The sequence below is a fragment of the Glandiceps talaboti genome, chromosome 16 (assembly GCF_964340395.1).
Source record: "Glandiceps talaboti chromosome 16, keGlaTala1.1, whole genome shotgun sequence".
Classification (NCBI taxonomy): domain Eukaryota; kingdom Metazoa; phylum Hemichordata; class Enteropneusta; family Spengelidae; genus Glandiceps; species Glandiceps talaboti.
Window position 1 is genome coordinate 15,861,824 of NC_135564.1, and position 55,201 is coordinate 15,917,024.

Below are 55,201 nucleotides of genomic sequence, written 5' to 3' on the forward strand. Positions count from 1 at the left end.
GTTTACCATCATGGTTTTACCTTGCATTGAACGTAGTGGTATGCACTTCAATTTTCACCCTGGTTTACATCATATGTAAACGTATTGATGTCACACCCGTGAACGTTTATTTAGGGGCAGGGAGTTTTGACCTAAACGAACAAAGTTCATTTATTGAGCTTGTGCAACATTGTGTGATGGTCCCTTAGCAATTCATTGTATTCTAGGTACACAACAACAAAGCAAAATAAACATAGAAATATCATGTTTTAGTACTTGACTGTTAAAATTCTGTGTGGTAATTATCATCAGTAACATGCTAGCCAACAAATGAGTGACACATATCTCACTGGAAACAACGCCACAAGATGTATTACAACCCATAACATCTAAGTAAAGCGTTTTCTATATGTACCACAATCACTTATAACATCCATATCAAGTGTAAAAGTATACTGTTTCTTTTGCTAATTGACCACATCAGAAAGGCCACATGCTTGGGCATGTAAATAAACCAACTGAAACAATATACGTTTATACTTGATATGAATGCTATTAATGAGTGTAGCACAGTGCTTTACTTCAGTGTTACTAGTTGTAATATGAATGCTATAAACGAGTGTAGCACATACAGAAAGTGCTTTACTTCAGTGTTACTTGTTGTAATATGAATGCTATAAACGAGTGTAGCACATAGAGAAAGTGCTTTACTTCAGTGTTACTTGTTGTAATATGAATGCTATAAACGAGTGTAGCACATACAGAAAGTGCTTTACTTCAGTGTTACTTGTTGTAATATGAATGCTATAAATGAGTGTAGCACATACAGAAAGTGCTTTACTTCAGTGTTACTCGTTGTAATATGAATGCTATAAACAAGTTTTTTATATTATGTATTTGCTATGCATCCAATTATTGAAAATTGTTCAAGCACATTTAACTTTACAGCAATAACCAAGTATAAAATTAAATCAAAAACACAAAATTGTTTACTTAAAAAGGAAAAAAAGAAATAACAAAAATAAGTAACAAAATATTTTCACTGATTTTGAATTAATTTTTGGCTAGTGTATGTACATGTAGTGATAGGTGGCAGTAAGTTCACTCCATTGTACAAAACTGTATGTTTCTTTCTCTTTCACAGCTCATAAAAATTCCACCAGTGTGTTGTCACTATGTAAATTATATTTTAACACTGCAAATTGGGTTCTATACTATGCAAATTAGGTTTTGACACTATGCAAATCACTGCAAATTAGGTTGTATAATATGCAAATTAGGTTTTGACACTATGCAAATCACTGCAAATTAGGTTGTATAATATGCAAATTAGGTTTTGACACACCAAATGAGGTTTTATACAATGCAATCAAAATCTAGGCAAATTACGTCTGATACTATGCAAATCAGGTTTAACACTATGCAAATTAGATTCTTTATTATGCAAATAGGGTTTAACTCTATGCAAATTAGGTTCCATACTATGCAAATCAGGTTTAACACTGCAAATTAGGTATACATGTATACTTTGCGACCATACAAAACATGCAAAATGACACATTTGTTTGCAGGGAATACAATACATTTAAATAATTCTCTATAAAAGAAGCACAGGACTCCAAATTTAGGAGAATGCGGGCTAAAACTTTGGTCATGGATACAATCACATTGATGTACAGAATCAGTCACCAAAATGTATACAAAACAACGGTTACTCCTTTATTTCTTTTGATGTCTTCACACTTACATGATTTTCAATGAAATTACTGAAATTATTACTGAAAAGTTACAAATTTTCACAGAAGGACTACAGTATTCATTAACACTCTACATACGCCCTTTACTGCAGTCCAAAAACTGCTTCTAAAACAGAGCTTGTACTGGCTAAACATTACAAGTGTGTGTCTTTCAGATGTGGCATATTAGGGACAGAAGTAGCCCATAATCCAGTCATTTGGGGACTTTGTTCTCACTTTTCTCCTACAACATCTGACATTTTGCTGTTGACCCATTGATTTAATTAAGTTACAGCCAGAAAACAGGTGCAAATTATTATTGTGTTTTTAATTCTTCTCGCAGTGAGATAACATCAGTAGTATCACCACATGATTAGAACCAACTCAGAGGGTTGAGCTGTACGAATTAAACATGATTACCATATTCAACATTGCTGCAGTATATCATAGTCTGACTTTAGGTTTGAATATACCACCATTATGGCAAAATGCCAGGCGTGGTAGGGGAAAAGTGAGAGTAAAATTCCCACGACTGGATTCTAAGCTAGGACAGAAAACGTGATATGGCTTCATTTTCAAGTCATTTTGATTATACTGTTTACAAAGCATTGTGATTGAGAAATAAGACAGACTGATTTATATATGTGAAGTCATGATGCTTGAATGGTTAGAGTGGCCAGCTTGGAAGCTGCAGGTTGCAGTTCGAGCCCTGGTGTTGCCGTTTGTTTCTGAATGGCTAAAGTTCTTGGGGCTGTATAATTGGGGACCTGGTAGGATAGAGTTTGAAATGTGAATGCTTTAATCCTATGCGCTAATACAGGCTGCAATGGATTATATGCTCCCCATGGAGTTGAGGAAGTATAAAGGGCTGTTGTGCCGCTATAGATCTATGCAAACAGTAATACTTGTAAAGCGCTTTGAGCACACAGTGGGGAAAGCGGTATATAAAAACACCTTTATTATTATTGTTGTTATTATTATTATTATTATTACTATATTCATACATGCATGTTCCTATCTATCTATTCCTTCGTTTTTAAAGACCTGATCTGGCTTTGGATTAAAATCTTAATAGGGGTTGAAAAACAGTTGTCTCTCAGAGTTATAGAAAAAAGTTGAAATAAATCAAAATAATGTATTCTCCACTTAAAAGATAACACTACCACGAAAACTTGGGATTGAATATCTGGCTTTGAAACTGTTATCTCCTTTTTTCAAGGTTACCATATTTCACAACACATAAAACTCTACTAGAGATACAAAAGTTTATGAATCTATTGTAAAACGTGAGTAGATGGAGATCACTTGTCTTAATATTATTATCTCGCGAAGCTTTCCACACCCAGCCCAGGAAGATGCTCCTTAGAAGCATAGGAATGTGTTTTGAGTTTGAAATTACCACAGCTCGGCTAAAATCTAAGTGGATCTCTTACAAGCATTTGTAATTGGCCACCCTAATAGGCCTTTCCAAAATTTGCCATGGTGGCGCTCTATTTCCTGTCTGTGTGTACCTTGGGGGTATACATGGTATAGGTTACTCAGTTTATCACACATGTAGAGCACTGCTGCTTTTCTCGATGTCTGAATATGAAAAACATCGCTGATTTACACTTATACAGAATTCCAAGGGACAAAGCTCTTCAGAAACAGTACAAGGAGGTGATGATATCCCCAATTTGAGTGACGGTGCTGTATTCTCAATTTCCTGTTTGCAGTCTGGAATGGCCTAATTTGCATCATATGTGGCTGCAACTACATCAACTGTTTACATACAAGATCCATTTAGATTTTATATAGCTATTAGCCTAGAATCAAGGCGAATGGAATTAAATTTTGATTTGGAAATAACGAATTCAAAACCCCATTCACATGGATTCCAGGCTATTGTACTGTATTACTTTCTTTTCACTAATCTATGAATAATAAAACATACACTTACAGACACTAAAGTTACAATAGTGAAGGACATGACAAATAGCTCTAACAGAGCTAATGAGACATCTTGCCCCGCCATTTGATTAAACATTACCTCAGTACAATATACAGAGCTGTTGATGGTAATTCAAATTCAAAACACATTCCTGTACTTCTAAATGCATCTGCCTTTGCTTAGTGTAGAGAGTTTCTTGAGATAGTAACACCAAGTCAAGTCTCTAAGCTATTAAGACTCCTTTATAAACCAGTGTGTCTTTCCTTTATGCTTGATAGCTTGTGGGGCTAATTTCCTGAGAATATCTGTAATTTTCTGCACAATTTCATTATTTTCCATCCCTGTTTTCTTGGTCTTCAGTTTGTGTAGTAAGTCTTTGGTTGTCATGGGTTTCCGTTTCAGGTACCTCCTTACCAGTTCTTCGGTGATACCACTCTCACTATAAAAGAAATAGGGCAAAGTTCAAAGTTCAGAGTTCAACTTTATAGTAGGCGCTGTGTGTAGACCTTGGTAATGTGTGACATTTTATATGAGGTGTAGCACATTTCAGGGAATACTTAAGATTATCAATCAATCAATCAATCAATCAATCAAAAGAATTTGTATACCGCCAAAATCCAATACGATGTACTGTTCTATGGCACTGGACAGGAACAATAGTAGATCATTGTAAAAGTTAGAGAAAGCTCTTGCAAACAGATGCGTCTTGATGTCGTTCTTAAATTTATCGACAGGTGACGAAGAACGAAGTTCAAGTGGTAGACTGGCACTGCTCGCGAGACTGCACGCTCATCTTATGACTTTTATGGTCAAAATTATGGTGTTAAAGCACATTGGAGCACATTGGCCCATACCTATTTCTTACATTTTCCTACTACTTTTTCTAAAAGTTAAAACACCAAATTATTACATTTACTGAACATTCTCTTAACTACAATCATAACACCGACTAGAGTAGGATTCTGTTTCCATTACTGATACATCCCCACATGATTTCACAAGGAAGATCAGGGAGACTATCAATCAGATGCTACAATCCTAGGATTAACAGAGATGGAGCATCAAACTACCTAACATCTACAATCGGCTGATCATACCGCCACCTAGTGGTCAGCTGTAACTATGGAATTTGCCATTCTGATGAGGATCGTAGACCAAGACAGATCGAAAGCTCAATGCTAAAAACTGTGAACTGCTTGTGTGTTGTAACCTTTGTAAGTCAGTATTGTATGATACTGTATCATATTGTATTAACAAAGTATTTGCAATATTTCATATCATATCTTATTATTATTATATACAATGTATATGCCTACCTTGAACCTGGTCTTGATCCTGGAGTACCAACTGGACTTCCTTTGGTTCTCTTAGATGGTGGACCATCCTCTACTCTTTTGCGTTTGCCTGGAAAATAGAAACAGAAAAGAAAAGTAAAATTACAGCAACTGAACAGTTATCAATCAATGTTTGTAAACTGTATATTTGTAAGTTTCACTGATGATTTGAAATGACAGCAGAAAACAGAAAATGACAGTGATTACTGTCAAGGAAAAGTCAACAAACGGGGAATAACAAGGTCGATCAATGAATAATGTTCATTTCACTAAGTTTCCTGACTATGCAATTTATTTGTCATGGAATATACTGGAGTTGTTTGAAGTTCGACGACTTTGAAAAACTTCCAAGTAGTAGAGAAAAATCATCATAGATCAATCATTTCAAGTCATTGCACTTCTGCAGCTAACATATAATAGTTGACAAATTTAGCTAATATAGTTGACACATTTCATAGGCACAAAAATGACATGTGGTTTTTACCATGGTAACCCAAATAATGATCTATGCTATGTAAAAATGTATGCACTGCTAATCTAATTGATGAGTTCAATGGAGACAAAGGCGATATCTGGCAATTACCATAGTAACTTAAAATAACAATAGATATTGTGTGAGAGTATGCTGTACATTATTCTAACATGACACATTTTATAGACACAGAAATGCTATGTGGATGTTACCATGGAAACCACAAATAATGATACATACTATGTGAGAGTCTGTGTGCAGCTGCATCTAACATAGTAGATGTAGTAGCACCATCTGTAGCAATGGTTGGTGTACCACTTCTACTGCTGTTACCACTACTGTTGCCTGGTGACGCTCTTCCACCAAATCTACCAGCCCTTTTGTCTGAAGATTTTTTCTGAAAAAAAAAAGAAAACAAAAGAATGTAGACAAGTCACAGAATTCATTGAGTGATGATTCTTAAAAAGAAAAGCCCTCACTAGTATAGATATCACCAATCTCATAAGATCATGCTATCTTGAATCCCGGTGAGATCTAAAGGATACCGCCAGTACTATACCTGTGCATTAACAGTCATATTATTATGTACGTACCAGAGATTACTTGCACCAGTGCATGTACATACTAGATATAGAAGTATTTGCACTGCAGTGCAATATCAAAAACATTCTTGCATACCTGCATGCAAATGATATGCAAATGAGGATGCGATCATTCGTTCTACACAAATTGTGTGATCACATAGCGTCATTTTTATGGAAATTGTTTTTTTTTTTCAGATACACATGACATGTCATAATAACAGAAGCCAATGCCGCGTGAGTGGTGTGGGTACTCATAGGTATTTGTACTTGTGCTGGCAGTGTTTTCTGCCTACTGCCGCAGAGAACACAGCAAGCACTCAGGCAAATACCTCAAGTATGTCACACTTGCACTCATGTGTCATGGGGTTCTGTCCTATTCCTCAATGAGGTTAAATTAATTATATGTATCTCCACCAGATATTAATTTTTTACTACATAAAGATCTTTCAGTGTACTGCTGTTGTAACAATTTGTGTGTGTGTATCGTTGTACACAATAGCTGTGTGACGGATATAGTGCAGACAGAGCATGATAGTTTGTAGAGGACGTACCTGAATAAAGAGAGCGGATTTAACTTCTTCTGTATTGTCTAAGTCACTGTCACTGTCATCAGAACTACTGTCACTGCTAAGTTCCTCTGTAAGGTTAAGGACAGATAAAACATAAAATTTAAATGTGACCCAGTATTATCACGATAGGATGAGAACTAGATAGGCAATTGAACAAATTCAACAGTTTTCATACTCATTTGATAAAAGATTTTGTTACAACTACACAAACATAAAACTATGGTGTTTCATAGTTCGATGTGTGTTGGGACATAGATCCTCCACCAACATGTCCATGGTTAGAATAGTAACTTAAAATATATTTTTTTTAATGCAATCAATTATACATGTATGCAACGGTAGTTTTTTACGTTTATGTACGAGGTGTGTCAAGATATAAACACCAAAAGTTTTTGTATTGGTTTTCTTATATAATATCAATGTAGTTTTGTAGTTTACACGTCGTATGACTTGAGAAGGTAAACTTTCAGCTTCATTTACAATTGGACTAGAGAAGACTAGTAAGTACGTTTTCTAGTTTTGAATGTGATATATAATGATAAACAATACTTTATCAAATTCTGACGAATGAAAGATTTTTTTTTTTTAAATTTTGAAAATTTTGTTTCAGGACCTGCTATCATTTTACAACACCTAAGGACTGAAAGTCTGATAAAAAAAGTCTAATAAAGTTATAAATATGAATGACGTACTGGGAAATTTTGATAGAAATTGTGATCGAAAACTTGTGCTTATGCAACATAGAGGGCGCTCTCATGTGAACGTATGTCACATGCTTGTTATATTCTTGCTTGGTACTATTCATTTTAGGTACAGGAGGGAAACACACAGACTTTATGATTACAGTTATCAGCATTTATCTAAATTGAACAAGCAGAGTAAACCCAATATTGCATCAAACCTTTTTTCTGCGATTCTTCCACTTCTTTGTTTGCCTCCTCTCCTTCTGCCGGTGTCTCCGATTCCTTCTGTTCTTCCTCCTCCTCTGACTCGTCTTCTCCTGATAGTTCCTGATCCAATCCCTTCATGTCGTTCTTCTTGGAATTAGGATCCACGTCTTCTTCGTCACTGTGGAAAAATCCAGGAAAAGTTGTTACCATGGTTACTTTTCAGTTCTACATGCTATTGTCCATCAACATAATTATAAGAATGATGTCTTGGACTCTAAATGATACTGTAAGAAGACATGTGATTGGTTCACTATTTTTTTGAGTTTGTAAGATGATATGTTATTGGTCAGCAGTCATTCAAATAATAATTGCTGTAAAATACCTGTAACCAGACAGATTACTAGTATTAGTTCTTTTAATCTGATTGGAGTCTTTTATTTTTAACAATATGTAATATATGACTGGTTTCCATAGTTTAATGTGTTTCAGTCATGGCACCACTTGTGGAATAACATTGTACTGGTCATTTCAGTCAGCACCTTTGGTTTTTCGCTTTCCATCTTTTCCTGTCTTGCACACACCTACATACACATATACATGTATACATACAGTGACACACATATATTGCACACACACTTTATGTCTGTCTTTCTACCACACACACACACACACACACACACACACACACACACACACACACACACACACACACACATGCACATACACATCCACTGACATACACATGCATAGAAACACACACACACACACACACACACACACACAAATGCATGCTCACCCTTATGCCTTCTTTCAGTCACATACATGTACACACAATTAGAATCACACACAAACATGCATGCACACATATCGCACATACACTCTGTCACACCCACATGCACACACACATCATCTGACACACATGCACAAACACACACTTTGTCTCACACACACATGAATGCATGCACTTTCCCTGTCAGTCACATACACACTCATAGTTACACAGAGTCTGTCAACCCCCACTATTTCTCTCGCATCTCACCTTGATGCTTCTGAGGAGTAATCATACTCTCTTCCATCAAAGTCTCCCTCATCACTTTCTTCCAATGCCTCGTCATCATCTGATCCTTTCTTCTTTTTGCCAGGTTTCTTCTTTGTACCTTTCTTCATCGATTTCTTTGGCTTCTCTAAAAGACAAATATCAGCATTTCATTAAAGAAGACATAATAAAAACTAAAACCATCGTCATGGCAACATAAACAAGCAATGAACTTGCCTAGATCATCACCACTATCAATGCCTTTGTCATCATTATTATCATCACCACCACCATCATCATCATCCTTACCATCACTATCATCACTGTCATCGTCATAGTGACATCATTAGATAAACTTACCAACTTCATCATCACTATCATCATCGTCATCATCATCTGACATAAGTCCTTGGTACTCATCGTCTTCCATTATTCTCTACATCAACACGACAATACAGAAATTATTAGGACTGATTGTGGTCTGAAAAGTATCAGAGTAGCTGATTGTGTTACCAGAGATAGGAAATAATGCATCCACTACACTGGTCTTTGAGGACTAGAATTACACAGTCAGGTGTTCATTGTGTGGTTGCTAGCCTGGAACTGACTAGCTAGGTCTAAGGGTAGTCAAAGCCAGTTGGGTTGCGTTGCCACAGTTTGGAAATATTACACCAACGACACTCAGGCTGGTATTTGTGAGTTATTAGAACTACCCACTGCAGGTATTGTATTTATTGTGTAGCTGCTAGGCTGGAACAGACTAGCTATGTCTCAGATGCTGTGAAAGTTGGATTGATTGAGTTACCAAGTTAGGAAATATTACACAAACCATACTGGTCTTTGCGGACTAGAACTATACATAGACCCTCCACCAACGTGTGGGTGGAGGGTCTATGAACTATACAAGTGTTTATTATGTGGTTGCTACATGTAGGTAGGAACTGACCAACCAACTCTTGGTAATGGTTATTAAATTACAGTAGGTCAACACAATATATAGAAATATGCTATCACAAAGATGGCATAACCATATAAGGTTGGCAAATGGATAACTGTTTCTATAGCAACAGGGTTGAACTCCACATTGTCGCATTCATCAACACATGGGTAACTATGACAACATTTTATTTAAATTCAGCTAAAACTTACGAAGTCCTGGGATTTCAAACTTGTCAAGTCCTGAGAATTCTGACTTTTGCTGAACTGAACTAAAACCTGACTCACCAAGTCCTGAGATTTCTTACTCTTTTCTTTAACTTCTTCAGGTTCACCATCTTCATCGTTCTTTAGCCTCTTTTTCATCATGATTGAGAAATAATTCAACACTTTGTCTCTCCTGTAGAAAAATATCATTTCACTTGCATCACATTATTTTAATAGTCTGGATGTTAATGTGGTCTCTAACTATACCACTGTGAGTGGAGGTGTAAACCGTAATGATGTGAGTGGAGGTGTAAACCGTAATGATGTGAGTGGAGGTGTAAACCATAATGATGCCATATAGGAACTAGACTACACATTTAACAAATTCCCCATTTCACCGTAAGGAATAGAATAGAATAGAATAGAATAGAATAGAATAGAATAGAATAGAATAGAACAGACTGAATAGAATAGAATAGAAGAGAATAGAATAGAATAGAACAGAACTGAATAGAATAGGACAGAACAGAACAGAATAGAATAGAATAGAATAGAACAGAACAGAATTGAATAGAATAGAACAGAACTGAATAGAATAGAATAGAACAGAATTGAATAGATTAGAATAGAATAGAATAGAACTGAATAGAATAGAACAGAACAGAATTGAATAGAATAGAATAGAAGAGAATATAATACTATAGAACAGAATAGAATAAAATAGAATAGAATAGAACAGAACAGAACAGAATTGAATAGAATAGAATAGAATAGAAGAGAATATAATACTATAGAACAGAATAGAATAGAATAGAATAGAACAGAATTGAATAGAATAGAACAGAACAGAACTGAATAGAACTGAATAGAATAGAATCTTTATTGCATGAATGTATGGAGAGGAGTATTGCAGTCTCATAGTCTCTCATAGTACCGGTACACACAGTGTCTCATGATTGGAGAAAACTAATCATATACTGTTATCACAAAATTGAGTACAAAAGATAACTTTCTTCACTTTTCCTGGAAAGTCAAATAAACTTTTGTAAAGACAGATACCAGAATGAAATGGATTGCCTTGAAATCCAACCACAAACTAAAAAAGGGTTTGGCACCTGTATTCCGACATCTTTTGTTGTATCCAATTCTGAGCAATTATTGTCCAAAAATTCAAGAACAATTAACTCAATACCATAATGGAACTTTGAGAATGTGACAATGAATACATAGAGCTTTGTTTTCTGCAATACAAAAATGTTCCACACCTAAGCAAAAGGGCTATTATAATATGCATAATATTTCATATTTTATAAATTTGACTCTGTGCAGTACTTTACCTACAGCTATAGAGAGGTTATACCTTGTATATGCCCACTTTACATTAACATTGGTTGACATGGTTGAATATATTAGTTCTAACACTGTACGTCTGTGTTGCTGTCTGTATGTCTGTGTTTTTACCTTCCAAACTTTTCTTCAGAATTCAAAGTATTGTATGCAACAACTGGAGTAAAACGATACAACATGTATGTCTGTTTTGCGGTCTGTGTGTCGGTGTGTTTACCTTCCAACCTTGTCTTTAGCAATTCAAAGTTTTGTATGCAACAAACGAAGTAAAATTATGTCATGTATGTCTGTGTTGCTGCCTGTATGTCGGTGTGTTTACCTTCCAAACTCTTCCTCGGCTTCCTCAGCATTCAAAGTTTTGTAAGTGATAATTGGAGTAAAATTATACCATGAATCTAATGGGTGTGCTTCAAATGCACCATCAGGTTCTTTGGTAAATATAAAATATGATGAATTCTCTGTGATACCGCCCTCTTTCTTGCCTTTATACCTGTGAAATCAAGGACAACAAATACTTCATGTTAACTTAAAGGGGCGTGAGCTTGAGTTCTTACATTTTTTGGACTGTAATTTTTGCTGTGGATCAAACGATACCTATTGTATTTTAAGTACTGCATGTATTTTTAGCTATCACTTGCTATTGGTAGAATGCAAATCTGGTATTTAGGAATAATTCATAGACAGTCTGATGAATTGATTTATTATATGTATGATAAAATATTGAGGAAACCACTTTTTATGCTATCAAGTGTGCGGTTGATGCCAGTGCAATTGAACACTTTGATTGCGTTCTACTCGTACAGTTTAATTATAATTTTACGTAAATATTTTCACTCAGGTCAAATACCTTTGTGCCACTTTGAAGATAGTACGGGTATTTTACCCACGACATGCACTCACAGTGATCATTTTTGGACTATAACGCTATTGAAACAATCAATTTAAGAAGTGATGGCGGGCGTAGGAACATTTCAAGTGTTGGTCAAATGCCTTCATGAATCTGAGTCAATAATATACGTGAAAGCTCTCAGATGTCACTTGGCAAGTCTTATGATGTTCTATAAGAATACTAGTGATTATCAACTTGTTGCTATTGACATGCCATTCTTGCCAAAACATTGAGTACATCCCTCGCATTCTGAAAACTCACTAGCCTATCACATACGTTGTACCACCTTCGAAATATCACAACTATTTATAGTTTTCCTTCCCACACACATACAGAGTCAGGAATCATCACCTTGAAGCTTTTCCTCACAAAAAACAAATTTCAACTTCTCAGATTCAGAAAAGTAATAGATATGATTATCCTTTTCCACAAACTAGGCATGCTTCACATTTTTCAGGGTTTGACCCTTCATTTTCATAAGTTGATCTTTGTTTGAGAAAAAGGAAAAAAGAACAACTAAAATTTGTAAGAGGTGATTGGGCTAGGTAAACAAAAACAAAAGGAAAGACACATGGCCAACAGAGGGCAGACTTCAATACCTTTTGCCATTCTTTCCACCTTGTTTCAGAATCCAGGGTTGATCTTCAGGTTTGTAGTTTTTGGTTCTCATGCCGTATTTCTTTCTCCTGGCTTCTTGGCGTCTTTCTTTTCCGTATTCACTTCCAGCACCGAATGTTGGTACCTCTTCTTCCTGCTTGAATTCTTTCATATTGTTTTCTCTTTCCATCTTAGCCTGTAGGAAATATTAATAACATGTATCAAAATTGTCCAGTAACTGTTAAAAATTGTTGCTGGTTTTATTAAACACTATGGAATAAAAGGAGTTCAGATCTTTCAAACATTTTTCATCAGATAAGAGTTCTGTAAGTCTATGTGCCATAAAGACTGAAATGATAATGAAAATTTACCATATTGCAAAGTATTTAAATGTGTGCATGCACCAATGATTACTTACACCGATACAAGTGCATACTTGTGGTATTTGCATCGTAGTGCAATACTGAAAACATTATTCCGTACATGTATTCAAATTATATGCAAATGAGTGCACCATCATTCCTTGTACATGAATTTGTATGATTGCACTGTATGATTTTGACACAGATTTGTTGTTTCAGATAAACCTATGTAATACTACGGTAATAATAACAGAACCCAACACACATGAGTTCCAGTGTTGGTTCTTTGGGTATTTGCACTCTAGGCTTGTGGTATTTTTTGCAACACTTTAACTTGCTATATGTGTGAAATTTTGGTCACAGAAAAACACTGCAAGCACACCACTCAGGCAAATACTCAAGAGTTCACCACACCTGCACTGATGCATCATGGGGGGGGGGGGGTGTCAGTCATATTACTGGCTTTGATGTGAAACTGTATCATTAGTAATATGCACTGTATATCTGAAAGCAACAAGTGAGTGAGTGAGTGAGTGAGTGAGTGAGTGAGTGAAAAAGTGAGTGAGTGAGTGAGTGAGTGTTCCATAGTTTATAATTTATAGGAAATCATGTGAAAGCATCGTTACATTTTCATGAAATTTGTCGTTTCCAATAACCATACAGTATACAATAGTAACAGAAGCCAATAAAATCCACAATTGTTCGTGAAATACTTACCTGCTGCCATTTACTCAAATCTATTTTATCATTGACATTAAATTTCATTACACTGAACTTCTTCTTTGTATTCCTTGGTTAAAGAAAAAAAAGAAAACGTGAGAATTGAGGACCTCGTGTTGGGCTATGATTAGGAAACGCTGATCTAAAATTTCACATCCATGATGGTCATCTACCAAGTGTCTTGGTCTAGAATGGGACCATTCCTTCCATTTTTGTTACTTTCTATCCAGAAGTTATTATTTGATATTGATAGACTTTTTGAGGGTTTGAAAATGAGACAAGATGTTGGTTTCTGGAAAAAAGACCCCTTTATTTACATCTGTAGTACGATGATGCTTTGGTCTCATGCCAGAGACCAAAGAATACAGACAGTGACTGTGAGTCTACAGAATAGGAGTTGGCATCACACTGAACTGAGGTGGAAGCCACATGTGAGCTTTGTATTGCTAGGGAACTTCCGTTAAATGCATTGATGATTGCTTGTATTAGATATACAATAATACATTGTGGATGAAACAGTTGAAAACATATTTAACGACAGTTACCTGGGAAGGCCCATTTGTCATTCTACCCTCAGACCACTACAGAGTGGTCCGAGTTCTGCCTTAGTTTAGATTGATGTCAACTCTTATTTAATGGCAGTTACCTGGGAAGGCCCATTTGTCATTCTACCCTCAGACCACTATAGAGTGGTCCGAGTTCTGCCTTAGGTTAGATTGATGTCAACTCTTTACTGTTAAAAGAATGTGAATGAAACAAATACAAATGTACATTGCAGTGTTGCAGCCAGCCTTTTGAAAGAGTGGGACATAGTGTCCCAAGACTTTCATTTTTCTGGGTCATCATAAATTTTTTTGGGACATTATAAAAAAACAAAACCCAATGGCGTTGTAGCACAACTGTATAGTTTAAAAAAAAAATATTTACCCATCTGCTGATCCATGCTAGATATTTGCTGAATGATTATGCAGTTGCCTAACCAGCCCTGTTGTTATCTATGTAATATACGCAATCATTTGACTGTTGCTATACATGTAGGTGTGGTCATGTTGCCAAACATATTTGCACACAATTTTAGTGTGGGTCATCTATGACCCATCACTTCCAAAATTGTGGGTCAGGTCCAAAAAATGTGTGTCAAATGACCCAAAAACCCCCTCTGGCTGCAACACTGCATTGTACATTTTATCTTGTGGAATGTCAAAGTTTTTTTTATCAAACATCGTGAATTCACATGGTATCGCTTCCCTTTAGCCATTCAGAAAGAAGTGTCAGTGGCAGAGTATAGATTCCAAGCCAACTACTCCTACATGTATTATATCATTCAACCACCATGTCTCCATTGATGAAATACAATTTCCACAACTCTGTTCCTTATACAACAAAAAACCTACATCCTTCATCAAAGCCAACCAGCTACATGTACATACTGTAGACCAACCTTTACTTACCTGGTGATTCTGACAGAGTATTCATCAAACTCACTGGTACTTTGCATGGTGGGTTTGGCCATTCCAGACACAGAACTACTTTGCATGGTGGGTTTGGCCATTCCAGACACAGAACTACCACCTACAAACTGAACAGTACACAAATACATATCATTATCAGCATTTGACACAGATGACACTACATGCACATGTAACATTTCCTCTGACGATTTCCTGATAAAGTATAACAAAATAACTGTTTTGACATTGGACCATTCCATGATCTTCATAAACTATCTTCAAACCTGTGTGATGAGTGTGTTTATGTGTGTGTGTGTGTGTGTGTGTGTGTGTGTGTGTGTGTGTGCATATGTATGTATGTATGTATGCATGTACATGTATGTATGTATGTATGTATGTATGTATGTATGTATGTATGTATGCATGTATGGATGTATGTATGTACGTTACAGTACATACATACATTTGTACGTGTACGTACGTACGTACGTACGTACGTACCATATGTATATATGTATGTGTGTGTGTGTGTGTGTCACTGTGTGTGTGTGTGTGTGTGTGTGTGTGTGTGGTTGTGGGTGAGTGTGTCACTGTGTATGCTCTCTACTACATACATGTATATGACACATCAATGACCCTTAACATTTCTTTGGGAAACCAAAATTTGCTGTTTCTCTGGTGAATCAAAAGAAAAGCTAGTTTTTATAATTTTGACATGTACCAAAACATTGCATCATTTATGAGAATGCACACTGGTATGTGACAGGGGTGAGGGGATGAGGCTGGGGTGGAGGGTTGTTTTCGGTGGTAGTGGTGTTATCTATAAAAGTAGTATTTTAACACCAACATGATTTGGAAGTCTGTCAAAATGAAATGTAATAAGTATGCCACAGTGATGGGACACAAAGGCAAAAGTTAACTGCATGTATTACATTTTGTATACCAAGCATAAGCCATAAATACAAAATGTATGGAATTTATACCTTATTCGTGCTATGTCACGACAATGCATGTCTATGTCATGGCAACATGTGTCTATGTCACTGGTTCTGCTTTGTTCAAAATGAGAATCAAAACATTCAAAACTGCCATCACTTTCCCCAATTTTTCTTTGTTATTACTGGCATTGGTATAATTATGTTTTTTCTCCAATATTTTTCTTCATTCAGTCGGAAAATACTTGTCACCTAAGTGTTTTGTCATGAGTCACTAGATAAGTAGTGACAAGGCCCCTTAGGTCACTTGTATTTTCCTTGGCTGAATGAAGAAAAATTTGGGGGACAATGAGGGTAACATCTAAATACTCTAAAGCAACAAATATTTATCAACATTACAATTAATGTGATCGTGGAGGTAGAAATTATACTTCCATGGTTACTCTACCTCCATGATGCGATGAATTATGGAGGTATATAAGGGGAGAAATACAAAATAGGTTGATTATTTTAACATTTTGTGCACTCCTCTCTGAAAACGTCCATGGATTAATAATATTAAACTATCAGGACTTCATGCAGTCCACAGTCACGTGTGGGCTAATATTCCATTCCAGGATGGTGATATTCTCGTCCAGGATGGTCATACTACAAAATAATAATGTTATTAATATTATAGGTATTTACGATTCTAAAAATACCGTTGCCGGTGATTGTTACGAAAGGTATCCGGTATTTTTTGAATATCGTAAATACCTATAAATACCGTTATTAAGCATTATTTTGTATTATGATCATCCAAGACTAGAATATTACCATCCTCGAAAGGAATATCAGCCCTCAAGTGACTGTGATCATGGATTTATAGACCCATGCTGTGATGCAATTACTTACTCGTGGTGCGTTCGCCATATTGCCCTGCAATATTGTTAAATTTGAAAAGACTGAGAAAATACGATGTAATTTCAATTCATATTCGTGTACTGTCAGCAAATTCAAGCGATCTGTGCTGATAACGGGTGAAGATTGTTGACGTCAACCTGCAACTTTTCACACTTCCCTTTGTACGAGTCCGACTGCACAGGATTGGAACAAAGATCCACTGGCCTTTCTTCACAGCCTAGATCATACACGATCATGTACGGGGTTTCTGGTACAAGTTTGGAATTCACTACAAACGTAGGTACACTACTTTTGACGGAGTAAATGAACTAAAATTCTTTGGGGGAATTCGAGATATCACTTCGTGTTGCAAACGTCAACAGCTTGCGAGCTACAACCCTGACTTCACTTCACATTTCCCACAGTGACATGACCTTTGACATTTCGTATTGTTGGAAAAGTAGTCTGTTCATTCGTTACTACAAAAATCCTATTTTGGGGGAGAAAGATAATTTCTCGATAAAAAAAACTTTGAAGAACCATATATCAATTATTGAATATGACGAAAGTCTAATATTGATATGTTATGATAAGCGCTACGTGTATTTGTTTAAATTTTATATATTTTTACGAACTGCCTTTTAGCCAGTGGAGGCGCTCTTTAGTTTTCAAGCCTGCATAGTAAGTTTTTAATTCATCCGTACTTGAATAAACTCATTGATGAATTTAAAATCATTGTGTAAATATGTCTCAGTGATCACCAATACAGAACTTATTTGGCTTTACAATGATCACGTGCAAATAATTTCAGAAATAATTCCAGTCGTACATCCGAGAAAAATGTTTACATTTTTTGATACAAAGTCTGATTTGAAATGCAGATAGATAAATTTAACATTGCATTCTCGAAGTTGTCTTAAACATATATTGAGAAAAAAAAATCCACAGAGTAATCACTACGGTGCGGACTTCGGTGCATCAAATCAAACGAAAGTATTGGGACTTAATTTGATGGTGTGTTGAGGGCGTGTGTTGTGATATTTGAAAGTCTTCAAAATGAAAATGTATATGTGAGTGACAGTCGTTTGTAGATTGTATGTTACAAGCCCCGTTTCTCATCAAATTATAGAGTGCGTTCCACATACTATCTATAAAGCCACGTACTTTTATCTACAACAATTTGTTTTCTTTGTGATTAGCTTGTATTATCAACCTTTAATGAATGAATAAAATACATGGTGCCATACGTGGGAATTTCACTTTGCTTAATTAGTATTAACACGGTTATGGGAGCCTTCAGTAATTACCGGGAGTGGGGTGGGTAGGGATATTTTACAAATCAACTCTCCCGGAGGGTCATATGTTAAGGGAGGGTCACATTTTCCTTGGAATCATTGCATTATCATTGTTATCTAACTTTCCATTGCTTTGTGATTTCGTCATCCCACTGCTGCCACCAATGTCACATGGTAGATCCTGCCTCTGCCACCATTGTAGTAATATCAGAAAATATGCATGAAACGCTGCTGACAACTGTATGCAATCAATCAATTATTTTTGGTGTTTTTATTTTTTTTAAATCTTTTTTTTGTAAATTTCAATATTTTATTGGGCTGTTCATAAAGCTACGACTGTTTTTCAGGTCCTGGAATGGAATTTTACACTTTGTATTCGGCAATATGAAACGTATATCATACTTCCTATTTCGGACACTGACAAATATTACCACATCTCATCAGATTCAAGTTTGTGTATACAGTCAAACCTGTACTTGCGGCCACGCAATAGAGCGGCCACCTGCTGATCATAACATATCCCCGTTGCTGAGAGCGCGCGGCCACTGTGGACTTGCTCTTTCGGCCGGGTCACACTTCGTATATTGACCATTCTCACCTGGCCGTTCAGTAAATTCTCTCGAAGTTTCGCTTTAGCATTAATATTAACTTGTTAGCGAACTTGTGAATCGACCGAAATTTACAAGACAGTACGAACTTTACACCGCAGAAGCTAACATTTATTTTGGAGGGGGGGGGGCTGGGTAGATAAGACTGATCCTAACAGGGTTACCCCTTATCGATGGGTATTTTAAAGCATTTTGATAAAAGAAGTCGTTACTATTATTATTATTACTACTACTACTACCGTAAAATGAAACAGTGTCCCCCATGTATGGACACATCTCTGACAATGTACTACAAGAAAGAGACGTGATTGAAATTGTTAGCGTCTGGTATGGGCACCTAATTATAAAATTCTCTAAATATTAAAGTTCCTATACCAAATCTACAATTAATAGTGATTACACGCACTACCATATTTGTATGTGACATGCGAAACTGATTAAAAAATTATATCAACTTCGACCTTTTCGAGGCTGTAAAATTAGTGCATAAAAGTCCATGAATAATCTGAGCAAAAAAAAACCCCTCCATATCTGCTAGGGAGAATTAAAGAACATACTTCAACACTGTATGTAAAGAGTAGTTTCTGATACATGGTGGTGCTGACCCTCCCCCCCCAGCCGTAAATAATGACGGCTCCCTAATAGTAGACAAATGTTGTGTTTCTTCTGTGTATGTAAGTGAAAGTGATATAATCGTCGTTGGGGGCGCACGTTCGTCAGCTTGGCTTAGCCATAACTCGATGTGTCGTGAACGTGTAAAACCGAACGGTTCGTCAACCCAAGACATGAATGCATGAATGACTGCCTTTGCATTGCGAAATACCGTTACCGTAGTATGATATATTACTAGATCCGAAGTTCTTTACTACTACAAACTGTTGTGCTTGCTTGCTTGGTTTGGGATTATTTCCGTTGTTGGAGTGTGGATTATTTATGATGTGGACTTTCCAAATTTCGGCCATCGTGCTGACACTGACAGTGGTAGTAACCGGTGGTAAGTACTGTACATTGACACTTCCATCTGCATGAACACGACCCATGTCCATTGTATCTCATGTGATGTCTTTAATCCGTCAAATTTAGTTAAATTTTAACACTGGCACGTCACACATATATGTGCGGGAACTGCGAACGCCGAAATGTCCCGCGACAAGCGCGACTCCATGTTGATTGATTTGAAATTGAAGGTTACTGGGCCGGGTTGAACAGGTGGTGTTTTAAAAGCGAACTTACTCTGGTCATGGCTATATTAGCGAGATCAATTCGTTATAACATTATATTTCAGAAGCTACTAAACTGAATGATGCGATCAGCCGGTACGAAGGAGTGGCGTACGACCGTGTACAGTTGCAAGCAAACCACTATCGTGCACGCCGGTCAGCCGACGGAGAGGTGAAGTTGAACTTTCACGCCCTTGGCAGGTAAATTATGCATAACAAACTATAAATAAACAGTCGAAAGGGTATATCTATAAAAGGTGGGATTGTCTATGGTTTATGACAAAGCATCCACTCGACATTTATACAATGTCCGTTATGTAACAATGTTTGTCAGCTTCTTGTCTTGGCAACAAATTCATAATTACCATGGAAATTCAATTTTATCTATAAATAACTGCACAGCTGCTTAGTATGGTGTACGGGGCTCGATTCTGACAATGTCAGATTCGAGTTCCGACTTACATGTACATACAATGTCTGCAAGCAGGACTACACAGCACCAACACTCAACAATACCGCATTGTTTGGAAAGACACTATTGTCATGAAAACAAATGGTTGAAATTACGGCTAATATTTATTTTACAATAAGCAAGCACCATTCTTTTATTACAGAACAGGAAAACGGTAGGAAAATATTGAATGATAACAATATAGAACCAAAATAAGACTCATAGAGTCATACATACAGTTACAGACTGAGAAAGTCATCTGAAAGGTCAGGTTCTTGGACTGTTTATGTAACCACTCATTATAAGCAGAAATAACCACAGGGAGAAGAGAGTTGTAAGTGTAACGGATCGATTAACCAATTTATTGATTGATTGATTATTTGATTAAATAATTGATTGATTGAATGATTCATTTTTGTGATGAAATAAAATTATGAGATTAGAGGTGTTTTAATTTAGATAAGAGGAGAAGAATGGACAAGATGTCTTTATTTAGTCAATAAAAAGATAATTATATACAGCTGAAAGAGAGAAAAGTATTTAGGGAAAGAAGAAAAAAAGGTTTATATCATGACAAAAATTAGTGAGTCAAATGATCAATATCACACACTAAATAAGTTATATTTCACCACAAAAATTAATAATTCAATCGATCAATTAGTCAATTAATTAATCAGTTACATGCTCACTTCTCCCTGTGGAACAGCTGCATCTTTCAGGCTACTAGTACTACAGACAGATAAAAACTTATTCAAAATTATTTTTAAAAACCTCACAATAGGGTATCAATGACAAAACTTTGTATTTATAACCACGGAAGTATTACTTCAGTACTCATGGGCTACAAATAGAAACAGGGAGATAATATATTATAGATAATAAAACAGGTGTGTCTAATTAGTAATAGAAAATGTACTGTGTGTGATATTATTAATGAAACAGAAGATGGAATACATTTTTAAATTTTACTCAAACTGTAAACTTTATATTAAATGTGGGGAGACTTTCCTAAAGAGCTCTTCTTATACACTAACATATAGAGAGAAATACATGTATGTTCACCAGTAAAAAACATAAATAATGAATTTGATCATGAATGTGTATTTGCATATATTCATTACCTCAATTGTAAGTAATGTTATCCTTTAGGGAATTCAATTTATTACTTTGTAACATATATGATATAGAACTATTTAATGCTAGGGCAAATGATAAAGTAAATTTCCATCAAATGAAGTGGCTACCTTTGCACCAATTTTGTGTAAATACGAACACGTCATTAGTTGAAGTCTAGTGGCTGTTTTTTGTTTTTTTGTTTTTCCAAAAAATCAAACTCTTTGGATGCAAGTCAAATTTTCTCTAGCCTTTCTTAGTATTCTTTTCGTTCTGTTTTTCCTTGTGTGCTGTATACTTCTTTGTTTTGTACGTAAATAAAAAAAAAGAAAAAAAAGTAATGTTATTTGATGTCAGGTACTGTATCATGACTATCACATATTTAAATGAGATGCTAATTTATGCTAACTTTATTCGCAATAGAAGCTTGTAAGTTGTACAATAGTGAAATGTGATGCAGATTTGAAAACAATAGGGATAAATTATGTCATAATTTTACAAATTCACCTTAGTCTTAGTTCTTCAGTAGAGAGACCTTTCAATACCATTATGATTACAATGTTTTCCACTACTACGTACTCGGATCTTGTTAGATACATTCATAATTATTTTTGACAAAGAGAGCAAAGCTTGACATCAGCTGTCACATTGTAAATTTGACATTTTCCCCACAATGCAACTGGATTCAAGAGACCTGTATACAGTCTGTTGAATTTTGAGTATGCCTTCTTTACCACAATAGTACTTTTTTATTTATTAAATCGACCCTTGCCTCTGAGAGGACAAGATTTTGTTCTAATGTAAAGTTACAATCCTAGTTTGTTAACTTGAGCTGTTAAAGTATTGTTGTCTATCGCGTAAACCCAATACCATAACTAGCCAAGTGATTGACTTTTGATTGTATGTCAGTCTTCTTGTGAACTCTTTCTCTTTTAACTACTGTGTAAAAAAAGGAAATAGGAACCAGAAAGCGTCTATGTGTCCTGTATGGAACAATAATAAGGAAGTAACTTCAGTTTCTAATAAAACCTTCTTAGAACTATCCTTGAGATAACCTACATGTACATGCTAACTGTATACTATAATGGACTACCTGTATTAGTCTAGCTGCTAGACCTCAAGCTTTCTTCTGATAGATATGAAAGTGGAAGACCCAAGCTATCACTCTCACTAGCGACCTTTTGTTGCCCTCACAGTGAGCAGAATAGCCCAAGGGGTCCATCTGTCTAGAAGTACATGTGTACATGTATAAGGAAATGGATGGGTTGTGCATGGAAGGATGGGGGGCAGGGTGGGGGTGGGGGTGGGGGGGGTAGTCATGTCTTGTTTGATAATGGGTGATACCTCCATGGTAGGGGCATGTTGCTTTAGTGAAAAGTCCAAAGGTCCCATTTTAGACCAATTTGAGTAAAAAATATCCCTATTTTGACCAATTTATGTAAAAAAAATATCTTTATATTTTAGACCAATTTGAGTAAAAAATATCCCTATTTTAGACTAATTATATACATGTAATTTTGTAGTGGAAGGATTGATACCATTGTTGATTTTTGTAGTTTGTATTTTATGCTGTTGTTTTTTTTTAGTCTGGTGGTGTGTGTTGGTTTGTAGTACATCTTGCAATAGGTCTCACTGGGAGAACAGCACCCTGCACTGAAAAGTCAAAGTCTAGGCTAAATAACCCCATTTTAGTCCAACCATTCCAAATCTATACCGTATTTAGACCAGCACCTGTAAAGATATATCCCAAAGGGTGGTGCATCCATTATTTTATACTCAAGTATACCTGATTGTGAACGCAGGCCAACACCCCTGCATTTCTTGACATAATTCTCATATTATTGTGCCGAACAACTGGGTCATGCCATCACAAACAACTGTGACTTAATGTGGGTCAGTGCACCCCTAAGCCAATTTGATGCGCCACTGAAGCACACCATTTTCTTGTGACCCACCTTGATTTGGTTAGGGGATTTGGTGTTCCCCTATCTCTTACTCGGGCTGACTTACAAGCAGTGTAACAAACAAACATACATGTATTCTAAATAAACCAATTTATAATGTACCACTGATGCACAGGATTTTCTTGTGGACCACTGAAAATAATCTGGTATTTCCCCTAGCCCTTACCATGTGGTCGACGTGCAAGAAGTCCTATGATTATTTTTATGTGCAACAAAAAATGTTGTCTTTTAAGGTACGTGCGAGGGCACCAGGTCATCAGGTCATTGTACTATACTTCTAAGAATACGGAAAGTTTAACTGCGTGCAGAGCTAGTAAACCAAACAATAGCAATGAGAAATTGTCTGCAGTGAATGTTGTACAATCAATCATTACATACAAATGTACATTGTACCGTTCGGTATCTGTTGAAGATTGCATTGCACACTACTATAATGTATAATGGAGAACACATTATTGCATACCTATATGCAAATGAGGATGCCATGATGTAAATAAACTCTGAAAGTGAAATTTGCAAATTACATGACTAAATCACAATAACGTTACAGTATTATTAGTTGTTGTCGTTTGTAACCAACATTAGAAACTTAACACTATACTTATAGTGTGATTGTTTCAAATAAACTTTAGCTGGGAGTGTGTCATTAATAACATCTAGTTTATTTGATAAACTGACGTACATAATATATAATTTGTTTGTCTAGTTAGAGTGTCAATTTCAGTTGTTCACAGCATGCCTGTTAAATATTGTGTTTATGACCTGGTAAGGTGAATGACCTTTTGGTAATGCTAGACATCTGTTACATACACCAGTCACATAACTCATTTTGATGTTTGTTATTTTTTTATTCACAAAATGTCAATAATACTTCAACCAGCAACTAAACATCACTGATCTGGTAATGTTTGCAGTTGTATTGACTTCAACTCGTCCACCAAAGCACCATCATGTTGACAATTAGGGGGTTCTCATTTAGCCAGTCTTATCTAAAATAATAAAAACCCAAATATGAACAGTAAATGTCAACTCAGAGTCGGGTTAAATTTAGGTCAGGTACAATGGGGGGTTTAGAGTCGACTTATCTTTAGTGTCTGACACAAAATTTCATTTGATTATGTAAGTGTATTTAGTGTCCTAGACAAGGGGGGTTCTAGGGTTAAAGTTCAGGGTTTCTGCTAAATGATTGAAACAAATGAAGGCTATATGCTAATATTGAATGACTTTGGTATGTAAAACAGTGATCTGTGTCAGGTACAAAAATTCAGTGTGAATGGGTCCCAAATCCAGCTTATTAGATTTACTACTTTGTGTCGCCTCAGAGTGAAAACTCATATTTGTAGTTTGAACATAGTAAATGTTCGTGATGTGTATTGTGGTGATCTATAAAGCTGGCAGTCTCCTTTTGGTGAGTAAATACAGTATTATGTGTACATAACACATAAATGACTCACTGTATTGATTCATCAGCAACCACACCTTTGAATCAAAATATTACTTTTCACAGTTGTAAAGAACAAGAGAATATAATTCACACTATCATTTTTATTAATTTTATTTGTTATCAAATAAAAAAAAATTGCCTCAGGCCAGTGTGTCCTCTAAGCCAATTTGACACGCCACTGACACACACAATTTCTAGTGATGCACCAAAATTTGGTGTTCTATCTCTGACTATGTGGTGATTCACAAGAAATGCCAGTTTTTCTCATTTTGACTTACAACAACAAAATTTAGCTATCATGAAGAGGGCACACTGCCTTAAGGCACAATTTATCTATGAATTATGGCACACCTATTGTGGATCTTACTGTTCAGGTGTGAAGCCAATAGAAATAATGTTAACCAAAGTGTGATTAAAAGTGTGCGATACCAAATTCTGGCTAACGTTATTTTTACAAGTTTCACGAGTCTGGATGCCAATGTGGGTAGAGGTGGTCAGCCACTTGACTTGAAACATTATATCCTTTGTTCTATTGTATAAGTGTGTTGTGTAAGGACCACATCTAGACAAAAACAAAGTGTAATGTAAAACTCTATTTGTGAGAAGGGATACTATGGTACATGTATGAATGCACATGTTGTAAGCATGATTTAGTAACCCCCTGTGTTGAGTGCTTCATTCTCCCCTGATACATTTTACCTCCATGGTTCTACTCCAAGACAATTCTAGTTCCAAAACAAATTGTGTGAATTTGTTTCTTTCAAACATATGAATTTAGTTTTAACACGGACTATATGTAAAAGGACAGTGTTAACTTTATATCAAACCCATATGAAATTTAACAGAAAATGTCATAACTTTCTGAATTACGTATGTGTAAGATTTTCTCCTTATATTATACAATGTAAGTGGTATATACTAGTTTTAGGTCGATGCACCAATGTTTTAGGTCAATTGTACCATTTTTATCAGTACATGTATACATATTTAACCTTTGCAGTGTGGGATGGTAATGTACCAGAGAAACTAGATGACACACCTTGCATTATATGGTGTAGTGACAATCTTTTGAATGTGGGACCAGTAGGGAAATAGAGGTTGAAGAATACAGAACGTTTTAAATGGGGTCATTGTATACTAAATGAATGACGTAAAAACCACTTAGTAAACTTGGAAGCTTGCCTCAAGTGATCATGTAAAGCTGTTGTGTTATGTAAAGGATTTCTGTTGAAGACTGTGATGCCTTGAAAGATAGGTGACCTAGGCTACAATGTATACATGTGTAGTTGTGATAAAGACCAACCAGTTCGACTCTGCCAAAGTCTAAGCAATAGATATATGTAGTCAACGAGTTCGGGAGGGTTATGTGCTAATAAACGAGGGTTTTTGGCACATAACCCTACAGAATGATTTGTCTATCTTACTTATACTATGGCGTGATTGGCTCAAACGGATATATATGTTACACCCCTAAGAAAGAGTGGGTTATGTCTCCATATAACCAACCAAAACCAATCTTCAATATCTTGATGACATAATTTAAGGTATATATTCTAAAATGTTGTGGAAACCCCATTTCTTTCATCAACTGTGCAAACAATACCATGTGATGATGACAGCAAAGGCATACATTGACAATTCACATTCTTAAATAGTTCAATTTAGGTCAAATATTTTCACTCAGGTGCATACAACACTTATTTGTCAAGTACCACTTGAACTTTTCTCTCCTGATTTACATGTATGATGTACATTGACATGAAATCCTAATTCATGTCTGACATCAGTTCATTTTGAATCCTTTGAAAATAAAGAATTTCATAACTTAAATGATAATTTTGCATTCAGGGATTCATGTTGTAGACATTAAATATTTGTCCATGAGGTGGAATTTGCATATTATGTGTTGCAGCAGTGAAATTAGCATATTATGTGTTATAGAGGTGAAATTTGCATAATGTGGCTTGAAGGGGTAGAATTTGCATATTATGTTGCAGAGGTGAAATTTTCATATTGTGTGTTTTTTTGGTCATAATTTGCATATATTATGTTTTAGAGATGAATTTGCAGTTGTAGAGAAATAAAATTTGCATATTATATGTCAGTGTGAAATTAGCATGTTGTGTGTTGTAAGGACAGAATTTGCATATGTGTTGAAGAGGAGACATTTGCATATCATATGTTGTAAATTGTATTGCCTAATCTATTTATTCCCCCCCCTCCCCACAGACACTTTAAACTGAGGCTGAGAAGATCAACTTCTGTTTTTAGTCATGATTTCAAAGTAGAAACGTCTAATGGAGTAGAGCGTTATGACACTTCCTTCATCTACAGTGGAAAGTTACAAGGTAAGATATACACTATTTTGTTTTATAACTTATGATATGTATACAGCAAGTTATAATACATGTACGGCTATGGCTGTACTTGCATGCACATCACTTTGATCTGCAAACTTTGTTTTGCTATATCTTTTTATTATGTGTAAAATATATTTTTGGAAATTGACATCAGACTGAGCCACGTACATTCCACAGCTAAAATGATGTAGGCTTGGTGTTTCATATATTGTTATTGTTTGGTGGTTCTTTTTCTTTCAATTTTGAACGTTGAGTGTATAAATTGTAAGACAGATTCTGACTGGCTCCTCATAAGTATGAGATTTGGTATGGGAATGCCTATGGTGTTGTGTCACCTGTAATATAAATGAGTCATATTAAAGCTATCTTGTCAATAGGGAACTTGAAATCCAGACTGAGCATGTTCAGACGCAAAGGACTATGGGATTAACTGTGGTTATCGTAATCCCTAATCTGGAGCTACTGATAAAATTAACCTCCCACAATTGTTAGGGTAACTATGAATTGATTATCTGTGGTTACAAACTATGTAACATTATTGTTTACAATACTAATTGATTAGTATTTATTATCACATTTCCCATGATGCAACATTCAACATGGCGGGTTTCCAAGTTCCCTATTGAACCATAAGGATTGGATACCAATTTATGTCTATAGCTCTGCCTGCCAAACAACTTTTCACTCCTAAATTTTAACCCTTATCTGAACAGAGCCATTAACACAGCAGTTGGTTGCACCCAAACATTTCTTGACTGTAACAGTGTAATATAAATTAACATAACAATATGTTTGTTTGTTATGCAAATACATTGCCTCTACCATTATTTGTCAGGGGTCAAGACCAGCATAGTTAAACTGTGCCGAATTTATTCAGACATTGTTTGTAAAGTTGTTAGAGTTACTGTGTAGCATTCTCCTGCCATTTCAATCCCAGACTGACTCACTCCGTTGGTAAATACTTTTAAAGAAATCGCTTTCTTTAGAAACGAGGGATTACTGAACAAGGGAAAACTATTTAAACTCAGGCTGAGAACCGACTGTATTATTTGTCATAGTCTGGTATCCATTTAATTGGCTTGTCCATAAAAACATGCCAGCTGACGTCTTCTATTTATTGTAAATTGACACAAAATTGAAAATCAATACATGCATGTAGGAATTAATGTGAACCATCAAATTTGAAAAGTGATACAATATTTGATGGATTTTAATATCTGAAAATGAAATTGCTGTTTGTGAGACATATGTCTGTATTGATCTGCTGCTGAAACTGTGTGCATATTTCTTTAAATGACTGTACTGAGTCTGCAAAATCATTTTGTCTAAATACAGCTTGAATATTGATATGTACATGTTCTCTGAACATTTCATATTTGGTGTACATTTCATCAGATTGAAATGAAGTAAATGTTAATACATTTATTAGGAAACCAGCCAACCTTAATGTGATGTCACCTCAGTGGTATTAATTTGCATATACACTTGTTAGGAATGATACAGCCAAATTAAACAGTGCTAAAATACGGTTATACCCAATGTAATATTTATTTTGAAACCTTACATGTATGTATCATCATGTATGTGGAATATCTATTTTGATATCAACTTGAACAGATTGAAATACATGTACATAGAAATTTTGCATAAATAGACAATGTTATTTTGATATGACAGAAAATGTCTTTATACTGATTTATTAAATAATCAAATCTGATATGGGTTCAATCTGATTAGAATCCAATGTAGTGTAGTGTAGAAATCGTTCTTTTGTGAGCAACCATTACATACATCTGACAATACCATAGACCTGGTTTTCCCAAACCACACAAGAGCACAGAGTAAATTCACCCAATGAATGAGAATGTGTAATGCGCTAAAACATACAGGTACAGTGCTTCAGAGTGCAGAAGATGAGCACAGGGCACAAACAGCGATGTTATCGTTATCGTTTGGTGGTGCTTTCTTTCAATTTTGAACGTTGAGTGTTATGTATATATATTGTAACAATGTAAGACGGATTCTAGTTGACTATTCGTAAGTACAAGATTGGGTTTGGGAAATGTATGTAACAAGCGCTCACAAAAGAACAAACGACAGCAAATGTAACAGCCAAAACAAAATCACCCCGTGTACACTACATCGGATTTTTATATAATAATCAGATTGATATGAATTTAGTTTAACATTTTCATGTTTAGGTATAACATTGGTCTGAGAAAGTCATTTTCTTTGGGAAATACAGGTGACTATTTATTTTCATGTTTGTCATCAAACCTTGAAATGATGGGTTGGTTTAAATGAAAAACAGAAAAAAAGTGAATGCATGTAGTATACATGCTGGTGATGTTTTCAAATCATGATTGTACAATGTACTTTAAACTGTCTGGATGCCTTAGTAATGGTAATTATAGTTTGAAAGTTACTACACTCTACATGTCTCTTTTGACCAAAAATACCACTGTCCGTTTGGTAAAATTATGACGTCTTGGAAGTAATGTTTTACTCAAATTTCAGAAAAATAGATGATTTTTTTTTGCCCAGATACATGAGCTTGTGATACGTGTCATCAACTCATTTCTGATGTTGCGATTTTTTTGAAAAAATGTTTTAGTCAGGTTTCATACATATTAATATATGCATACGTATACATGTCTGTCAGATCACAAGACACAGAGAAATACATGTAAATAAGGCCTCCCTCTCAGGTACAGTGCCACATTTTACATAACCATGGATATATTGATTGCAGGAGAACCTCAAACACGGGCTGAATCAGTGGAAGCATGTGTACACATTGAGATATTGTGTTTGGGACATATACCTATACATGCAGTATTAAATTTTAATGAAAATGACATTATGTACCGTATGCATACTAGAGTGATTCAATTTAAGAATCAGGAAATTAACATTTGCAATGGACCTGTGTGTATGTATGTATTTGTATAGAATGTACTATTTGTTAAGTCTGTTGTAGATCTTAGTGTGTTCTGGCATATCTGTAGTTCACGTCGTGATAATGTTTGAGTGCAAATTATTTTTAAAAAAAATACATCCAGCTATTGAAAGAAAGTTGTGGTTTCTAGCAATGTGATGTCTACGGGAAATGAGCACTGTATGCAGATGATTTAATTACACTATGGAGAGGAGAAACCTAATCGGAAATAAAGTCTTGTTACTATAGTAACAGTTCGACATATCGGTAACCTGGCAGGAAACTGTAGCATCTCAAATAACCATAAAGTAAAATGTACCGATATACTACTGTATGCACATAACAAGTTACATTTATTTTCTGAGATTGAATTGTAGAACTTTCTCCAATGTCTGCATTTTTTGTATGGTAAGGTTGACTATAACTTCTTATACAGTTTGCTTTAGACTTGTACATCTAAAAAGTTAATTGTAGTCTATCTACTCGTTAAATAAATGCACTAACTCAGGTACATGCATTCACTATTTGGGAATATCGAATGAAGTGTATACAGTACTGTAGAGGAGATCAGTGCAAATTCAGTGAATAGACAACTAAAATACTACACACATCAAAAGCTGTGTCTATGGTAATGATTTGAGTGACCTTGTTTTTTTTGTTCTGTTTTTCGTTATCCGACCAACCCAAAATTTTCAGCAGAGTCTGACATTAAAATAAAAAATATTTTTATTTTTGCCCGCCTTTAAATATTTTGCTGAGAATGTGTGAATTGTGTAGATGAGCTGAGAAAGAGCTTGTTACCAGGAATCCAATAAACAGAAGATAAAGAGGAGGAAAAAGAGAGGCAGAGAAACATGAAGAAGATGATTTTTTGCTTCTTTTTGTGCGAGCGACCCATGGTTGCCATTAAAAAGTAATGAGAAACATAACAAAATTGTGTCACCCATATCTTGTTCTATCCATTCATCTGTGCATAGCCATGCAATAACAGATTTCATTCAAACCTGGCACATAGATGATCTAATATAGGGGTCCTGGATATGTTACTTGTTACTTGGTTTCACAACAAATATTACTGAAGAGTAAGGTGTCTTTGGTGACAAAAGTGTCACCCATATTATCAGGTGCAAGCTCTTTTTTAAAACTTTTATCTCACAGTTTGATCTTGATCTTGACCTTTGGGGTCAACACTAGGCCATAGACATTATCTTGGTGTTACTACTGTGTACACCAAAGCAAGTCTATGGGTGATAATGCAGTACTGAATAGAAGCCATATTTGTGGTAACAAATTATTTATCCCCATAACTCAAAAGTTGTACTACATCTAGAGACCTTATTATTCTCTTTACAGGTAATATGCATCAGATAATATGACTACTTTTATCACAGTTGTACTATTATGCAGGGATATGATTAAAGAAGTGACAGGTCTGAATCTCTGTGTTGTACCCAGAGAAATTATCCTCTCCAAACTTTGAGGGCATAATGAAACTGTCAAAAAGGGCATAATGAAACTGTCTCAAAGGGCGTAATGAAACTGTCTAAAAGGGCATATTGAAACTGTCTAAATGGTGACCTTATTTTTGTCTTCTCAGTTTAAATACCAAAGTGAAACTATAAAACCTTGCCAAAATCACTGGTAATTTTTTTAATAGAAAGAGCACAGCTGTTATGTGTGTAGTTTTCTGAAAAATTCTTTGTTGAGGGTGTGTGACTGTGTCCTGCTGATTTGAATCAAAAGCACTATTCAATCCAATTATTCCAGAGAGAGTGAAAGTGTGTAAAAATACCACATGGTTTATAAGTGTTCTATTCAATAACTAGATTACTCATTTTTATGTAACATTTGCCTCACTACTTTAGATTTTGAATGGCAGTTTTTAATAAATGGCATATTTCTACAAACAGATTTCAATATGGGGGTTACTGGGTAACCAAGGGGAAATGTGGTCATATTTTACAAGAGTTCCATACATTTAATACATGTATAAGTTCAGAACTTTGAGGCTGAAATCTGGTGAAATTGATATTTTCAATATTCATATATACATCATACATGTATGTGTATGAAATTGTGGTATATGAAAAATTTAAAAGAATTTAAAAAAGATTAAAATATTCTACATGCATATAAACTGTTATAATAATAACGTACACTTTTTAAATATTAAATAAATTAAATAGCAAATGTTGGGTAAGCGTAGATGCTATTCTAATACATCTTTGTTTCAAATTATAAATCTAGCCTGTCTAGAATTTGAGGATTTTGAGTTGACGGACCATGGCTGCTAAAGTGACACCAATTACTCAACATCAAATTAAAAAAAAAAAACATTCCATGATGTACAGCATTGCATTTTATTCAACCATATACTGAAACCAGATGAATGAATGGTTGTACATTTGTTTTTGTTCTATACACGCGGCAATATATTTACCCAAACACACCCAAACTCTTCAACTATAATCCGTGTGAACTTCAGGCATACCAGCTACAAAAATAAAACTTTATAGCCAATATCAAACACAAAAGACTACGTGAAAGTACCATTGTGATGCAAAATTGTCATCGTGTAGGTATGTGTATACTTATACTATATAATGTATATGATGGTTGTAATGGGAAAACTGATTATAATCCACAGGTTGTTATGTATCATTTTGCTTTCCTGAGAGAGATATTCCGTGAGGCCTTTGATTTCATGAATAATAAAACCATTTAGGTGTTTTTTGAAATGTTACCATGACAACAGAGCCAATTCATTTTAGGAAACATATGTCTTTTTATATCTACCAGTTCCGTGTAGACAAAATCTTATTATAAGGTGTAGAATAATTGTAATGTAACATTTTGCAGCAATTTTGATTTTAAGTGTTGTGATAATTGAGTGATTATTAATTTTGGGTTTGAGATTTGTTCTGGACTAATAATATATTTATTTTAATATACATGTATAGGCTCAGTTATTAAGAAATGTCATATTTTGATGTGGTTTTAATAAAATGTAATGTTATTGTAAGCTGTACAGAGTACATTTGTAGGTGTAGAGAAAGTGTGTTTTTGTTCTCTGTTAAAAAAAATCAAATTAATCTTTACATAATCATTTAGGTTTGTCAATTATACAAGTCACTCATTGTTTCTCCATCCTCAGCTGTCTTGATCAAAGGGTTTGACCTGTGTACAAGTGCCTGGACACAATGTATCTGTATACACGGTCACCTATAGATTGTCAATGTGTTAATCGGTATCCCCTCATTTCTTTAAAAGTTACAGGGTAGAACTCACTATTCACCTCAATCTGATTAAAATCTCATGTCACCATGGTAACACGGCTTGATTTCCTTTTTAACCCCCTATTATCTGTAACCATGAAAACAAACGACAATATACAGCGTTGCTAGATATGCATCTTCGTATACATTTTTTTCATAGGAAAATATAGATTTGAACATTAATCGCTGCATCTTAGGATAAATGTGTGCTTTCCTTCTACATGTGCATGGTATATAAATGTTTCGATAAAGAGTAAAATCACTCAAAATATACTTATTATGTATAATTTGTCTTGAAGTAAAATCTACCAAATTTATATTTTCATAATTTTCTGTTTTTTACTTTCAGATGATGAACTTAGTCACTGCCATGGTTCTATCGTTAACGGAACCTTTGTTGGAGCTGTGTATGTTGACAATGAACAGTATTACATAGAGCCTTCCCAGAAATACTTCCAGGAAAAACAGTCATTTCATTCCCTTATTTATATGGGAAAGGATGTCAAAATGCCGGAAGGCAGACATGGATCAACAGGTTGTTCCATGGATGCCGAAGTGTTTTCCAGAATGTCAGAAATCCAGAAAAGTATGGAAAAGGTAAGAAGAAGGAAGCAAGGGTGTAGAGAAGTAGCTAAGTTAATAGCTAGAATGACAACATTTTTAGCCCCATCTACACAGCACTAAAAATCCTACCTCAGGTAGGATTCAGGATAGCTTGAATCCTGTGTAGACGCAAACACGTCCTGAAACCGTTCTGAAACCGTTCTGACTTAAGATACCTTTGAGAGGTTTCCTGAAACCCTCCTGACTCCGTCCTGACAGGACATCTATGCCACAACCTTCCTACGTGTAGACACAAATCTATCCTACCTCGGTAGGACTTTGGACTGCCTCAGGTAGGACAACCTATGTGTAGATGGGGCTAGTGAGTTCATTCCTAATAAATGATCTTGGTAACTGGAGTGTCAAATTAACAGAACATTTTGATATTCATTTAATCCTTAAAAATTCAGTTACACTGCAATTTTCTCAAGTTTTGGTCTCAATTCTTGGTTTTCTAAATATAAGAATTTCAATCTAAGAGGAAGGAAAAGTATTGTATCTGATCATTAACCAAGTGAGAAATAAAATTTTCAGATTATCAATATTCTCAGTCTGATTAAAAATGTGATGTAGGAATACAGCACAATTATTTTATGTATGTCTATTTCCTTTGTATATTGCCATTTGTTGTCAATTCTGTTGTTCTGTGAGTGATATCCTTCTTCTTATCTCATCAGTCAAGGAACAACAACACTAAAATCAAATTAGACAGTGTATGAAATAAATAGATCAAGGTAAATAATGCAATCCAGCTGTATTCTTACATCAGATTTTAATCAGATTGCAATATTTTAATCTAAGCTGCAGAACGGTGTGATGTTTCATAAATTGGAAATTAAATGATGTACAGTAATACAGTGTTGCAGCCAGAGGGGGTTTTTGGGTCATTTGACACACATTTTTTGGACCAGACCCACAATTTTGGAAGTGATGGGTCATAGATGTCCCACACTAAAATTGTATGCAAATATGTTTAACAACATGACCACACCTATAGAAACAGCCACATGATCCCGTATATTGAATAGATAACAACAGGGTTGGATAGGCAACTGCAAATATCTAGCATGGATACTCTTATGGGTAAATATTTTTAAAGGCTGTACAGTTGTGCTACAATGCCATTGACACTTTTTTTATGATGTCCCCCAAAAATTGATAATGACCCAGAAAAATGAAAGTCTTGGGACACTATGTCCCACTCTTTCAAAAGGCTGGCTGCAACACTGGTAATAAGTATGGGTAAATAACTACATATACTCCCTCAGAGACAAGCGAATTATTACCCCAATCCTGATGTCAATTTTATAATTCTTTCTATTGATTCTCTCTTGTTGTATTTCCAAAAGGATGACTCAGAGTTTGTACCCAAACAAAGGAAGGCAAGAGCTGATGGTGACAAAGACACTTGTGGCTTATACATTGAGACAGATCACACATTTTATCAAAGGTACTGCATTAGTGCATAGGTATTTCAATATGTTCACAGCTATGGAAATCGTTCAACTTTCAGTTTTGTCAACTATGAGACCATTGAATACAATAAGAAACTTGCAAACCTTCCATCTGGAAGGTATCATGCATCTTGAATTGTTGCTCAAACTCTACATTTACATGTATACTACGACACCATTGGCAGTATTTATTTTTTCCACTATTGTTTGTATACATTATTAGCTTGATTGTAAGAGGTAGTACGCCCTCTAAGCCAATTTTATGCAACACACAAATCTTTTGTTTTTACCTACTGCTTACTATGACCTTGGTACAAATGTATGTTGGTGAAATGTCCAGCTTATACAGTGTATACCATGCAGACAGTTGCAGCATACAGCTATGAATTAAATCATAAACAAAAAAAACAAAACATTTTATTCTTCATATTTGAATAGCATTAATTCAGTATAACCATTTACATTCTCTCAATAAAATTGCAGCAATATTTTTTGTTGTTGAGGAAACAAGAATTGAAAAAATATTTTAGTGTAAATTTTTTTGAGTATCCTATTGTGAAATCATCAGATCCTGGAGTGTTTGCTTTCTTTCATATATTATACCTAAATACCAGGATTGAGTTATACCAGTGTCAAGTAACGAATGAGTGTGCTTCAGAATACAATATGTAACGCGTGGTAGGCAACAAAAATTGCGTTCAAAAACCGTCTAAACTCAGCCTGTGCCCCCTTAATTGAAATTCTAGTCTCTCTCTAGTTTGGTAGGAACACATCTTACTCAAATCCAGTCTTTGTGAATGATTCTGTAGGTATGGTAGTTATGATGAAGTAGTGAGTGCAGTCAGTTCAGCAGTGGAGGCAGCTAATTATATCTATGAACAGATTGAATTTGGTACATTAACTAATATTGGATTCCGGATTAAGAGATTACGGGTAAGTTAACATTATGAACTTATGTCGTTGGTTTCTGTGTTGTTTATTGTGTTGGTCATTATTACATCATAATTATTTTGTAGTGGAAATCTTTTTTTCAATTTCATGCGATATACAGAAAATGAATTTCAATTATCAGCAATGAAAAGACTCAAAATTTGTATCATGAACTTAAAATAGCCATATGGATGAGGATTGTGATTTTTTTTTTTTATAAAATAATTTTATCATGGCTTTCTACTTGAAAAATCAATGTAACACAGCATTGACCCAGCCTGAGTTTGTAACTCAATACAATGCAAAAGGCTAAAATATGTGTACAAAGTTTGTTATTGTAGGTACAATCTCAAAGATTTTACACTTTAATTATGCTTTATTGTGCCGAAAAACAGACTATTTATACACAATAATAATTATCTTTTATTTCTAGATTTTCACTCCAGATGACAGAACAAATCCTGCCTACCTCTTTGCCAATGAAAATATAGGAGTTGAGAAGTACTTAGACATTGCTTCATCCAGAAATTTTGATGATTATTGTCTTGCCTATACATTCAGTGGTAGAGACTTCAGTACTGGTATTCTAGGTCTTGCATGGATTGCATATGCATCAGGTTTGGAACTCCAAATTATACTAGAGATTTTCATGTATGAGTCTGAGTGAGTGAGAGTAGGAGGGAGGGAAGGAGGGAGGGAGTGAGTGAATGAGTGAGTGAGTGCAAGGGAGGGAGGGAGGGAGTTTAGTGTGTGTGTGTGTGTGTGTGTGTGTGTGTGTGTGTGTGTGTGTGTGTGTGTGTGTGTGAGTTAGTGTGGAAGTGTGCGTATGCGTCAGCCTGCCTCTGTGTATGTGTACATGTGTATGATTGTCATGCATGCATGGACTGGCTAGATGTCATGTCAGTAGCTCATCAAAAAGAGAAATTTCGTTGAATGGGTCTTTTTGAGTGAACATTTGTGTGTAGATGTGTCTGTGTCTATCTGTCTGTTTGTGTGGATATATGTCTGGCTGTTTGTTTGGATATATGTCTGTCTCTCTGTTTGGATGTCTGTCTGTTTGTGTGGATATATGTCTGGCTGTTTGTGTGGATATATGTCTGTCTGTTTGTGTGGATATATGTCTGTCTGTTTGTGTGGATATATGTCTGGCTGTTTGTTTGGATGTGTGCATTTGTATCAAAGAAAACAGTGAGCATTTCTTATAGTGTATGCAATCCATGTTTATATGTAGTATGTGGCATGTGTGACTCGGTGCATACAGGAACTAAAAAAAACTCTTTTACTTCAAAAGAAAATCAAGAGAAAAATAACCAACATTTTGGATTTATTTTGATCAACATAGATACTCAAGGTGGTGGTATATGTGACATATATAGACAATACACATATCAAGGATGGCGGTCTCTCAATACTGGTGTGTTAACTATTATCAACTATGGCCTTCAAGTCACTCCAGTTGTTTACCATTTAACACTTGCCCATGAACTTGGCCACAGCCTGGGATCTCCAGTAAGTACAATGCACATACAGATACATATTCGTAGCTTTGTGATAGCAAAGTTTTTTGGGTGTTTTTTGTTTTTTTGTAAGGTCAAGTTTATGTCAAAATTGACCAAATTTCATTTCATTTGTCCATTGGTTTTGGATTGTTTTTGTTTATTTACGTGATCTTAGGGGAACCCCGTAAACATGATAATTGTTTACATATTATGCACATTTTTTTTTTAGATTTGCATATTGACTAATTGTATGGCTACTACTACTGTGATGAAAACCAGGTGTTAACAAGCTTAATACAATCCACATTTAAATTTGATCAAGACCAGATGTACAGTAAAAGCTTAATATGCATAATCTACATTTGAATTTGCATATCAATCTCTAGCATGACCAATAACTGATTGAGTTCAGGTGTTGAACACGCTGAATATGTATTCATCAAGATTTGAATTTTAATTCATATTTCTGTTAACACTATAAATTTGTTTAAGACAGCTTGATTCTTTGACTTATAGTTTTGCACCTCAGTGGGCTTTTTCCAAGAGGTTTAACTTGAGTGTAACAGTAAAAATTCATATTTCTAGCATGACTACCAAGTCAATGCACACCAGGTGTTAGATAAGTTTAATATGTAAAAATCCTCATTTAAAATTCACATTTCTGTAGCATGATTACCCACTTCAATGCAAACCAGGTGGTGAACAGGGTAACTACATAATGTATGCAAGGTCCTCAGATGGCAGCAAACAGAACAACAATAAGTTCTCAACTTGTACTATTGGAAACATAACAAGTGTACTAGTAGCCAAGAAAGACAAGTGTTTTGAAGGTATGTCTTGTTTTTTGTCTAAATCGTATATGTAGAATCAGATGACACCTAGTTGGTGGGATGAATATAATGTGTAGTAGTTACAACAGTGAGATTAGTTTGTATAGTTAAGACAGACACAAACTAAAAAAACCATCTAAATTGAAGTTACTTTGCATGTATAAATCTTTGACAATATCTAGTTACCATAGTTACATTTGTCAATACTTTAGAAGTTATACTCAAAGCATTTTTTTATTCATTGTATCCTACTGTATATACAAGGTCACTCAGAATTTTCATAAATTAACTAAAAGTTTTTTTTTCAGCTGTTGAATATATTTAATTAGTATACATAGACACATATTTACTGTTGTCCTAATTTATAAACATTCTGTGTTTGATTTATTCTTATTTCCTTATTACAAGATCAAGGTAAGTTATAAATGAACTCAAATTATGCAGCACTGTGCTTTGCCATTATGCTAGCAAAAGCAAATGCAGTTGCATAGAAAGGCTCCTATTTACTTACCTGCCACAAAAGTATGTAATTATCTGACAAGCTGTGTTTTTGAGACCAAGTGTGTGCTCTTTACACTATGTTAAAGTGGCACGGTCTCCTCTAAGGAAACCTAACTTACTATAGCTAATGAAAATGAACCAACCTGCAAATAAAGGGGTGGGAGTGGGGGAGGGGGAAATAAAGACTGCTATGTGTTAAGAAATAGATGTGCATGGCTAATAAGTAGTTTTCATCAAAGCATTCGTACTGTGTGTTGAGTCTAAAATCACAGGTGAAAAGTGGATCAATTACTTCAAAGGGCTATATTTGAAAATTTACTGAGTTGATCTGTACAGATGATGTAGGAATATATTGCTACAAGAATCTCATTTGCCATGGTCATCTTCTAAAGCACAGTCTAGTCTTTTCTCTTGTTGTACAATGTAGCTTGGTTAATTTTCAATGTAGTACTTACCCCGGTAGAACGGACACACGCTATTGGAAGCGTGGATTTGGGCAAGAAATGAAGCTTGAAAGGGTTAGCTGGTAGACTGTAAGATATATTGTCTGGCTCCACCCTCACCAGCCACCGATATGTGAGGGCGCCCTGTCATGGCGTTCCTTACAGACTAGCTTGCTGGCTGCATTAAATCATTAGCCCTCAATGTCTACAAACAAAGAGGTGCTCTGAACTGATTGGGATGCCTGGTATTCAGAATTATAGCCTGGAATCCATGTGGATTGGGATTTCAAATTTTCGGGATTGTAAAGCAAAATTAAAATGTCAATATGCATGTATTCCAAGCTAGCAGAATTAGAAATAGCACAGAGTGTAATGGGGCTTCCAGCATTGCAAACCTCAGTTCATTTGCCGTATTGTATGCACTTTGCTCTATGGTTTGAGAAATTCCCTCTCTCTCTATGCTGCAGTAACAGGTGATATTGCACTGCAAGTGTTGGTCTTACTGCAACATCTTTGCATGGGGATATAAACGAATGTTTGATTTATTAACATCATTAATGTTAGCTTTTTAAGCACAGTTACTGTGTTTCCCTCAAATATAAAAGACCAAACATCTTGTCGGTGATTTGCAAAAGAAAACTTACTTTAGTATTGTTTTGAAAATCAGTGAAAACAGAAAAAAAAAGAAAAAAAGATGGCTGGGTTGATATTTATTTTGCATCACAGCTAAATCAACAGGTGGTTGGTGGGATGAAAAAGCTTCTCTGATTATTCCTGACTCAGAATTGCTGTATATAACTTAGAAACAAAAATAGAAATGATATTTCAACATTGTAAATGAATCAATGAAGTCGTAATAAATCATTGTCTTTCTATGATAGTAACAGTATATTGTCCATTTGAATGAGTTATGATATTAAAGAATTTCAGAGATGATTTGATAATGTGAATTTAATCAAAATTTGTACCACATCTCCGCTGTATAACATCCATCTATATACTGATGCTTTCAGTGAGGGTGTTTTTTTTTTATTTCATAAGAATAGGACCACCGCCTGTCATTCGACAAAAGTGAGGATAAATGAAACAGTAACTTTTGGAACACGATGACAAATAAAACAGAAATTACAAAGATAATAGCGTCTTCTCTCTGAGTAAAAAAAGCTTGGAATACCAAAATAAACTAATGAAAAAAGTGATTTCTGGTTGAAAGTAAGGTTATCGCTTTTCTCGTGTTGGGTACTGTGTAAAATGATTTTAAATTTTGGTATGAGTTGTTGTACCAATGTAGTGACTATCAGAAAAGTGTAGTTTTTCATTCAACCTAAAGAGAATTTGAAGTGTAAAGATTATTTTAAGTTCAAATGTATCCTCTACCTAAATGTCATCTATTCCCAACCCTTGGATATCTGGAATTTAAATTTGCAGAAAACACTTTCGTCTCCCCCCAAAAAACTCTCAGATACAAATTTGAAAGTTGCTGACATCATCAGTCAGTCTTTCTGAATGTAAGAGCAGTGTTCTGTGATGATGGTTGTTAAAAAAAATCATTGCAAACTGGAAATATTGAGTTTCATTTTCTTGCACCACAGTGCTGGGATTATTTTCATCCTGTCCACACTTGACCTTTTCCACACTTGACCTTGTACAAATGTATATGGAGTTACCCTGTACCTAGACCTCAGAATAATTAATAACTTACTTTCTACTTACATCACGTACTTCTAACTTTGCTATCCCTACAGAGCGTGATGCTGCTATATGTGGTAATGACATCATAGAAGGTGATGAGGAGTGTGATTGTGGATTGGAAGGTGATTGTTACGATCCCTGCTGTGTTCCGCAATCACTGGACTTTGATAATCTCCTGGCATGTAAACGTATAGCTGGAGCAGTTTGCAGGTAAGATGTCTATCTCTGCTGTATCCCCAAATGTTGACTATGTATTGCTAATTTTGTGAAAAGGCAAGTTTGTAGTGGTTGAAGTCACAGACAATGAATGTATATTGGAATTAGGGTTTATTACTATGTAAGCAGATAAGAGCAGTCACATTCACCATTCTGTAGCACATCTTTGGAAACTGTGGATTTGAAATTGTAAAACTTGTTTCATATCATTTTTTCCTGGACTTATGGTTTTATCTTGCAGTTTATCAGAAGGTCCTTGTTGTGAGAGTAGTACCTGTCAGTTTAAGTCAACTGATGTAGAGTGTAGAAGTCAGGGTGAATGCCATAATGCAGCATCTTGTTCATATCCTTGAAAAATTAGTTTGTTTGTCTTTCTTTGTCTGTCTGTCTGTCTGTCTGTCTGTCTGTCTGTCTGTCTGTCTGTCTGTCTGTCTGTCTGTCTGTCTGTCTGTCTGTCTGTCTGTCTGTCTGTCTGTCTGTCCATTTGTCTGCCTGTCTGTTTGTCTGTTTGTCTCTGTCTGTCTGTCTGTCTGTATGTATGTATGTATGTATGTATGTATGTATGTCTGTCTGTCTGTCTGTCTGTCTGTCTGTCTGTCTGTCTGTCTGTCTTCTCAATCTGTCTGTCTGTCTTCTCAATCTGTCTGTCTGTCTTCTCAATTTGTCTGTCTGTCTTCTCAATTTGTCTGTTTGTGTGTCTGTCTCTGTCCATCCATATCAGTGTCTCTCTCTGTGTGTACATATGTGAGAGGTGGATACTAATGATAGAAAAAGAGAAGGGAGAGAAATATCATACCGGATACCTATGTAGTGTTTTGTCACTGTTATTTACCAGTCTGGATGTAAAGCTGTGTATAGTGATGTGTGCAAACATGCCATGTTTTTGCACAAAAGTGTATGCACACAACACTGTATGCTACTGTTAGTATGTGCACATCTGTACAAATTTGCCAGCAATATTACTATGCACCAACGATACTCTACTTGCGTATGTCAATTTCCTTAACCTTGTTGATGTACTGGTGACAGTGTAGAATGTCCAGCCTCACAGAACATAGCAGACAGTACTCTGTGTGAGGATGGAACACAGACATGTCAAGCTGGGGTATGTATTTAGAAATGCTTTTTTTTAAATAAGGAACCATATTTGAGTTCAAGAGACACTTACTGAGCTACATTGTAGTTGTACGCTGATTAATGCAGTTTGTACGCTGAGGTATAGCTTCATTGAATACAAGATATATATGAATGGTTGTAATTTGTTGAGACAGTAAAGTAGTGGAGTGTCCTCTGTGACACTTGTACTGCATGAATGAAGCTAGTCTAGTTCCAATGCGACCATGTTATGATTTACACTATGTTATCTTGACTTCACACATTACGTCTAGTCAAAGTTGAACATTTTACCATTAATCTGGCTAAACCTCCATGCTGGGTGAAGGGTAAATGGTGCATGTCAGTAGTAATCCATCACAAATTGACAGGCAGTTGTAATATCTGATAGTTTTACTAATTATTTCAATTTATAATGTGTTTTGAAATTCCTGAACTAATATTACTATGACAACAAACTACTGAGTGTATGTGCATAACTGTGAACCACAGTTTCTAAATCCTGTGTAACTTCGTTCTTTTAATCCCTGACAGGAATGTAGTGGTTCTGTGTGTGATTTGTTTGGCCTAGAGGAATGTACTTGTACCAGAGACGATGAATACTGTCATTTATGCTGTAGAAATATTGGTAAGTTATATTATTACATAATGTACCAGTCATTACTTGCATTGATGTGCACACATATACCAGTTGTAGTTGCACTACAATGTACTGACTTTGAGGTAATGTCTATTCAAGGGGTGGGGGTGGGGCTCTGTTAAGGTATTTGTCATGTTCTTCACCATGGTAGTTGGTACCTGTGGTGTCGCTACTGTACCAGTACAAAGTGTATCTACATCACTGGTTCTGCTGTATTTGAAAGATGAGTCCAAACATTCAAAACTGCCATTATTTCCTCCTGATTTTTCTTTGATATTACTGGTGCTGGTAAAATAATGTTATTCTCCAATATTTTCCTTCATTCAACCGGAAAATACTCCTGACCAAAGGGTTGTCACTACTAGTCTAGCAACTCATAGTGACAAAGGCCTCTTAGGCCACTCGTACTTTCCTTGGCTGAATGAAGAAAAATATTGGGGAATAAAACCTAAATATTCAGTATATGTCATATAATAACACATATGCTATCAGTGTCAAAGTTGAAACAACTTAGGAAATATTCCCATGTGGGATTTTCACATTTTTTGGCAATAAAACCCTCTATGAAAAGTTACATACCTCTTGATTGTAACACTGATCTTAATTTACAGTCAGCTGTTCTGATTGGCTTAAAACAGTATTCCAGTTGAAAATAACAGTTTATGGTCCAATCATAGAATGCCTTTCAGCTTACTAAAAGTCGGCCATGTTTGTTTGTATTGTAGGTCGTACTGAAACCTGTGTAAGTGCTAGTAAGTGGTTGAATATATATGACATCAATGGTAATCCAATATTTGTCCATCCCGGTACTCCATGCAATGATTTCCAGGGATACTGTGATAGCTACCAGCAATGTCAGTTGGTTGACCAGGATGGTCCACTTATTAGTATCATTAATAAAATCTTCAAACCGACACCAGGAGAAGATTTAATGGACACTCTACTGAAGTGGATAAAGGTATGTTACATTTTTAGTTCACTGCTCGAAAATAACTTTTTTCTTTGGTAGTCCTAGTGGGCTACTAATTTCAGAAAGTGGTAGCCCAAGGATGGTGGCCAGTAGTCCTATATTCCTGAGTTCCTCTATTGGAAATATGTTTGTTGTTAAAATACTTTTATGTCCATAAACTTCCATCCTTTAAATCATTGCATAATCAATAGTAGTCTGAGTGGCCTACATCTGTAAATTATGGTAGCCCCATGACAAGAATTGGTACTAAGTCTGTGGACATGGGACTGCTGTTAATTGTGAGCCCTGTTAGTTTGGGGGATCTGTATGAACAATGGGCCTTGTATAGTGCTGCGAGGCCAACCATATACTTCAACACACTAAATTTTGTGTCAGCTCAGGAAAATCATGTACTATTAATTACTACCAGTGAACACAAAAAATATTATTGTGGACTAGACCAATGAAACTGATGATGTAGACACCCGTATTTGTGATGTAGACCAACAAAACTGATGACATGGACACATATTATCATGATGTAGACCAACAAAACTGATGACATAGACACATATTATCATTATGTAGACCAACAAAACTGATGACATAGACACATATTATCATGATGTAGACCAACAAAACTGATGACATAGACACATATTATCATGATGTAGACCAACAAAACTGATGACATAGACACATATTATCATGATGTAGACCAACAAAACTGATGACATAGACACATATTATCATGATGTAGACCAACAAAACTGATGACATAGACACATATTACCATGATGTAGACCAACAAAACTGATGACATAGACACATATTATCATGATGTAGACCAACAAAACTGATGACATAGACACATATTATCATGATGTAGACCAACAAAACTGATGACATAGAGACATATTATCATGATGTAGACCAACAAAACTGATGACAAGGACACATATTATCATGATGTAGACCAACAAAACTGATGACATAGACACATATTATCATGATATAGACCATCAAAACTGATGACATAGACACATATTATCATGATATAGACCATCAAAACTGATGACATAGACACATATTATCATGATGTAGACCAACAAAACTGATGACATAGACACATATTATCATGATATAGACCAACAAAACTGATGACATAGACAATATTAGATATGTTATAATGCATAAAAACTAGGAAACACTTCATATTTTCAGTCTAGATACAACAACAGATGAATTGAAAATAAGACTATATTGACAATTTTTCCACATCATATTAATGCCATTTTTCTCCCTTCCCCCCAACCAGGCTAACTGGTGGGTTATACTGGTAGCTGGTTTGGTTCTCATAGTACTAATGCTGCTAACCGTTATCCTGTGTACAAGAGTCTGTCCGACTGACAACCCGGCAAAAAAGAGAAATCCAAGTCGTCATCCTGTCAGTTTGAGGAAAAAACGTTATCGTCAAAGTCAGATGCCGGGACATCATCCTATTTATGCCGACCAACATCCTGATAGGGCAGAGGAAAGGGCTACACGCATGTAAATAAAATATTGTATGCAATCCCACCCTAACTATCCTGTAGACACCCCTATTTTGATTTAAATGGTATCTTCCAGTCATCTTGTAACTTGAGCTTGTATCAAGAGTGTGTTACTGATAGGGAAATACAAAAAAATGTAGATAAACACACATATCTAATCTAATTATCGTGTAGACACCCCTATTTTATGTTAAATGGTATCTTCCAGTCATCTCATTTTGAGCTTATACCAAGAATGTGCTACTGACAGGAAATATATAAAAACAGTCATAAATATAGTATGCATTGCCATCGTGTAGCTCTCATTAAAGACCCCTATTTTATTAAAATGATTTCTGCCACTCATTTCATAACTTGAGCCGATGCCAAAAGCATGTTATTTACAGGGAAACATTGGAATGGCGTAGGAATCTTACATATATAGTATCTGTGACAGAACTGCAGAAGTCAGTTCCCAACAAAACGATCTTATCTTCAAAATTTTATGTAGTACAAAAAATGTATAAAAATAGAGGTGAATAGCGCCCTCGCATGGTCATTACTGATGCAAATAGAGTATTTGAACCACAATATAAATGCATAAAAAAAGAAAACTTAATTCTACAGGTAAAAAACTCTGACCAACTTCCACCCAGATTATGTGTGTGTAAATATGTAAATTACCAAGAAAAAGTATTCATAAAAAACACTAATTGTTTGCAATATGCAAATCAGAATTCTCAGTTTTGTAACTTATATGTCAATATAATAATATCTTGTCAGTGGAGAAAAAAATCAAAAAGAAATGTTTTAAACGCGTTCTCGAAAGCATTTTAAAATAATTTTGAAAATGTAACTATACTGGTAATAATATATATATATATTGATTATTGATTGATTGATTTATAGATTGATTGGTGGCCTCTGTAATGTAGGGACATATCTTATTCAAATTTTACCAAGAAATGGAACTTTGTAGGAACGACATAAATTTTTTTTTTAAATTTGTAACTTTAACTACCTTCAATAATATTGTTTACTGATTTGCCCGTGTAGCGACTCGTATATATGAGTGACCTAAGGGGCTTTATCACTACGAGTCACTATATGAGTGATGACAAGACCCCATAGGTCACAAGTATTTTCCAGTTGAATGAAGAAAATAATTGGAGAATAACATAATTTTACCAGCACCAGTAATATCAAAGAAAAATTGGGGAAAGTAATGACAATTTTGAATGTTTTAACTCAAATTTAGAACACAGCAAAACTAGTGACATAGACATGCGTTATCGTGACATAGATGCACGTTGTCGTGACATAGAACAACCAGAGTATATATTACCTGTTTTTTGTTCAACTTGGCTCATGCACAGTCTTTATACATGAGTAGAACTAATGCAAATCAAAACATGTCACAATTTTCCTGGGAATCTGTTCATGTAATCAATGCATCTATAAATGCAAGGACCAATTTTCTTACACCACACCTTTATAGAAAAAAACTGTGAAAAAACTGGAGAAATAGAATGGTATGATTTAGTGAATCATATACTATGTGCCTTAATTTTTATCAAAATTTGATGTTTTTGTCAGATATTCCATTTTTTTTAGTTATTTTGGTGCTGATAATGTAACAACTTTGTGATATTAAGTTTACACCATTATTTTGATGACCTTTGACATAACCTTTGACCTTTCTCAAAACAATTTAGAAGACTGTCAACAAAATCGTAGTTGATTGATAAATAGAAGTTTGAGTTTATAAGGATGAATATGTCAGCTAGTAGTACACTAATTAAGTGGCCATGTTTTTATCAACACATTCTTCCATCAGATGCCACTTTCACTATAATACATATGAGAACAATTTGTCAGTCATCCGCAACCTTTACTATTAGATCAAATGGTGAAACATTGCTTAAAGTAACTAATAATTTTTAACCCATAAAAGACTATAAGATATGTTGTCTCAATCGCTCCGCCTTCACCAGCCTGTTCTCGCTGAAAGGAGTTGGCCTCAGATCAATGTGTGAGGGCGCCCCAGTTTAGTCTGTTTACAGACTAAACCCATGGTAGTTCATTGACCTGTACAAGTCACCACATCATTAAAATCTTTGAAATGGAGTATAAAATAATAGGTATATTTTTAAAGTGCAGGCCTTTTTTTAAATGTAAGGCTTTTTTCTTTTAACCCACCAATGTATTTCCAACCCTTCCTTGCCCTACCCATAATCCAGTAGAATGGTTTGATCCACACACATAGGAAAGCACTAGACTATTCCATTTTACATGACTGGTAGTAGGTTATGGGATTGCTTCATTAACTTTTTGTTTTCATGCATGGAGTCCTATATCCTTTGAATGTGTTTTACTCTCCTTTTGAAGTCCATTTGCCATCACCACCAGAAGGCACCATTCCTGTTCCATTTACCTGATTATGCAAATTGCTTGTTTCCACCCCAAGTCTGATCTCTATCCATTGCATTGTATCACGCATGAACAAACCAGTATGATTTAATTGTTCCTCATTTATTTCCTCCAATCAGCATATGATTTTATTACCATACTCAAAATGTAAAAATTGTAAATTCAGGAAAAAAAACCAAAACATTTTTACAGTGAATAGCATGACATGAAAGAAAGGTAACAAAAGTACATCTTGTACAAATCTACACCTTGACTAATTCTTGTTTTAAAATAAATTACCATTTTTGACCAAAACATGCAATCTTAGTTACCCTGTAGTAAGCAGATAAAAGACACTCACTCTCCAGAGCTCAGAACTCAATACTGGGTTTCACTTTCTAGTCGTCAAATTTAAGTTGTTCTGTTTTAGTTTTCCACTATACTTCCTTATTATTCAACACTCACAATTCTGTGCCAATGTTAAATAATGTCAAAGTATAGCAATAACATAAAATGGAAAAATTTTCCTTCACGATGACCAGAAATTGTCATTAAGAGTTGTATGTACTGACCAGGTATTAGGCCAGGGATTATGTTTGTAATCAATGGACTAAGGACCACATGAAGGGAATTTTATGTCAGCACCTGTAAAATAACTATCACAGATTTAGAAGTATATCAATTTTTAGGAATAGTTGAATATGCCAACCATATATTATCATGCAACAAGAATTTACAAGTATACAAGACATCTTGGAAAAAATTTCCCTCTTTATTTTAAATTACGCACCATATTGCAACAGTTCAAAACTTGTGAATGAGGATGTAGAAAAATGAGGAATTTTTGTCTCCTGGTGATGTGGAAACAAGAAATTTTTAACATGTGGCTTCAACTGAAGAGTATTTACATACATATCTGGATGTGTTCACATAAATTGGAGATGCATTCCTAGCTGGAGGTTCTATTTAGGGTTATTACATGCTTGTAAAGTTGTATGCCAATGTGATACTTTTTACAACCAAGATCACTGCTGTGTGTAAAGTACGTACAATCTGCTCATCATTATAATTTACTCAAATGGTGATTTTCTTCCCTTTGGAAACACGTACCAAGCAGTTTGTACCTATTCATTAGTCTGCAGTAATTGCATCAGTGTGATGACACTTCATGGCTTACTGCAACATATTTTTTACTAAAGTAAAGATCAAGGTTAAAACACAGTATGTAAGTATAAGTTGTTGTTTTTTTTCCTCATTGGAAATGAATTCAATCAGGACTTTTGATTTTTTGATGATTTTTGATCAAGATATTGTCAATATTTCCAGTACTTAATTACAGTCCTCACCATATAATAATATTTATGTCTTTACTGATTATGAATATTCAATATTTTAGTAAATTATGCAATATTGGGTGCTATATGATATAGTATTTGTAACAAATATGGTATACATCGGGCTGCTGTAGGCATCGCAGCACAACCACTGCTTCATCCAGTTTTGTAGTATTGGTATCACTGCATGAAAGGGTGACGTTTCCGGTTCTGTTTACATGATGGTCTCACAACGGAATTGCCGAAAATCTGGAAATGCCACATTTCCGATATGTGACTGTCATGTATACAAAACTGGAAATGCCACTCTTCATGCAGTGTATGCTTAGCATTTGAACTTCTATGTATGCTTAGCATTTGAACTGCTATGTATGCTTAGCATTTGAACTGCTATGTACGCTTAGCATTTGAACTGCTATGTATGCTTAGCTTTTGAACTGCTGTGTATGCTTAGCATTTGAACTGCTGTGTATGCTTAGCATTTGAACTGCTGTGTATGCTTAGCATTTGAACTGCTGTGTATGCTTAGCATTTGAACTGCTATGTATGCTTAGTATTTGAACTGCTATGTATTATAAGGATTTTGAACTGCTATGGATTATAAGGATTTTGAACTGCTATGTATATAGGATTTTGAAAAGAGCACACTTTATACCTTTGAAATGTGTACATTTCATTATAATATGCTAATTGAGCCATGTTTTGACTTGTGAAGTGTTTTGAGTTAGTGATGTCAGTACTCTGCTGTGACTGTGAGAGTGTAAGATGTGTTGCATTGTTCAGCCCTGATTGGCCTCCGTTTTGAGTGATGACTGATAGGGTGTGATAACACTTCATATCTTTCAGTCTGCATGTACTGAGTTCTGTCTCCTGTGACAGTTAGTACAGAATACAGTATTTGCTAGTATAATAACTAGTTCTTGTATCACAACCAAGGGTTAATTACATATTGTTTCACCTGTTCAGGTCGACCTACTTTGTCAAACTGTCTGTTTACTGGCTTTACTGTTAGGCGAAACATTACTCATGAGTAATAAGACCCCTTGGTTATGATAAAGCACTAATTAATTATTAACTATATTTTACAAAACTGATGAACATATTTAAGAATAATATTTACTCTGTTGAAATATATCTTCCTGAGACTATGGTTAAAACCCAAACGTGAAGTTGTAATTATTATGTTTTTTTCACTACACATGTGCAGATTATTTCCACTTCAGGTTTATAAGGTACGTACTCTTTAGATGAGTTTAGCAAATTTAAACATTGGCTGTACTGATGGCTTCCTTAAACTCATGCATATCCTGGACAAACGTATTTTGAAATTTTACAATGAAACTTTATTTTACTGCGCGTTTCATGTTAGTGTTCACTGGCTCTGTTTGAAATAATCGCACAGAAACTGATAAAAAATTGCACATTCTGAATAGCAAGATTGAATGAGTACAGGTTGTTGCAAAATTTTGTCTAAATGAAATGAACTAACGTGCCACCAAGCAGACATCAAATTCATACATGAAGACATTGGCACTCGTGTGTCTGCGTTTAGTTGCAGTACATTTAAATGGTTTATTTCATTTTCGACAAAATGCAGCAAGAAAGTGTGATCTTGCTACCTTAAAGTTTAGAATGTGTACGTATGGTTTCTGCATTTTTATAGCACACAGAGACAGTGAACACTAATGTGAACTGGTCAGTATGTCACAATACAATATCTTGGCAACCACATCATGTAGTTGCAACACTTTTTTTTTGTTATTTATATAGCCATTTCTGTAATAAGTTAACCTTATTTGTGTTTTACTTTTTTATACTGGTAAGTATAGCCATGTGTATGTTTTATGTATTTGTGTCAACAATTTGTTTTTACAGTTATAGTTTTTATTGTAGAAATGAACTCAGGGAGCAAAGTAATGCAATGCAAAAGTCTTGAAATGACATTTCTGGTCTGAATGTGCTTCCAAATAGCACCCCTAGTGGCCAAACCATATAATCTTTTGTTTTTCTTATAACAGGAATACTGGTATAGCTTATTCCCTTTTAAATTCTGTGTATGAACACATGTTATATTTCCATTGCATTGATTGTTGATCCTATATTTTGAATATTTAATTCCAAAGACTCCGTAAATTAGATTTGAATATTTAATTCCAAAGACTCTGTAGATTAGATTTGAATATTTAATTCCAAAAACTCCATAGATATACTGACTTACTGCTGTGTTAAAAGAAACATGATATCTGTTGATGATGGTTGTTTAAAACATTATGGTAACAGTGCTGTTTTTTTTGTTTACACACAATACACATTTGTAGTATTTTTGTCCAATTACCTCCCAAGTGCAAAGAAATGAGTAAGTAAAAAATAGTTTTTTATTCATTTTTTTTCTGATTTAGTTCATTTTTCATGTATCTTCTGAAATTCAGACACAAAACACAAATAATTAAGTTATAACCCTTTCCAGACAGGATTCAAGTTATCCTTATAATTATGATTCGACATGCAAAAACTATGAATCTTCAGTACGAACCCCTCAAGTTTCCCCATTTTAGAAAACAACTGTAAAAGTACACCCTGTCGCAGATTTGGACACCCCAAAAGTAGACACACCTGTATCAGAGAATTTGTCTCGTAGCAGGTGTTTCGTTAATGCAGCTAGTGATATTTAGATCATCACTAATATTTCTTTCCTACCCTAGACTGTTGACAGTCATTCGTGCCTTTTTTGCTACGTTTCATCTAAAACAAAGTCGTCGCCTTGCTCCGTAGCACTGAAGACTAACACTTACTGTCAGTTCATATCGGTACACGTTAGAATTCAGTGCTATGGAGAGTGGCGATGACTTTGTTTTAGATGAAACATAGCAAAAAAAGGCACGAACGACTGTCAACTGTCTATACATACCCATGTGTATAGCTTTTGTAATGTCAGGGGTAGGGATGGGTTGGTACATTGATATTGGTGTTCTGACAATCACCAGATGGACATAATATACACTGTATAATGTAAATTTGAATTGCAGTAATTCAAGTGAAATATTTGCTCCTTTTTCTGATCAGGTCTTCAGATTGTGTGCAATGTACTTTAATAATACATCATAAAAAAAATACTAGTAAATAATTTCATTGAAAATTTCTTGATTTTTAAATTGAAAATTTTGTACATTAAGCTGTACTTTGCACTTTTTTATGTGACTAGACGTGAACTTGTTTATTGACAAACACTGGATAGTTTTGAAGATGTGGGTTTCTTTAATGGGTTAGAAAGAAGCTATGTTTTTTTTAACATCTATGTCATTGACTTCCCTGGATGAACATGTGTTTGCTGTCGTATAAAGCTTGCCTGTAAACTATTAATCAAGTTTCAATTATGACATGGTGAGAAAAAGTTTGCTATTTTAACCAACTTTTAAAATTTTCGTGTAGAAATGCTGTGTAGTGTTCATATAATTACAAGTAGTTGCTATCACCCGTTCCAAGACTAACCCCCTTTCCTACCCAGGCTCCCTCCCTTAAAATGGAGTGGTCTGGGTCATTGAGGTCAGATATGTTACATTATGCTGAAGCCATCATGTAAGTAAATGATTTAGTGTAATGGATGAGTAATTTCATTGACAGTGGAATTCTTGATATCGTATTGTGTGCATTTTCTGGGTTTTGAAAAAAAAATGAATTGGAAAAAACATGACAAAAGATAGGCAGACTGCATCTGTGCATTTAATGTTGTTGATGAGTCTGTTCATAATGGTGACATTGTCAATTTATGAGCCACAGCTGTGTAGGATTTGAATGGTTACATTTGTGTATATATTATGGTCATTGGGAGCTTTTATTTAATTTTTTTGTGGCGTTCACTTTGCTTTGGATAATACTATGATATGCTGTAATAAAGTTTACACATACTCATTCCTCATTCAGCGAGTGCATTGACATGTATAACGCCCTCTTGCGGCAAAGTGGAAACCTTGCAATTTCTTCTTTGAACTGTGTATATTTTTACAGTTTTGTTTTTATAAAATGATTTTTTGGAATAAAGAATTTATTGTAATTACAAAAAACATTTGTTTTACATTGATAACTTTTTTCGTTATTGCGGATAGTTGAATAATATGCCATATTTTCCCCTATTTATCATGCTTACGTACCTCGGCTTGAGTTAGTCCAGAATAAGATCATTGATCATGACGAACAAACTTGGGAAAGAACTCATAACAGCAGACTAGATGCAATGTCAAGGATCGACGTAGATTTGTATTTCATCGGCATTTGATATGTGACCCTCCCCCAATCCCCCCAGCTCTCATTTCGCTGGTAATTTATGTCCAGTCCCTAATTACAACTACCTTCAGGACTGCACTATACAGTTGCATTTAGTATTATAAAAATGTACGTGACTGAAGGCGTCAATGATATATTTCGAGTAATAAAAACAGAGAGGCATTACGATTCCGCATTCAGTTTGTTTTCCATGTTACGGACCGTAATGGCGATGCAATGGCAATTGAGGGTAAAACTTCACGCCACTTTCACTCGAAATGGTTTGATTTGAGAAAGTAACTAAACTCTAAAGGAAAGTGTATTTTAATCACAGTTTGTTGTGTTTATCATAGACCCTTGTCAGACTTGTCTGAGATCAAATGTATAAAAGAAAATGAACAACATAAAGAACAACAACACTTTAGCATTGAGCAGGCATCGTGTATTCAAACTTTACATGTTACTATAGCACAAGAGATTATCCAACAGGGTCATCAAACAGAAGGTAATACAGTCAGTATAAAGATCTTTCAAGAACATGCAGAAAAGGACGTTGGAATACTGTTTGATCCGAAATTAGATTTTAACAAGCACATCACAGTAAATGAAAATACAAAAAACCGCGGCAAAGCAACTAGCACCTTCGTCTTCGCACTAATGAGCATACATGTATCTTGACCCGGAGACGTTTTTACCACCCTACAAATCGAAAATCTATGTTGAGAAGTCACTTTGACCACGCATGTCCTGTCTGGAACCCATAAATATTGAAATTATTGAAAATGTGCAAAGGAGATCTACTAAGCAACTGCCAGGATTTAAAGAACTTTCATATGAAGAAAGGTTGAAGAAACTGAATTTGCCAGTTCTCGCATATAGCTAGGAGAGTATGAGGTGATATAATATATATACATAGAATCATATACGACAGTGAAAAAGAGAATTTTCGAAAACTCAAGGCAGACTACGTTACTGAACAGGGATCACAACAAAGAGTTATACCAAGAACACAGCAACTTCAAACATACATTTCCAACTAGAGTTATATTAAAGTATTTGGAACAATCTTCCATCAATCAATTGCAAATGCACCCACTCTCAACACAATCAAGAATCGTCTGGATAAGCATTGAAAAGACCATGACCTTATTCAACCACAAAACATATATAACTAGGAACAACAGAGCAACAACAAATGGTAGTAAAAAGACTGAGCTGACCATGGCATGATAGACTCGAGGCTACACCGCATGGCCGCAAAGCCTGCGGTCG

General features: G+C 35.2%; 2 protein-coding genes across 2 annotated transcripts; one reads left to right on the forward strand and one right to left on the reverse strand.

The window, feature by feature from the left end:
• Nucleotides 1-2,726: 2,726 nt before the first annotated feature.
• LOC144447437 (general transcription factor IIF subunit 1-like) lies at nucleotides 2,727-17,266 on the reverse strand. The gene is made up of 13 exons (XM_078137467.1): nucleotides 16,869-17,266; nucleotides 15,040-15,167; nucleotides 13,586-13,658; nucleotides 12,509-12,702; nucleotides 11,340-11,510; nucleotides 9,755-9,866; nucleotides 8,891-8,966; nucleotides 8,534-8,678; nucleotides 7,506-7,672; nucleotides 6,587-6,672; nucleotides 5,692-5,848; nucleotides 4,962-5,049; nucleotides 2,727-4,084 (listed from the first exon to the last, which is right to left on the reverse strand). Exons 1-13 carry the CDS (start codon nucleotides 16,884-16,886, stop codon nucleotides 3,877-3,879), a joined length of 1,623 nt encoding a protein of 540 aa, XP_077993593.1. The 5' UTR covers nucleotides 16,887-17,266; the 3' UTR covers nucleotides 2,727-3,876.
• Nucleotides 17,267-19,695: 2,429 nt separating this feature from the next.
• On the forward strand, nucleotides 19,696-46,573 carry LOC144447167 (disintegrin and metalloproteinase domain-containing protein 10-like). Its single transcript, XM_078137072.1, has 15 exons — nucleotides 19,696-19,753; nucleotides 20,045-20,180; nucleotides 27,181-27,299; nucleotides 33,874-34,121; nucleotides 35,477-35,577; nucleotides 36,391-36,514; nucleotides 36,945-37,128; nucleotides 37,854-38,020; nucleotides 38,678-38,840; nucleotides 41,530-41,686; nucleotides 41,934-42,035; nucleotides 42,713-42,797; nucleotides 43,340-43,433; nucleotides 44,171-44,403; nucleotides 45,713-46,573. Exons 1-15 carry the CDS (start codon nucleotides 19,696-19,698, stop codon nucleotides 45,947-45,949), a joined length of 2,208 nt encoding a protein of 735 aa, XP_077993198.1. The 3' UTR covers nucleotides 45,950-46,573.
• The last annotated feature ends 8,628 nt before the right edge of the window (nucleotides 46,574-55,201 follow it).

Excerpts from the sequence above, each read along its gene's own strand:
- LOC144447437 (XM_078137467.1), bottom strand. Across the intron at positions 8,679-8,890 it reads TGATAGTGATGATGAAGTTG|AGAAGCCAAAGAAATCGATG; the intron begins GTAAGTTTATCT and ends TTTGTCTTTTAG. Across the intron at positions 4,085-4,961 it reads GGATCAAGACCAGGTTCAAG|TGAGAGTGGTATCACCGAAG; the intron begins GTAGGCATATAC and ends TTTCTTTTATAG.
- LOC144447167 (XM_078137072.1), top strand. The coding sequence starts at position 19,696 with ATGTGGACTTTCCAAATTTCGGCCATCGTGCTGACACTGACAGTGGTA. Across the intron at positions 38,021-38,677 it reads GCCACAGCCTGGGATCTCCA|CATGATTACCCACTTCAATG; the intron begins GTAAGTACAATG and ends ACATTTCTGTAG. Across the intron at positions 41,687-41,933 it reads ATAGCTGGAGCAGTTTGCAG|TTTATCAGAAGGTCCTTGTT; the intron begins GTAAGATGTCTA and ends TTTATCTTGCAG.